Below are 71,567 nucleotides of genomic sequence, written 5' to 3' on the forward strand. Positions count from 1 at the left end.
ATGTGGTCCCTTGCCTTGCCGATAACTGTGGTTAGCACGGCTGCCTCCCAGCGTCAGGGACCCGGGTTCAATTCCAGCCTTGAGTGACTGTCCGTGTGGAGTCTGCACATTCTCCCCGTGTTTGCATGAGTTTCCTCCGGGTGCTCCGGTTTCCTCCCACACTCCAAAGATGTGCAGGTTAGGTGAATTGGCCATGCTAAATTGACCCTAGTGTCAGGGGATTAATAGGGTAAACGCATGGGGTTATGGGAATAGGGCCTAGGTGGGATTGTAGTCAGTGCAGACTCGATGGGCCGAATGGCCTCCTGCACTGTAGGGATTCTATGACTTATCCAGTAGTCTCGATGGAAACATTTGCTGTAATGATTTAAGCTTCCTTCAAATACTTTATCTGAACAATCACTTCCATAGGCAGGATCCTACCCTGTGGACTCACAGAACCTTTGATAAAAGTCATTAGCGCTATTAATAGAGCCAGATTTCTCATTACTCACCAATCTCCCCACCAAAAGCAAACACCAAAAGATCAGAAGACAAGAGAGGAAGGATTGTATCTCAGCATGAGTCAGCATGTTCAGCAGATGGAAAACTGAGGGAGGACAAGAATTGAACTGAAAGTACAATAAAATGGGAGAAGCACGCCTCCAAACGTTAGCTATCGAAACTTACACATCTGTCGAATCCTCAGTTTCCTGACTTGTGTTTTCACACTGATGGGGATCTGGAAACAAACAAAACTGGTCAGTATTCTAATGGCGGACAGCTTGAAGTCACATCCAAGGTGAATCAATCCACAAGTGACTTGTACAACAGGTGATGGTTCAGCTCAGACATTTACTGGGATGCAGTTAACAAGTGAATTAAACACTTGCCTGATCTTGGTCATTTGTAATTTCTAACTGCCTGAAACAAAAATAAATATTTTAAGTTGCCTCTTTGCTGGATTTCAGATGGGCCATGTTTGAGACCAGAATCAGCATTCAGAGTCAGAGCTCAGGGTTCAGTGGGAGCTGCCCTGTTTAAGGAAACACTCATCATCTTGGTGGCATCAGGAGTCAGGTCGTGCCTCAGTCCTGGGGAGCGACCAGTTTCTCCCGAGGTAACTTACCCATTCCCACCCCCCAGGGTCAGTGCCTCCCTCAGTCACTGACCCACCCTCTCATCATTGATCACTATTCACTGTTTGTTCCCCACTCCCACCTCCATCACTGCCCCCTCCCTCACCAGCCCCACATGGTCACTTATCCCCCCTCCCCCAATTCTATCCCAAACCCCTGGTGGGGGGGGGGGGTGTCTCTGCCTTGGGGGGAGGGGACAGTGCCCTCTGGAGGGGGAGAATTTTCCCCTGGGGGGGTCGCACTATCCCCCTCTAAGGGGGGGGATGTCATAATGTCCTGGGGCGGGGTAGGGAAGATGGGGGGGGGGGGGGGGAAGATGGGGGGGGGGGGGGGGAAGATGGGGGGGGGGGGGGGGGGGGATGGGGGGGGGGGGGGGAAGATGGGGGGGGGGGGGGAAGATGGGGGGGGGGGGGGGGGGAAGATGGGGGGGGGGGGAAGATGGGGGGGGGGGGGGGGGAAGATGGGGGGGGGGGGGGGAAGATGGGGGGGGGGGGGGGGGAAGATGGGGGGGGGGGGGGAAGATGGGGGGGGGGGGGGAAGATGGGGGGGGGGGAAGATGGGGGGGGGGGGGAAGATGGGGGGGGGGGAAGATGGGGGGGGGGAAGATGGGGGGGGGGGAAGATGGGGGGGGGGGGGGAAGATGGGGGGGGGGGGGGAAGATGGGGGGGGGGGGAAGATGGGGGGGGGGGGAAGATGGGGGGGGGGGGAAGATGGGGGGGGGGGGGAAGATGGGGGGGGGGGGAAGATGGGGGGGGGGGAAGATGGGGGGGGGGAAGATGGGGGGGGGGGAAGATGGGGGGGGGGGAAGATGGGGGGGGGGGAAGATGGGGGGGGGGTATCTGCTCCCTTCCTCTCTCACTTACTCGGGCCGCTGTGCAGAGTCCGGCCCGAGGTCGGGGTTCGGACCGGGCCCGGGTCCAGGAGCCGCTCTCCCCGGCGTTGCCCCGGACGGGTCCCGGCCCCCGGAGCCCAGTGACTGGCTGTGAGCCTCAGGACCCCGCGGAAGCCGCGCCGAGCACTGGCCGCCGCCATGACAGCCCCGCGGTCACATGACCCCCGCCTGATGTCGGCGCCGCCCCTTAAAGGGGAAGGTCCCCAAGCTTCTTAAAGGGGAAGACACAGTGGCCAAGAGAATAATGGCAAATTCTCCAATGGCTCAATATTGGAAAGTTTATCTGGGAAACAACCCGGCTGCATTTTCACACCATCGATCCTTTACCTTCACATTCTGAGTTTAGAAAGCTGCAATTATTTCATTTTATCTCTTTAATACCTGACTGGCCAAACTCTTAAGTTTTGTTCGTGTAAATTTGTTCAAAAAATAATATTTGCTGTATCGCAGAGAGACTTTCGCACAAGGACCGCACCCGAGAGGGAATATTCATACAGGCACCCCAATGATGGGTGGCATAGTACCCAGGTTCGATTCCCAGCTTGGGTCACTGTCTATGCGGAGTCTGCACATTCTCCCTGTGTCTGTGAGGGTTTCATCCCACAGTGACAGATATGCTGGTTAGGTGCATTGGCTGCGCTAAATTCTCCCTCAGTGTACCCGAACAGGAACCAGAGTGTGGCAACTAGGAGATTACACAGTAACTTCATTGCAGTGTAATTAATGCGACTAAATAAATTTTCAAAACTTTATCTGCACAGGGACCCCAACAGTGAGAGAATATCTGTACAGGGACCCGATACAAACTGTGAACTAACTTCTGTTCATGATCAAATAAATTTCACACCCAAAAGCTTAGGCTTGTGCGAGTTTATTTTTACATAGACCTGCAGTATAGTCTGTCCCCAAGGTAGGAAGATTCCTATCTTTATTTATTTATGATGTTATTTCTGTTATCTGTGAATGTGTTTCTACTTTAGCAATGTTTTAATTTTAGCAGCCAAGTTAACTGCAAGGTGTCAGAGCAGAGCGTGACTCACATGACTGCAAGAGAAGGTCAAAGGCTTGGGATTCTGTGGAGGCTGACTCACCTCCTGACTCCCCAAAGCCTGTCCACCATCTACAAGGCACAAGTCAGGAGTGTGATGCAATGCTCCCCACTTGCCTGGATGGGTCCAGCTCCAACAACACAAGACCATAAGATATCATAGAATCATAGAAACCCTACAGTGCAGAAGGAGGCCATTCGGCCCATCGAGTCTGCACCGACCACAATCCCACCCAGGCCCTACTCCCACATATTTACCCGCTAATCCCACTAACCTACGCATCTCAGGACTCTAAGGGGCAATTTTTAACCTGGCCAATCAACCTAACCCGCACATCTTTGGACTGTGGGAGGAAACCGGAGCACCCGGAGGAAACCCACGCAGACACGAGGAGAATGTGCAAACTCCACACAGACAGTGACCTGAGCTGGGAATCGAACCCGGGACCCTGGAGCTGTGAAGCAGCAGTGCTAACCACTGTGCTACCGTGCCGCCGTGGGAGCAGAATGAGGCCACTCGGCCCATCGCGTCTGCCCCACCATTCAATCATGGCTGATATTTTTCTCATCTCCATTCTCCTGCCTTTTCCCCATAACCCCTGATCCCCTTATTAATCAAGAACCTATCTATCTCTGTCTTAAAGACACTCAATGACCTGGCCTCCACAGCCTTCTGTGGCAAAGAGTTCCACAGATTCACCTCTCTCTGGCTGAAGAAATTCCTCATCATCTCTGTTTTAAAGGATCGTCTCTTTAGCCTGAGGTTGTGCCCTCTGGTTCTAGTTTTCCCTGCTAGTGGAAACATCCTCTCCACATCCACTCTATCCAGGCCTCACAGTATCCTGTAAGTTTCAATAAAATCCCCACTCATCCTTCTAAACTCCGAGTACAGACCCAGAGTCCTGAACTGTTCCCCATATGATGAGCTCTTCATTCCAGGGATCATTCTTGCAAACCTCCTCTGGACCCTTTCCAAAGCCAGCACATCCTTCTTTAGATACGGAGCCCAAAGCTGCTCACAATATTCCAAATGACCAGAGCCTTATACAGCCTCAGAAGTACATCCCTGCTTTTGTATTCTAGCCCTCTCAACATGAATGCTAACATTGTATTTGCCTTCCTAAACTGCCGACTGAACCTGCATGTTAACCTTAAGAGAATCTTGAACAATGACTCCCAAGTCCCTTTGTATTTCTGATTTCCTGAGCACTTCCCCATTTAGAAAATAGTCTATGCCTCCATTCCCCCTTCCAAAGTGCATAACCTCACTTTTCCACATTGTATTCCATCTGCCACTTCTTTGCCCACTCTCCTAACCTGTCCAAGTCCTTCTGCAGCCCCCCGCTTCCTCAATACTACCTGTCCCTCTACATATCTTTGTATCATCTGCAAACTTAGCAACAGTGCCTTCAGTTCCTTCCTCCAAATCGTTAATGTGCATGGTGAAAAGTTGTGGTCCCAGCACTGACCTGAGGCAAACCACGAGTCACCGGCTGCCATGCCTTCTGCCAGTCAGCCAATCCTCTATCCATGTCAGGATCTTACCCGTAACACCATGAGCACTTAACTTATTTAACAGTCTCCTATGCGGCACAAGAAGCTCAGCACTATCCAGGACAAAGCAGCCATATGATTGGCACCCCCTCCATCCACTTACACATTCACTCCCTCCACCACTGACAGTGGCAGCCGTGTGTACCAGCGACAAGATGCACCGCAACAACCCACTAAGGTTCCTCTGAAAGCACCTTCCTTCACTGTCGCTGAGCCAGAAAACCCTGGAACTCCCTCCCTAACAACACGGTGGGTGTACTTACACCACATGGACTGCAGCGGTTCAAGTAGGCAGCTCATCACCACCTTCACAAGGGCAATTAGGGATGGGCAATTAAAAGCTGGCTTGGCCAGCGACACCCACATCCCGTGAAAGAATAAATAAAAACCCTGTAACTGTATTGCAAGTGGCTGGATAGAGATCAGGAATCACACCCAATCTACCCCCACTTCAGCCCCAATATTCCCAGAGTAAACATGTTGCGTTCAGTGAGATCAACCGACCTCGAATCCAGGGCAGACCCAGGTCTGTGGGGAGCACTTCCACATAGCCCAGTTCATAACTGTACTGCCCTATCAGAGGTCAAAGCAGTACTTTGATCCGAGTCAAAACCAGGAGTCGATGTATCAGATTAAGGGAGATCAGTAATCACTAATATTGAGAAATCCAAACACATTAACAGTGCAGTCAAGAGAAGGATATCAGCAATGATTCGGCAGCTTATTTTAAAAATGTTTAAAGGAAAACAAGAAACAGAATTAAGAGCAATTTCCAATTTTATTAGAGATGTATACAGGGCTCTCCAAACATGAAATTGCACTAACTTCCTACTCAATTAAGCAGTTCAACATATGTCCAATGATTAAGACACTCTTAACTTTTCAGATTCTTTATGCCACCTCTCAAGGAACATGGACAGCTCTGATGTAACTGGAGCAGCGACAACACAGTGGATCTCTGGGTGACTGGTCCCCAAAGCACAGGGAAAGGACAGGAAGAAACCCGCAAGTCCACCCCCTCCCCCTGCACACAGTGAAAGGATTGAATGACCCAGGCCTGATCCCACAGTGATGCAGCTAAAGCCAGGAACTCTGTGCGGCAGATATCCCAAGAAAGGTCACACCTATTTCAGACACTGTTCCGACTTCCTACTTGCAAATCACGAGCAGAGGACAGCGAGTGTAGAAATATCCATTTCAATTCAGAAATAGTCTCCAGATTCCACCCCCATCACAGGCTCCACAATCATTTGTTGTACCTGAGCCAAGGTTATTTCCTCACACCGGGAGCTTTGTTTTCTGCGGTGTGTTTTGGCAGCTGGATTAACCAGATTTTGCATTAACCCATTTGTTTAACTCAGCAACATTATACTGCACCCTCTGAGCGCCGCGCTCTCACCCCACAAACTTCACTTGCCTTCCGGTGGATTGTGTGTGGGGGGGGGGGGGGGGGGAAGAGAGAGAAATATGAAATGTGCCCACAGATGTTGTAAACCAGTGTTCCTGGATAAATGGGACAGTGCAGCAGAGGCCAATCCTTACACACACTCCCCAGCAGGGGTCACTGGATAGCAATCCAAAGCCGGAATCTGTCAATTTCAACTGAGTGAGTGAGCCAGCATTGTTAATCTTGGTTCACACCCCCACGCCAGTCACTTTGCTTCCTTTACAGAGGAACTGAGCAGGTTAAACACAGACACGGAGGGCCAATCTCCTGTTTTCTGAGCTAGCGGATTGTGGCGACAATTGGCCATTGTCAAGGGGGAGAGGTTAAGGCTCATTCTTCATCAGTGTTGAGTTTCTCAGCCTGGAAGGTGGACTATACAGGAAGGTAAGCTCCAGTCTATCTTGGGGTCTTCCCCTAACAGAATGTCAGCCGTCACCATTTGCACCCACTCACAAACTGACAGCCTCCGTTTAATTTCAATGAAAGCACAAGTTCTGACAGGGATCCCACACGTCCTGGAGGGGAGACAGTGGCTTGGAATGGACTTGGTGTGGTGGTTGCTATCCACTTGGTCAAACCACTTGCCAGTCATACTCACCCTCGAGTTCAGCCTGTAACAGGATCAGACTCGAGTCAGAACATTGAGTATCGGGGGAAAGGACTGGACACAATAGAAGATCAGTGTGTGGGACCTCTCTCTCCTCACATTGGGAGCTTTGTTTTCTGTGATGTGTTGTGGTTGCGAGGTTAACCGGGGTTTGCATGAGCCAGTTTGTTCAGCTCAGCAATATTACACTCCACCCTCTTCCAGCACTGCTATGCTCTCTCACCCCAGAAACCTCTCGTGGCTGGGGGAGGTGTAATATGAAACGTGCCCAGAGACATTGCAAACCAGCTACTTCTTGCAGTTCCTCTGAATCTCGGGGGCATTTTAAAGGGTTTCACGAGGGTTTCACACCCCAGCCAAGGGAAGAGGCAAACCGGACAAATGCCCCGAGCGAACCCATTTTAACTCAGCTTTTGGACACAGGCACGGAGGAGCAGTGGTAGAAGACATTGCACTGCCAGCTCCAGATCCTGATGCAAAACAAGTCTGTTCAGCAGCCAGTGCAAACAGTGCAGGTGATTAATGTGCTGCGTGGTCACTTCCTGTAGCTTACCCAGCACACAGTATCTAACCAGAAGCCAGTGTCAGAATGTCCGTCACCATTTCTGACATTTACATGTGATTTATTTTAGGGTTAGGCTCCCAAGCTTGCAGGGCTAGGCTCTCTGTCCAAACCTAGTGGCATAAAAGTCCCTCAAGTTAACAAGACATTAGGAATTCAACGTCTAATGTTTTTGCAGAACAATTTGTCGTAAGTAAAAACAAACAGTAAGGTGTTCACACGTGCCAAAAAAAACAGGAAGAACAAAATTAGATATCCCCACCAACTTCTTTTTTAAAAAAAAGGAAAACAAAGAGGACAAGTGTGTAACGCTCTTCCTGCAAATAATTCACTAAAAGTTGCAGATCTAAAAAGAGACATTTCTAGATCAAAGGCAAAAAGTCGGCTCACAGAATGAAATTAAAAATTCAGGAAATACATTAAAAAATAAAGCTATAGATTCTAGGGGTATGCAGAAGGACTGAAAACCAAACCAGCTGGTTGCACGAGGAATCTTAAAAAGGGAGGAGGACACCGTGCAATTGAAAAGGAAAATAACTCACCAAATTACTTCCAATGTCTTGGGAAATGTGTGAGAGAGAAACTGCACAGACTCAGAGTAAAACCATCACCTTATAGGGGGCTGGGTTTAAAACAAAAATACCTGCTTCAAAAGCTGATCTGTTCAGTGCGTATTTTGCTGCAGCAAGTAAAACACGCGACCCTTCCCAGGCTGGTCCTGAGAAAGGTGCACCGAGTTCTCTTTCTAAATGGGGATTGTTACTGGGAGGATTTTTGTAGGCAACTTGACGCATTTTTAAACCCGCCAGTGGAGCAAACGCAAACTAAACCTTGCCCTTGAGGGGCAGATGTACTTCCATCGATCAGCTGCGAGCTCCCACCGGCTGGTCCCAGAGTGCAGCCAATAACAATGAGTGGTGGATAGATTCCCGTCACGCTGCTCACTCGCCTCCCCTGGTCTGCAGCCTCAAGGCTACATCTCGGTATTTCTGTGGGTGCCACAGTGTCACGTGTCTGTCAGTGCGACAGGTTCCAGCCTTCTGCATACCCCAACTTCACAGATATAAGTTTCCCCCTCCTCCAAAAATCAAAGACTGAAGTGTTTTGACACAGAGATTAAAAACGTCTGTACAAGATTTACACCCTTAAGTGAAAAATAACCACATCATTCTAGATGGCAACACCAGGTCCCCAGCTAAAATATCCTCTTCCGCTTCAGGTAAGAGTCAGCGTAGTGGCCACCCAGGCCTTGCGAATGCTGCCCAATGTAGCCTCCCTCTGGGCTGGGCTCAGGTGATGGGATCAGGTGAGAAGCACCCCTCTTGTGACCAATGAGTGGCGCCTGGAACAGAGAGAATCAAGGTCAACTGAAGTCCAATTTCAATCAAACCAAACCCCCCGCCCCGTCCCTTTGTACTCCTCTCCCCCCCCCTAAACTGTTGGGGTTCTGCTCTCTCTGTGAGCCAGAGGCTGTTGGGGTTCCGCTCTCTCTGAGCCGAAGGCTGTTGGGGTTCTGCTCTCTCCGTGAGCCGGAGGCTGTTGGGGTTCCGCTCTCTCTGTGAGCCGGAGGCTGTTGGGGTTCCGCTGTCTCAGCATGTAATCTTCCTGGAGTTGTGTCCGTCTCTGCTGTCTCAGCCGAGAGCAGCTAACCCGGCACGTCCTGTGTGACTAACATCAAGTGGTGCAGTTACCACGGAGAACCATCGCATTCTCAATTCTTTCCTATCTCCACAGGACGGTGGCACAGTGGTTAGCACTGCTACCTCACGGCGCCGGGGACCTGGGTTTGATTCCCGGCTTGGGTCACTGTCTGTGTGGAGTTTGCACGTTCTCCCAGTGTCTGCGTGGGTTTCCTCCGGGTGCTCCGGTTTCCTCCCACAGTCCAAAAGATGTGCTGATTAAGTGCATTGGCCATACTAAATTCTCCCTTAGTGTACCCGAACAGGCGCCAGAGTGTGGCAGCTGGGGGATTTTCACAATAACCTCATTGCAGTGTTAATGTAAACCTACTTGTGACACTAATAAACAAACTTTAAAGAAATAAAAATGGCTCTGCCTTTCAATGAAGTTCCCATGCCCCCGGACCAAATGCAGGATGAGTCTCGGAGAGTTATTCCCAGGACACAGTGCAGCCCTGCTGACTTTCCCACCTATAATAAGCAGCTGGTTCTACTCTGTCATCTCACGAGGAGATGGTGGAGTTCAAACCAACATGTGATTATTCTTCACAGAACGGTCTGCACTGAAATATTTCAGCGGTAGAATTTAAATCCTATCTCAAAATGTCTGAAGGTTAAGGAAACCACAATTGAGGCTTTAAGACAATTGCTTGAGTGTATAGAGAGGTTTTTACCCATTCACTCAGGATCCTGAGAAACCCAGCTCACTGCCCATCGTACATTCCTGTACCAGACAATCCTCGTTCAACTGGGACAGCAGGAGACTGGGGGGGGGGGGGGGGGGAGGCACGTAATGCCGCGGGCCTGGGGGAGGGGGCAACACCAGGGGCACAGGCACAATGCAGGCAGACGAGACAGACATCAGATGGTTACCTTCAGCATGGGGCCTGGTGGGGAGTTGGCAGGTCGAGCACCCAGGAGTCCTGCCCCAGAACCCAGCAATGGATTTAACTGCAACACAGCACATAAAGCGTCAGTTCCGACTTAATCAGCATCACACTCGCTTCACACACTGACAACACTGATTCTGTATTTAACACAGAAACATTCACCCACTTTGCTTTCTCAAACCAGTATTAAGATAAAGGAGGCAGCACAGTGGTTAGCGCTGCTGCCTCTCAGCGCCAGGGACCCGGGTTCAATTCCCGGCTTGGGCCACTGTCTGTGTGGAGTCTGCACGTTCTCCCCGTGTCTGCGTGGGTTTCCTCCGGGTGCTCCGGTTTCCTCTCTCAGTCTGAAAGACGTGCTGGTTAGGGTGCATTGGTCGTGCTAAATTCTCCCTCAGTGTACCCGAACAGGCGCCGGAGTGTGGCGACTAGGGGATTTTCACAGTAACTTCATTGCAGTGTTAATGTAAGCCTACTTGTGACACTAATAAATAAACTTTCAAGTGTAGTTTTAAAGATGTTTGTGAGCTTTGGTCAAAAGCAACTGCCCAGCAGCAGAGTGTGGAAAAGCAGAAGCAGACCAGCCATATTAAAATGGAACGATGAAGTATTGAATTTAATTAGTAAGCGGCTTTGGAAGACCTTGCAGCTGTGAGGTATTAGATAATGGATTAAACAGAAGGATTCAACTGCTAATTAAAATGAATAGAAGCATTTTGCTCTTGATTTGGCCTGATAAGGTATAGCCAGTTAGACAGGATGATTCCTGTCTGGGGGTAGGGCCTGGGTTTGGGGGTAGGGCCTGGGTGGGATTGTGGTCGGTGCAGACTCGATGGGCCGAATGGCCTCTTTCTGCACTGTAGGGTTTCTATGATTCCCTGAGCTCCCACAGTATGCAGGTGGCGGGAGCGAACCTTGCACCTGTCAGATGTGCATCAACAGGTTACTAAGCGACGGAGGAAAGACTTTTGGGTTCAATTAGCCAATGAATTCCCAATTTTGCCAGGAGGTAGAATGTTGTTGGCCAAAGTCGATCCTGTGTATTAATGTAATTGGACGATGCAGTTTGTGTGTATAGGTTGGGCGGGGAACATGAATCTAGTCTATCAGCTGTGTTCACGCCATGTAATTTTAGAGAGAAGCTGGAATCCACCCGGCATCTCTCTCCCAACGCGTAACAGTCAAATAAAGAACGTCTTTTACTGCATACTCTCTCTCTCGCAAGTTCTGAATTAGACTCGCGCAGGTGCCCCAGGGGGAAGCCCTCAGAGAATTCCCCCAACGTTCCCTTAATAATAAACAGCAAATGTGGATCAGCCAGTCATTCATCTCGCTGCCAATGAGATTTCACAAACTGCCTGCTGTATAGGTCATAGTGAGGCAACACTCTGCAAACTGACTCATTCTCCATAAAGCACTCAGGCATGTTTGAGGATCTTGGTCTGGTGTTAAAATTCATTTTGGAACCAGGTGCCAGGGACACGAGGAGGAGGATTGTGTCAGCAATTCACCACCCTGAGCTTTCCAAAGGGACAGGCGTCCACCTCACTCTCCCCCCTCACTGATGTATGATTTCATATAAACCGGCAGCGCAAACAAGCACTACTCATCGCGCAGCAGCCGAGTTTTATTTTAAACCGTGGTGGGTTCCAGCCTATCCTCTGTCAACATTCACACACAGCCCCGTTCCAGATGGTGTCCCCCTGGACAATCAGGAACAGGATTCCCCCTGGTCCATCCTCAAGTCAAACTGTCCAACAGTGCCTGGAATCGGCTAATCAATCATACGCTGGCGGAGTCAAAGATATGAAAACTGGAAGACGGGACGTTAAAATGATCCGAGCATCTTAGTGAAAACACGCTGCCCGCACAGTTAGAGAATGGTGTGTAGCCTCGGGTGGTTAGGAGCTAATGAGCTTCACAAAGCAGTGCTGAAATCAGTGCCATACCTTGGTGGAGTAACCCTGTCGGAGTCCAGCTCTTACACCGCTAGTGAAATAGGATGTGGGAGAGCTGGAGTACATGGAAGATGCAGCAGGTTCCAAGTCACTGTATCCACACTGTGCTGACTGCTTAAACAAGGGACAGAGAGAATGTTAGCAAACCTACACTTTAATTAAAGTTCAACAATTTTCAACCACTTCCAGATGAGTGAAATGGAAAGGGAATTTCAGGCCAGCCCAGGAGAAGCAGCCAGTTAACTCAGCTGGGTTCACTTCACTATGCATTGCTCCCGTTCTCCCGGTGTTTGTTCCAGGGTGAATCTTACCATGTCACCTATTGATGCCTCATCTGAGTGGCCATTCATATGTAAACCTAGCTCACAGACTGGACTCCAGCAAAACAAGCTCAGCGCATACTGACACAAACATACTGTGGATGGGGATCAGAATTAAAATGTACTCGCTGGAGGTTAGAAGGATGAGGGGGGGGGGGGGTGGATCTGATCGAGATATATAAAATTCTAAAATGGATTGATAAAAGTTAACGTAGACCAAATGTTTCCCCTTATGGGGCAATCTCGAACAAGAGGTCACAGGTATAGGTTGAGAGGCAGTAGATTTAAAACTGAGATGAGGATGAACTATTTCTTGCAGAGGGTGGTGAATTTGTGGAACTCATTACAGTAGAGCCTGAATCGTTGAGTGGTTTCAAGGAGATAGATATATTTCTAATAAAAAAGGAAAGAGGGATATGGGGAGCAGGTGGGGGAAGGTGGATTTGAGACCAGGGAGAGATCAGCCATGATCTGATTGAATGGCGGAGCAGGCTCGAAGGGCAGAATTTGCCCACTTCTGCTCCAAATTCCTCTGTTCTGAAAATGGGTTGATTAGTCTAAACCCAATCCGAGGTCAAGAGTAAAGAAGCTTTGGAAAATTCTAAATATTGGTCTCTCTGAACTAAGCAAACCCAGAGGCCAAGGATCAACCTCGAAAAGGTCTTTATGCCGCTATCCGTTGTACTTGTTTCTCTGATCTCTGTTACTGAACTGGGCAACTCAATGTTCAGTACAGAGAAGCTTGAGATTTTATCAAGTGGCAATCCCGGGTCTGGTGGATAACTGGAAAGGTTCTTTATTCTAATCTTTACCTCATTTCGGGCAGATCCATATCCTCCAAGTCCAGGGTCGGGTAGTAGTGGATATCGTTCCAGCTCCCTATCCTGACAAAAACAAAACCTCCGTCAACTTGGATTTTCCCTCCTCAAGACATCAGCTCCTTACGGACACACGACAGGTTTCACCGTCAGCCCATAGCTTGTTCAACTGGTTATTATAGAAAGCAAGACTATTCGACTACACAGTGCATCGTCGCCAGTCACTCTGCAGCAGCTGTCAGCGAGGTCAGTGTGTGTCTGATAATGCTTCCTGGCTCAGTGTACAGAGGCTAACTCGAGCTTCACAACTCCAGGCAGACAGAAATGAACAGACTAAGCCGAGGCTGGAGACTGAGCTGGGAAGGACAGAGGTTTGCTGAGCTCCAGACAACAATGGCTGAAATCATTCACTGAGCTGTATCACTCTGCCGGACTAGTGAAGGGAGCTGCAGCATCTTGCGGCTGAATCCAATAAGGCAGAGACTCCAGCAGAGAGAGATAGGAATCAGTCAGCACGGTACTCCAATCATCAACTTCCTTTGTAAAACCTACCTCATTCCGGTCACGTCCATAGCCCGCCATTCCTCCTAGGCCAGGGTCACGGTTCATCGAGTATCTCTCCAGCTCTCTTTCCTATTCAGAAACAAACCTCACTCAGACCATTCATTTCACCAGAGTTCCCCTTGTTCTTTGTCAAGGCCCATTTCACTGTCCCCTCCCGCAGATTCCTGCTGCTACCTCAGTGAGTCAGACAAGTCAGTCTCAACAAGACATGTCACAGCTGTTCAACCTTCACAGCATCACGACTAAACCCGCTTCCTTACCAGACGGGGCACCGACAGTCAGCATGACCCCCCCCGCCGTCCCCACAGCCCAGTGTACCCAGACTACAGTCCAGGTGAAGGAGAGTTAACTCAGTCTGGAGAGGGGATCCAAGTCCAGCTCATCTGTCCCAAGATCCTACAGTCCCCAAGCATCCAGCTGCCTCCACCAGAGTTCTCATCTTCAGTTTCCTTGATAAGATTTACCTCATTTCTGTCACGACTGTACCCTCTAAGCCCAGGATTACGTGAGAGTGCGTAGCGTTCCATTTCTCTCTCCTAAAATAAAATAAAATTAGAATGTTAACTTAAAAGAATAAAGTCCGTTTTCTCTTATCCTTTCCGAGGTGGTGGAATTTTTTTGTTGGGCCGTGGGCAGTTCTGCTTCTTTCAGCGTCTCCACTATAAAGACTGACAATCCGTGCGATATACATTTATATCCATGGACCAACCCCAAGCCTAACCCTCACTTAAAACGTACACGAGAACAAGAGTGGACTGTCGTGAGGAAAAAGCCCAGAGTATGGATCAACTCTGAAGTGTTCCAGCACTGCAATAAAGCAGCAGATGATATGCACAGTAAGATCTCACAAATAGTAAAGAGGAAAATAAGCTGCCTACCTCGTCAAGAGAGTGAGCGATAAATCTCAGTCAGGGAATTTCCCAACTCAAATACTGCCATGGGATCTTTAGATAACGGCTTAACCTGAAAGACAGCACCTTCAACCCTGCAGCATTCCCTCAGAACTACACCAAGTACCCCAGTGCATCAGAAAAGTCACTGCATATATATTTTGCCAATATATTACCAAATTTGTGTTTTACTTTCATATAACTTTGCCACTGTAAAGATGAGTGAATTATCTCCCAGTGCATCTAACTGCTCCGTGGACCAGTTCCCCAAACTGATAGATGACAGAATATAGAACATTACAGCGCAGTACAGGCCCTTCGGCCCTCGATGTTGTGCCGACCTGTGAAACCAATCTAAAGCCCATCTAACCTACACTATTCCAATATCATCCATGTGTTTATCCAATGACCATTTAAATGCCCTTAATGTTGGCGAGTCCGCTACTGCTGCAGGCAGGGCATTCCACGCCCTTACTACTCTCTGAGTAAAGAACCTACCTCTAACATCTGTCCTATATCTATCATCCCTCAGTTTAAAGCTATGTCCCCTCGTGCTAGCCATCACCATCCGAGGAAAAAGGCTCTCACTATCCACCCTATCCAATCCTCTGATCATCTTGTATGCCTCTATTAAGTCACCTCTTAACCTTCTTCTCTCGAACGAAAACAACCTCAAGTCCCTCAGCCTTTCCTCATAAGACCTTCCCACCATACCAGGCAACATCCTGGTAAATCTCCTCTGCACCCTTTCCAATGCTTCCACATCCTTCCTATAATGCGGCGACCAGAACTGTACGCAATACTCCAAGTGCGGCCGCACCAGAGCTTTGTACAGCTGCAGCATGACCTCCTGGCTCCGAAACTCAATCCCTCTACCAATAAAAGCTAACACTCCGTACGCCTTCTTAACAACCCTATCAACCTGGGTGCCAACTTTCAGGGATCTATGCACAAGGAGGTGAGAAATGAGTGTTGACAAAACATTGCATCAAGTGTTTACTCAGTAATACTGCAACCAACTTCACAGCTTTATAACAGGAGGGATTTAATAAGAGCAATGTCTGCAGTAGATTATTCAGAAAGAGGATCTCACTGATAGCAACTAATTGCCAACAGACAATACATCCCCAATGTACCTCTTCATAGTCCCGGTAAGAGTGATTGTAATCATCATAGCTGTCATCATAGCTGTCATCATAGCCATCATCATAGCTGTCAAAATTTCCATAACCCAATTGGCTGCTTCCAGACTCCGGATAGTCACTGATGCTGGATCCCTGTGGAGCTCTGGACATGGAGCTGGGGTAGTTTCCCAGGAGGCCGGTACTATGGCCATAAGACATTGAGTTGCTGCCATCACCTGTGAGACACAAAGAGCATTTTCAGGTCCAATGGCACACAGAACCTGGTAACAGTGCGCCTCTATGCTGCGTCTGACATGGATGTTTAAAGGTTCATAAGGGCATAGAATCAGAGAGTCATAGAATCATACAGTGCAGAAGGAGGCCATTCGGCCCATCAAGTCTGCACCGACCACAACCTCACAAGGCCCTATCCCCATAACCCCATGCATTTACCCTAGCTGGTCCCCCTGACACTAAGGGGCAATTTAGCACAGCCAATCCACCTAACCAGCACGTCTTTCGGACTGTGGGAGGAAACCGGAACACCCGCAGGAAACCCACGCAGACACGGGGAGGACGTGCAGACTCCACACAGATAGTGACCCAAGCTGGGAGTCAAATTCCTGGCACTGTGAAGCAGCAGTGCTAACCACTGTGCCACCATGCTACCCCGTACATGACAAGTTTGCGTGTCCACGCAGGACGAGAGGATAGACGGCACAAGGTGGGTGACTGGTGCGGGCTGTGAGGGGGGGGGGGGGGGATGTTGTGATATACACAAAGAAAAGGGCAGAGGTGACACACGCAGCGATGGGAGACGGTGAGGGTGGCCTGTATGAGTGGCTGAGGGCGGGAGAGTGGCATAAGCAGGGAGGGGGCAACATGCAGCGGGGGACGGGGTCAGTCTGCCACATGATGGAGAAACTGGGGTGTCGGGGTGGAGTGATAGTGGATTCACTTACTCATCGCTTGAACCAAAATGTTTTCATTCCACAGTTTGACATTCATTGCAACACACTGGAAGCATCAATCACTGTGTTGCCCACAGCCTCTAATGCCCATTATCAAGCTAACTATCTGCTCCTTACCAGGCTGGCTACCGGGGAACACACTCCGCAGGTTGAGATATGGATTCTGAGGCATTCTAAAGTCTTTTGGTGGTTCGCCCAACAGTGATGGCTGCAACAGAAACATATTTAAAATCAGAGTGTCCCCTCATTGCTCTCTGGGTTACATTTATATTACAGGCACATCTCAAACACACACTTCCCAGTTAGTCACAATCTAAAACTACACACTTGTACTGGACTCAATCCAAATCACAACTTTTCAATTGGTTAAAAAAAGCACACAAAACCTGACGAAACAATTAGTTACAAGGGATTACCAATGATTCCAACCCAGCACGTAACAGGAGAAGGTAGATGGAAACAAACAGAAAAAAGTCCACTTCGACCCCTCGGAAACATTTGAAAGTCTGGCCTCTCACCCCTGATGTGACTGAGTCGGCCTCCGCATGTGACATGTTCTGCTGCCTCTGTTTCTTCAAGTCACTGAGCACCGAGCCCAGAATGGACGTGGGGATTCCCTGCAGAGGAGCTGGAGTAAGCGGAGGAGAGGTGACTTGCCGAGAATGCAGTGGATTCTCCATCATTCCCTGCACGTCTGGTGGCATTTGACCAAGATACTGCTGGGACTGCACTGTCCCCATTGGCATCATCGGCAGCTTCATCTGTCCCTGTGCTCGCTCAGAGTTCAGCCCTGAAAGGGGAACAAATGATACAGACCATCCAATTCAAATCCAGCTCAAATCGAGATATCGAGGCAAGGTAACCACTGACTCAAACCGCCCGCTCGTATTGTCAGCCAATGCAGATTGGAACGGGGAAGGCAGACACCAGTGAGATGTATTGGTAATTAAAATATCAATTAATGAAATCCTCCTCTGCTAATTCAGCCCAGCGTCACTTAAAACTCAATCTGCACTGACCTACTGTAACTGGCAGCTACACCCAACCCAGGAGGCAAAGTCCTTTTGGGTTTAAAAGCATAAAGTGAAAACTGTCTGTAATGGACAGGACGAAGGTGTTTCATTGCTCTCAATGGATGTTGGAAGATGTCAGTCCTTAGCCAACAAGAAACTGAACCATAGAAAATTACAGCTCAGAAACAGGCCTTTTGGCCCTTCTTGTCTGTGCCGAACCATTTTTTGCCTCGTCCCACTGACCTGCACTTGGACCATATCCCTCCACACCCCTCTCATCCATGAACCCGTCCAAGTTTTTCTTAAATGTTAAAAGTGACCCCGCATTTACCACTTTATCCGGCAGCTCATTCCACACTCCCACCACTCTCTGCGTGAAGAAGCCCCCCCCTAATATTCCCTTTAAACTTTTCTCCTTCCACCCTTAACCCATGCCCTCTGGTTTTTTTCTCCCCTAGCCTCAGCGGAAAAAGCCTGCTTGCATTCACTGAAGAGGAATGTGTAAAGATAAACCAACAGGACATTGGTGATGACAGACAGAGGACTGACATTATGGATCCAAAACAATTCATGGCTAAAAATGATGTTTGCTAAGGAGAGAAAAATAAAATAAGATAGAAAATGAACCCCACAGTGACAAGTTATGACAAGAGTCACAATTCAACTCTTGGGTTCAATCATCACTGATCTACTTTCCTCAGGATTGTCATCCAAAACCCTGAGCAGATTAAGCAGCTCTCGATATCTAGCGTTTACTGATATTCACGAGTGTGTGTGGCCTGAGCATTCACCTCCCTCATCCCTGTGACACTGGGAGAGGTCCTTAGGTCCTCCATGCACAGCTGGGACACAGCACTGACTCCTCCCTCACCCTACTCTCTGACAGGAGATGGTAAGGGAATGTTACTGCAAAGTAATTCACACACACACACAGAGCCCCAGTGAAAGATACCTATTCGCAAAGCTACAGCTCGGACAGACTTTCCCTCAGTCAGACACTTGGCGAATTATTTATTTGGAGGCTGCCAATTAAAACAAAGGTCCTCAACTTCAGATCAGTGTCTCACGTGCAGCAGCCAACGAGAAAGTAATTGTTCGGATTTTGACGCCCAAAGGCGGGGTGAGGAGCAGCGCACTATTTAAACACCAGTTACAGCGTTCCCCGAGGACATGGATTAGATTACAATGTGCGACGAGGCAATGTACTGGGGGATACGTGCGAGAAGTAGGGATAGCTTCAGCAGCTTCTGTAGATAAATTTTACATACCTGTGGGTGATTCCCCAAGAAGTCCCTTTCCCCGCTGTGGAGGGGCTCCGAGTCCAATTGGGTTTGGCTGCATAGCTGCAAGAGGAGATTCACCAAGAATCCCAGGCTTCTGAAAACACACACATACACACACATACAGACAATGCCATTTCGTAACCTGGACATCAATCGCTCAGCTTAAACCGGTTACCAAGAAAATGAAAACTGAAGGATCCGCTCCGATCTGCTCGAATACACGGCCGTGCCAATCCCTGGAACAGAGTGTAAAACAGAATCCAACAACTCCCCATTTGGTTTCTCGAACACATCAGCCCTCTGACTGAAAGCCTTTCCCCTCCCGTCCACAGCAATAAGGCCATGATGCTATTCAAGCTTCGACTTTTGTTAAGCGCCAAAATATTTGTTTTTCCTCCCAGCGTCTCCACATCAACATTAAACTAATGGCGGAGTCTCCTGATCAATCTTTTCAGATGACCATTAGAGTGAGAATCCTTCACTCTGCTCTGCTTCATGCTATACTCATTTTTCCTTTAAAAACCCAAGCTTGCATTCCATTGGAAAATTACAGCACAGAAGGAGGCCATTAGGCCCATCCTGCCCATGCCAGCCCAAAGACACCCAGGTACCCTTTCTAATCCCACCTTCCTGCACTCGGTCCATAACCCTGTGTCTTACAGCACTCAAGGTGCTGTATATCCAGGTACTTCTTAAAACAGTTTCGGGTCTCAGCCTCCACCAGTTATTCAGTCCTGATTTAACTCATCATTGCTTTTATCCCTGACTATAGGCAGGGATGAGCCTGGACTCACATTTGAAAAAACTAATCAGTCACAGCACTGAATGGGAAGAGGTTTGTATTTGGGCCGGGGCTGTGGGGGATTGATGTCACTAAAGCACCTACAACCATGAGGGACTGGAAATAATCAGCACTCCTGATCATTCAGCATTCCCTGCTGTAAAGTGCAGATGTATTTGGATTTAGCCAAGCTGCCTCCATATTTTAATTGCCAATCAATATTCATTAAGACTCCGTGTATGGAGTTTGGAAAGGGACTAATTAAATAGCAGTCCAGCTAAAACTCAATAATAGTCGGAATGTTATCACACTCAGCTGCTTCTGTACTATCAGCCTTTAAATCTGGATTCCAGCAGACAGATTTCCATATTTATACCACTGAATCCAAGCAGCCTGCATCTTTCTCACTGTGAGAAGGAATTAGCCCTGCAAATCGAGGGCCAGTGCACGGATGGCCATGTCCTGATAATCTGAATCCAAACAGTAGCAATGGATAAGCAGTTACTGACTTGCAGTTCATAACACCACACCTCATCCTTTTCATTTCAACTGCTGAACTGCCATCTGTGAAACCAGCTCCTTACTGAGCAAAGGCCATGGATGGGATGGGGAAGCAAAGGCCAAGGGTACAAGGTATGAAATGTATGGATAAGCAAAGCGGAAATTAATGGGGATTAAGTGGCACAAAATGACACCATTTGGATTCTGAACACTGGAAGTGGGGCGATAGAGTTATGAAACAGGAGGGACCCCGACTAGAGTCGATAGAAAATATGACCGATCACAATGCCAGCATTAACACATCTCGGGCCAGAGGATTTTCTGTTTCACGTGGTTGACGGAGGGTTTGGTCAATAAACCATTCTGATCAGAGTCATGGACATTGTTGTTGGGTGCCTGCAATGTGAAATGGATTCTCAATCTATCCAAGTGGAGAGAGCAACAGATGAAGGAAACAGAAGAGGATTCGAGACTTGGGGCGGAATGTGACAGAAACCAAATTATTTCACACGACAGGCTCTTGTTATGTTCCAAAGGAAACCTGCTCAACACGGCGAAAGGCATTCCAGCAATCGCGTCTGTGTTTTTTGGTATGAAAGACAAAGTGTAAACCACACACAACTGCACTGGCTCAAGATCAGAACGATTTGATTTTAATTTCTTTTCCCTGTTAAGGAAAACACTGAAGGTTTTGAACAGCCTAATGGAGTACAGTGATTAACCATCATTGTAAACCAACAGCTTCGGTGAGCCCATTCTCAGTAACGCTGATGCTTAGAATCTAGAACTCTCTTCCAATTATTGCAACAAGCAAACCAATTGCTCTGCCACCACTTAATCCAACTAAAACTGTACAGCAAGGCTAAAATGAATGTGATCAGTATGTGTTGTAAACACTATGAAGGCAAACCCTAGCACACAAGCTACTTGTTGTGGACTTACATTGAGGAATGCCTGGTTCTCTTTATTGTGCATCAGCTGGGTCCAAACCAGATTCTGCAGAAAAACTGGATTCCCAAGCAAAGCATTCTAGGACACAACAGGTATAGAGGGGAAAGGGGGGGGGGGGGGGGGGTGGTGCAGCAGAGAATGAAAGGTCAGTCATTACATGAATAGATAAAAAGTAAAGTGTAAGAATAGTAAAAGCTATTAAATGCCATAATGCCAGGAAAAAAGCCACCTTATTTAACAGGTCTCCGTGAACTAGTCCACTTTGGAATCCTAAAAGCAAGAGTCAGATTCATTCCTTTGTATCTGATTGAATTTAAAGACTTCCAGCCAGAATTCCCCAGCTGAAACTGTCTGTGTGCCCTTGAGTAATACACTGGTCTAGAGTTTCATACTCCCTCTTCACTCTAGCATGTCACTGGACTCCTGTCATGCTGCCTGCCTTCAAGGCAAACATGCAACTGATGTCCACCTTCTGGCTGGTGCACAGTATAAAAAGTCCATTGCACCAGCTCTAGACTAGCCAATGTGTGCTGTTTTATTCAGTACCTGCTTATGATCGAGTTATAAAGTCAGGAAGAATACACGTTCCATCTCTTATTGGTGCAGGAGGAATAAAAATCATAGAATCCTACAGTGCAGAAGGAGGCCATTCGGCCCATTGAGTCTGCACCGACCACAATCCCACCCAGGCCCTATCCCCAAAACCCCATACATTTACCCTAGCTAGCCCCCCAGGCACTAAGGGGCAATTTAGCATGGCCAATCCACCTAACCCGCACATCTTTAGACTGTGGGAGGAAACCAGAGCACCCGGAGGAAACCCACGCAGACACGGGCAGAATGTGCAAACTCCACACAGATGGTGACCCAAGCGGGAATTGAATCCGGGTCCCTGGTGCTGTGAGGCAGCAGTGCTAACCACTGCGCCACCCAAAATGTTGCATCTTGTACCTCACATGCTGCTGTGACAGCTCCAGCTGTTAAGTAACCTGCTACCATTCATCACCTAGACTCTTGCACAATGAACAGCCACTTGGGCAGTTGCCAGTGTAACTAACACCCGAGACAGGGAGTAACTCAGGAGAGGAGAGAGAAAAATACAATTAGGAGGAGGAGCAGGGCAGGGGTAGAAACTACAAATTTAAAAACTGTGGACTTCAATTAATTATACTCATACTTGTATAATGGTCAAATCAACTCTCAGGGTACATACAGCACTGCTAGCTTTAGCGAGAATGGACTACAGAGCAAATAATTCTGGGCCAAAAGCAAAAATATGGAAGGAGCCTGGATCTGTTTTCTGTGATGACTGGAATTCAGAAACATGAAAACGTGGTTTCTTTTCCCCAGTATAAAGGCAGCATCTCACAGTGACTGGGTTCAAAACACACAGCAGTCCCAGGAGTGTTTCTGTTAGCCTACAACATTCAGCTGCAGATTGTTCGGAGCAGTGCGGGTGCTGACATTTCCTCAGGGTTTTAGGGTTCAGCTTCCTGGGCAGCACTGCAAACAACTTTCCTCCGACGCCAACTAAAGGGGTGCAGAGGGAATGAAGTCTGTGCGTTCTGGACGAGAGTCCTTGAGGAAATTAAATCCTCATCACAGCAACAGTGGGCTGAATAGGGTGACCCCTAATTCACTCAGTAATCTAGACAGTGTCTCACGATTCTCCCAATAACTCTAACTGTAACCAATGTCTGCGATCATTCCAATGCTTCACTGAGCAACAGCACTTGTAAAACAAATGGGCTAGTGTCTTCAGAGAAATGAGAATAAGTTGAACTCGAAGTCTATGGAGCAATTTGCAGCACAGTTAACTTCAGTAAAACAAATCAATCATCCATCACTTGAAAAAAAATCTTGTAAACACTTAATGCACAAGAAAGCCGGTCTCAAGGTGGCTCTGACTTGACTGAAGAACTTGCAGAATCTCATCGAATCCTACAGTGCAGCAGGAAGCCATTCGGCCCATCAAGTCTGCACCGACCACAATCCCACCCAGGCCCCATAGAATCTTAGAAACCCTACAGTGCAGAAGGAGGCCATTCGGCCCATCGAGTCTGCACCGACCACAATCCCACCCAGGCCCTACCCCCACATATTTACCCACTAATCCCTCTAACCTACGCATCTCAGGACTCTAAGCAGCAATTTTTAACCTGGCCAATCAACCTAACCCGCACATCTTTGGACTGTGGGAGGAAACCGGAGCACCCGGAGGAAACCCACACAGACACAGGGAGGACATGCAGACTCCGCACAGACAGTGACCCAAGCTGGGAATCGAATCTGGGTCCCTGGTGCCGTGAGGCAGCAGTGCTAACCACTGTGCCACCCATCTCACTGAATTCATGACAAGGTCAAGCAACAAACCAATCACACTGGTGCACATGGTGAGCTGCTTCAAGGTCAATGGACTTGGCGGTGAGTGCTCATCACTGCATCTGACCTGACTGCAAACAGGGGGAGAAATGTCTCCTGATGGTGAATGGATAAGGGGAGAAAGTGCAAGGAAAAAGAAAAATAAGCTAGCTTACTGCCTTTTCCAGTTCCACTCCAACAACTGGCTTTTGATTTTGATGACATATTTGCATCACCTGAAGTAAAAACATCTCCATGAAGTGTTGTGTTATCGACACATTACAATTACCACTGCAGTTATCATCATCGCTCACTTTTTAAAAGTTTTAAAATTCTACACTAACATCTCCAATCTGCCATTCTACACACACACACTCCAACAGGCACCAGGACATGTTCACTGTAACCAGCCAGGGAAACATGGGGTGATCGATGACATGCTTCAATACTGATGTTATCTACAGTGGCTCAAGCAGGACTCCGAAATACATCCGTTAATGTTCAATTTCATCGTTAGATGGAAATGTTAGTTTTACTGAACCAATACTTTCCATTCCATCGTGGAGCAAGTGACAGACCTACTGAAAAACACAGGAGCTGGAAGGAATCATCGCCGTGACAAAGTTCTCCCGCACTGATTTGATACATTAGCTCAGACTGGGAAGAGCAAGGAAGAGAAAGAACAGGGTTTGATGTTACCACTGAAAACAGTAAGCCTTCAAAGACAAGGGTACGTCCTTTGGTCACTAATGAACTCTCTGAAGCTTCAGCACAAAGCCTCCCTTCCAGCCCCTTTACAATCACTTGCTTTGGTAGTTGGAGACTTACCTGGGTTTGTGTCGGATTTTGGCCCTGGAAAACCATTTGCAAGAGGGCAGCGCCTAGCCCGGGATTCCCCAGCAAAGGCACTGGAGGAGCAGCTCCCAGAATCCCTAAAGAGAAGTACTTTGGTTAGCTTCTTTTGTGCAGGAATTCCACGACTAAAGTTAACATTTATTCATGCTTATGGAAACATTGTCATATATTTGGAATGAGGTGAAGATGCCGGCATTGGAATGACGTGGGACACAGCAAGAAGTCTCACAACACCAGGTTAAAGTCCAACTGGTTTATTTGGAATCACAAGCTTTCGGAATGCTGCTCCTTCATCAGATGAGTGGAAAGGTAGGCAAACATAGACAATGATACAATAGCAAGATAATTACAGGCTGGAATGTGAAGAATGGTTGGAATGAGAGTCTTTACAGGTAATCAAGTTATTACAGGTACAGACAGTGTGCGTGGAGAGAGGGGTAATCACAGGTTAAAGGGGTGTGAATTGTCTCAAGCCAGGGCTGTTCGCAGAATTTTGCAAACCCAGGCAGCATGGTGGGGGTTACAAGAAATGTGACATGAACCCAAGATCCCAGTTGAGGCCGTCCTCATGCGTGCGGAACTTGGCTATCAGTTTCTGCTTTTGGAAAGTAGGTGACAGAATCAGAAATTATTAAAACCTATTGATGGGTTGGTGGGTGTGTGTGTGTGTGTGTGTGTGTGTGTGTGTGTGTGTGTGTGGGGGGGTAGTACAGAATTGTTAGTATGAGGCCCTTCATTTTAGTTTTACTATAATAAGTAAATTAGGTTAAGGTAATCATAAAGTGCCTTATATATTTTATATATATATATATATGTATACATATATAAATGTGAGAATTCACAATGTGTCTGGAACAAAATATGCAACGGTATTATAAACTGCAAAGGTATTATAAACTGTACAACCACAAATTAACCCAAGTATTATAAGCTTAAACTGTATTTTCAATACATGTGTATTGTGTGCCTTGGCCAACTTTGTTCTGAATGTAGCATGATGGGAAACACAGTGATAGACAGACCGAATTCTTTTAACACAATGGAGCATAGAAAAGCTGCTTCTCTTATCTGTTTTTGGATGCGCGAAAACAAGTTGAATCATAGGCCAGCTATTTAAGGGAGTAAATTTGTTCATGGAGAGCGAGGCTGGAGCAGTCTCTCAAGCTGATAAAGGAGGCCCCAGTTCCAGTGAAAGAGTGACTCCTTTCACCAGTTAAAAATCACAATGTTAACTCTGGCCTTGGACGTTGGTAATGATGTGGGTTAGGTTTCCTAGGAAAAGGGGAAGGAACCGACATGGGCAATAATAATCTCCTCATCCTGCTGACAGTTGGAACGTTAGTGGCTAAGGTAATAATGTGTAATGCTGTGATTGGACCCTCCAGTCTGATTGACGAGACTGGGTGGGATATTGAAATGTTCAGAATAATATAATAATTTTCTCTTGCAATATTAGCTCAGAGAACAGTCAACCCTCACTGACTGTGTCTCTCTCCTGATGCATGCATTAGCAAATAAATTCCTTTTCATTCTTTAACTATATACTGTCTTTCGCAGTCTATGTATTGGTTGAGTGAGGGCACCCCAGGGAAACACCTCAGAAAATTCCTCTTACACCTATGTACACTCATTTATCAAGAAGGGTGAAGACACAAGACAGATCCCCTAGATGTCAAAGGAACGGAAAGACTTGATGTTCTGACATGGAGCACTTCCCACACAAGGCAGAAATCATGGACACGGAACCAGCAGCAACGCCAAACTCCCTCCCAAGTCACACAGCATCCTGACTTGGAAATATAGTCATTCCATGGTTAGAAACTCCCTCCTCCTTCTCAGCACTGGGCAGTATCTCACCATGGACTTCAATTCAAGGAGACCCACTGGCACCTCCTCAGTGGTAATTAGGGAGAGGCAGTGATGCAGACTGCTATTTCCTACATTAAATAAACTACCTCAGGCCCTACTTTCAACCACTTCCTGAGGCAGTGGTGAAGTGGTATTGTCACTGGGCTAGTGATCCAGAGACCATGGTAATGCTCCAGAGACCTTCATGATAGATGGCAAAACTTGAATTTAATTTAAAAATAAATCTGGAATGAAAAGTCCATTGTCGATTGTTGGAAAAACCCATCTGGTTCACTAGTGTCCTTCAGGGAAGGAAATCTGCCGTCCTTACCCGGTCTGGCCTACATGTGACTCCAGAGCCACAGCAATATGGTTGACTCTCAACTGCCCTCCAAGGGCAAATAGGGATGGGCAATAAATGCTGGCCAGCCAGTGACGCCCACATCCCATGAAGAATTTTTAAAAAGCATTGGTCAAAAGGGAAAGGCCAGGACCACAGCTAGACACTGTAACTGTGCACTAAATCAGCCATGACTATCGTGCTGGAAGATTAAGGATGAACTACTCCACTGCCCATGAAATACACAGGTGGAAAACATTAAAAAAGAGAAAGGCAAGGAATTGGGATGAACATTCTTCGATTACCAAATCTAAAAAGGTGAAGTCAGCTGGATCCTCCTCTCGACTGGATATTCCTACGGCACGGCAAGAGAGATGATTTTTATCATTGTAATTATAAATTTGATACATACTAAAACTTTGTTTACGCACGCACATCCGACTGTGCTCGTGATTCCCTGCTGTACTTTTGCCGAGGTGATCAGTTATCGTCGGAGTCAGCTACAGGCCGTTCAGCTCCAGTTTAACCTGGACCACTGCATCCTGCCATACTGAGTACCCGGAGGACACAGAGCGGCTCTGAATAAAGACATATCCATCGCAGACAGTGACTCACCCTGCTGTGCGCCCGTGCCTCCGTGAATAAACGGGTTTAGGAGAAGCTGCAACGTCGCTGGGTTATTGAGGCTGTTCAGAATCTGCATAGGATTGGGTTCGGGGAGAAGACCCTTCCCACGGTTCATTGCCTAGGACAAGAAACAAAACAGAGGAGAGTTTTACAACAGCCCATGGAATGGAGATCATACAGGAGTCATGGTAACTGCAGGACAGATGCTGACATAAAGTCCAATTCCACAGGCACTTGCTGCTCTCTGCTGTCATCTGAATGACTACGCCAGTGCAGTGATCAACAAGCTACTCAAACATGGGAGCATTGTGCTCAGTTCGTGTCTCCCTGCCCCACGATATTGTACTTTGCATTCCAGTCTACCATTGCTCAAAGCCAGTTAGATATTTCAGAGTCTTCCGAGGTTTAATACAAGAGGCCATCCAGTGCTGGAATTCTATATACTGACGCAGATTCAATTATAGACTCACCATTGCTTGAGCTGCTATGAGGGCTGGAAGCATGCTCCGCCCTGGGGGTCCCGGTGCACAGAACGAGACCCGAATGTGGTTCCCACCGACCCAGAGCCCGTCCATCTCCCTCTGCACTTGCTCAGCTTGTTCCGGAGCTTCATATTCCACAACGGCAAAGCCTCGAAACTGCCCATCGGGTCCCTGAGCCAGCTGCACCGGAGGGGGGCGGGAATACAGATGATGCAGGAAGCAACGGATGGGGAATGGGTGAAGAGAAAAAGAAAAGCAAATAAGTAACAGGCAACCAAGTGGGCTGTGAAAAATATTCTTTCCCGAAAGCAGCAGGTCTTGCATGCTTCATTTCACAGTCCTGTCTACCACATTGCGTAGAGCAGTGTACGGAGTCTGACCCTGGGACCACGAGGAAAGGGGTGTATGAAGTTCATAATGTTTTACAATGAATATTATTCTTGACCGGGGGAAACAAACATCTGGTTTTAAATACTGCACAACTGCCAACTCAGGAACGAGGCAATTTGCCACTTCATCTCTGATACTGTAAAATGTTACAGCGCCGACCAGCAGCTCTCAGTGACTTCATTAACAACAAGCCCGAGAATGGACATCCTGTGGAGAGATTCAACCCCACTGGAGTCTCTCCTTAAACCTCTCCCAAACAGCCGCTCTCTGTCCCAGCTTTCCAGACTATCTGCTGTCGGAATGGGAGGTGTTTCCTCCATGACAAAGATGCTGCGTGAATTCCAGCCTGACTGTGGAGATCTCAGATGTTTGGGATCATTGAGAATAATGTGAACAGTTAACCGAGTCCCATCTGTCCCACCATGTCACACATTCCCGGTTGAGGAAAGAGGTTAAAATGAAGCATTCATTGGGCAGTCTGTAAACAATAAAGAACAAAAAGCACCAACGTACAGCTAGAATTAATCCAATTCTTCTGGCGGGAAGCGGGATGTCTGGCAATGCAGTGAAGATTATTTTTTAAAATTTATCCTATCCCGCCACACAAAACAGCAGAGATCAACAGAAAAATGCTGGAAAATCTCAGCAGGTCTGACAGCATCTGTGGAGAGAGAATGGAGCCAATGTTGAGTCTGGATGACCCTTCTAGACTCGATACGTTAGCTCTATTCTCTCTCCACAGATGCTGTCAAACCTGCTGAGATTTTCCAGCATTTCCAGTCTTTGTTTCAGATTCCAGCATCCGCAGTGATGTGTGTTTATTACAGCAGAGATCAAATCAGTCTTAATAATCAAACTGTCCAGCAACTCAACATTTCGCAAGAGTTAAAACTCGAAATAAGTGCTGCAAAACCCTCAGCTGACAAGGCGCTGGGCAACAATAAACAAAATCAGTTCTGGAGAAGTCACCCAGACTCAAAATGTTTACACTGTTTCTGGCTTACTTCAACTGCCTTTTGGTGTGTTTGTACGTGCTCCCTCCACAATTTCTGCCAGACTTAGAATTAGAAACCCTACAGCGCAGAAAGAGGCCCTTCGGCCCATTGAGTCAGCACCAACTCTCCGACAGAGCATCCCACCCAAGCCCTATCCCCATAACCCCATGTATTTACCTCGCTAATCTCCCCAACCTGCACATGTTGGGATACAAACTAATCCACCGAGCCTGCTCCGTCTTTCCAGAATTTTCTATTTGTGCGTCAGATTTCCAGCATATAAATAAAGTATTATTCCACAAGCACAGGCGAATCAGTATTTGATGTAACATGCAGGAAGAAGTTAGCAGAAGCCTACACAATCTCATTGTGTTATACTGTATCCAGATGGTGTGGGGCCAGTGGCGTGGATAAAGGTACTGGCTGATATTGGATGAGTTGAACAGGCTCCCTTTACAATTGTTCACTATTATTTATCCTATTTCCTTTGCTGCATCTACAGAGGAACCCCTCTGAGATAGAATAAATCTCCAGTGATTTACAATTCTCAACTTATTATCGGGTCAGCTTCCACACCCACCTTCATCTTCCCAAGGCACCATTTGTAAACTAAGCTACGGTGTATGTTGGAAAGGAAAGCTACAATAGAAACACAATGGCAAGGCTGGAGAATCCGAATGCCACATCTTCCAATACATGTTCAAAAATGTTAACATGTGCAGACAATTAATAGCAGTGAGTAAAGTCATTGGCAGCACACCTGGTTTGGCACGAACACTAAAAGGAATTACAAAGGGCCCAAAGTGTACAAAGCAGCAGCTCAAATGTCCCAGATGGAGCGTGAGTGCGAGATGATTGGCAAGGGCAGATGTACACACAGCAAAAGTTTCTGGTCCAGACTAAGACAGGAACAACACTAAAGTGTAAGCCTATCACCAACTCCCACAGCAGTGAAGATGCCACATTTATTACTGTAGCTGTGTGTTCTAGTTCAAGAAAAACTGAAACTTGCAATTAACAAACAAGCAACGAACGTAAAGGGGAAGCTGATCTTTCTCTTCACCCTATGGCCGATACACGATATTCCGCACCCTCTCCTTTCCTTCACCCCTATGAAGTCTATGAATGGTATGCTATGTCTGTATCATGAGCAAGAAACAATACTTTTCACTGTATCCCACCCCTAGTAACCTGCAGCATTTCCTCACAGTGCTCAACAAGTTGTTCAGGTCACATTCTCAGGTAACACGAGGTGGCTACAACTGACCTCTCGCAGTGTAAAGAGAACATAAGAGTAAACCTCTGTAAGACCCTTAACTCTTCACCCAGCGCTGACAATAAGGGACCCAGTGACTCAGATTTTAAATAAGTCTCTAGACCATTCTGGCCTCCATATTGCCCGCTTATCACCATTGTTCATACCTGGCAATAGGTTGGCTCATAGATGTTGCTGAAGGCCTGGCGGAAAGCCTGCAGGTCTTTGTAATCATGTGGAAGTTTGTCCACACACAGGCACTTGGAATGGATAAGATCAAGAGTCAGTTGGTTGACGTCAGTCCAGTGAACATACAGGGTTCGCGTCCCCAGCTGTTTCCCGAGCAGTTCCGATTTGGCACGGGCAGCAGAGTCCTTTTTCATGTATTCCACAAAACCGTACCCCTTTGAGTGTCCCGAAAGCTCACTGTACACAAGGAAACATCGTTCCAGGTTCCCAAAAGGTCGCACCAGCTCTTCAAACTGCTGCTGAGTAAAGGCAAGAGGCAGATTGGCAATGCAGAGCAGAGCATCAGTCGGCTGCAACTGGACTGAAATCTCTCGATCCCGGAGTGTCGACTGGTGAAACTTCTCGATGGCATCGTTCGCTTGATCCCTGTTCAATAAAGTGACAAAAGCTGGAAATAAACACAAAAAAGGAAAGTTAATGCAACTGATTCCTGAGTCCGCCCCTCCCTCAGTAATGCTGGAATACAGGTTGGTGGACAGTGAGAACAGGGGTTGTGGAAATGGGTGGACATTGAAAAACAACAGTCAAACCCACACCTGTCCAGCACTGTGGCTCTGAGAGTTAGTGGACAGGGATCGGTAACTGTCTTAGCTCTCCAGTGGCGCAGAGCTCGATCCCAGCACTCCAACTGCAGCAACAAAGCGGCACAAACAGTAACTTGCGTTTCATAAAGTAAAAAGTCCCCAAGCCACTTCCCAGGAATGCAAACAAATGAGCCAAAAAAAAAACATTGTTGTTAAAAAGAGGGAGGTTTTAAAGGAGTACCTTAAAGGAGGAGAGGTTTAGGGAGGAAACTCCAGAGTTAGGGCTCAGGCAGTGTGAAGGAAGATCATAAGAAAGAGTAGGCCATTTGGCCCATCGAGCCTGCCTTGCGCCCCCCCCCCCCTCTCATAACCCTCCACTCCCCATTCTATCAAAAATCTGTCCAAGGAAGAGGGGAGTGCATAACGGGCCAGAACTGAGGAATGCAGAAACCTCAGAGCTATAGGAGGTCACAGAGCGAGGGAAAGGGTTGCAGATTTATCTGTAATGAGCAAAGTTAGTTTAATGTTACCATTGTGCTTTGAACGGTTCAGCAAACATTCCCCACTCGGTTATCAAGCTTCTCATTTCACTAAATTTATCCTCATTCGAGGTGTGTAACAGGTATAATCGAATGACAGAGCCACTGCAAATGCTACCTATCCTGTTGTCTGATACGGTCCTTAAAGAAGTTGGTGGATCAGTCAGTTCTTTTGTTTGGAACAAGAAGCCGCCTCATTTAAAACTAGCCAAGCTGCAGCTGCCTGGTTCTAGAGAAGGGTTCGGGATGTCAAACATTAAGATGCACCAGTTAGCTTCACACCTTAGATTTATACGTGAATGGGTTAAGGGAGACCCTTCCTGCACATGGCTTGATGTTGAAGCTGACCAGTCCTTGTAGTCACTTTTATTTCTTAGGGATGCCCAGGTGCTGTTAGATAAATGAGACAATCCGATTGTTATAAACACTCGACAGGCCTGGATGATGGTCTGAGAGTTGGAGGGAATCTAATTCAACTTCCGTTCTCTCTCCCGTTCAGGGTGATCCAGATTTCCTGCCAGGTCTTAGAGAGCACGGTTTCGATATCCAGAGGGATAGAGGTCTCTGTCGACTAGGCGGTGTTTAACGGCGCTACCCAGTTATGTTTTGACCAGCTATGTAACAGTTTGATACTCTGAATAATTCCTTTTTTAGATACTTGCAGCTTATGGACTTTATCCATCTTAACATCAAAAAGAGTTGTCTCAAGATTTCCCCAGTGAAACAAATCCTGCTATCTGGCGATCCCAGACATTTAATCACATTTTACAACTCTCTATGTTCCAGATCTTGTGAAAATACATTCGACACACGGCGGTCTTGGGAGAGAGACCTCACGGTAAGTATTGACGAGGAGACAAGGGGTGATATCTGGGAACGTGCTAATAAAGTTTCAGCTTGTAAAAGAGCAAAAGAAACTCAGTTTAAAATATTGCACCGTCTGCATATTACTCCAAGCTTGTGGCACAGGTTTGACCCCACCATATCCTCAGCGTCAGATGCGCAAGATAGACACGGGATTACCCTGCATTGTTTTTGGTCCTGTGTCAAGATTAGAGTCTACGGTTTAATGTTCTACAAGAGCGAGGGGATCTTTGATACGGCCTTAGAGTTTCATTCCCTGCCTCTGATACTGGGTCTCCCAGATTAGTGATGCCAACGGGAAAAGGCTGTACAACATCCTGACATTTGCAGCACAGAAACTATCCTACACTCATGGATTAGTGATCAGCCGCCTTCAATTTCGAATTGGCATTAAATCATTCTGGGATGTATAGCAATGGAACTCTTGTTTGCCGCGAACGTAAGGTGTGGGACCCTGATCTTAAAGTTCTGGTCTCCGCTTTGTCGAACGTATCCCTACAAGGCCTTCCATTAGTTCTGTAGCTCTCTCACCACTATCCTGAGAGCTGGGTTATGCAGCGCCGAGCCAATTGTGGCTGCATCTTGTTATCCCGATATTCCCCATCCTTCAATAATCCCTTTCTTTATTCGCAGAACGGAGGTGCTGGATACAATGCACAATCTGAACCGGCTGTATTGGTATTTTCTTTCTGTCTCTCCCTACATGTTCCAGTTTGGAAATGATCTTGCGGCACTGTATGAATCTTTGAGTTTGCTATATTATTAGCAAAAAAAGCTAATAAAAGATATTAAAATTAAAAAGAATCACTGCATGACAGGCAGAGCATTACAAACAATTCAATACTGAGCAAAGTCCAATTCTGTACCACCAAAGCTTACTGACATATTGACAAATGCAGAATTTCTCCACAAGTAGAAAGTATTGATACCTTAAATTCCACTCTACTTCCTGCATTTAATTGCAACAATTACAATTTTAACAAAAGATAAATGGACTAAACCAAATCCAAAGTCATTTCACTATTCATTAAAAGATTAGAAATCTCAGACTACAGTTCAGGCAAGACAGGCAACTGAAATGAGGATCTCAGCATGTACAGGAATCAAGAACAGCTTCTTCACTGCTGCCATCAGACGTTTGAATGGACCTACCTCGCATTGAGTTAATCTTTCTCTACACCCTAGCTATGACTGTAACATTATATTCTCCACTCTCTCCTTTCCTTCTCTATGTACAGTATGCTGTCTGTATAGCGTGCAAGAAACAATACTTTGCACCATATACTAATACATGTGACAATAATAAATCAAATTAAAAGCACATACTTGAAGCCTACCACTGTGGAGAGAACACGTTAGCTCCCTAATCCGGTGTGTTCCCAAACTGGTTCACTACCCCTTTAACTCTAACACAGCGTGTTCCCAAACTTGTTCAATATCCCTTTGGCCATTTCCTTCTTAGCTACAGACTGCAGCACCCTGGGACATGTGCAAACAATCTGGGCAAATGCAAGGTAAATTCCCCCCTACTTACAGGAAGTACATAGTTGTAGCTTACTACTTAGCTTGGAAAGGGTGCAAAATTGCAAAGAAGAGTGAATAATGGGGGTAGATTGCAGAGGTTTAACCACAACAGTCTGGAAGAGGAGGGTTTAGCTGAAACCTCTGAAAATTGACAAAATGTGGGAACAGAAGAAAAGATAATTCCACACAATGAAGCTAGAACCAAACAGGCGGAAATTACTGAAGAGGAAATGTAAAACAAAATATCAGGAGAAACCAAGAATGCGAATATTTCAAAATAATTGTCCTAGAAAACTAGAGGCGCAAAACTAGACCCCTTTTATTGAAGAATGAGGGGTTTACTATACCAGAGTGTTCAGCCTTTTCCCATCACATGTTGAAACAACATCCTGAAATAATCAACCAGGGATAATTCACACTGGAAACTGCACCTCATTATAATGCTGGAGATCAAAGCATGTATTCATTACTTATACACAAGTCAAGCAGTTTTAGCTGAGTCTTGCCTGAAAAGTAGGCAGCGTGGGACAGAACTGAGAGTAAGGGACACTCACCTGTTCCTTTGTACTTGTCCACAAAGCAGTATTTTAGATCATACTCGCTCAGCAGTTCATAAACTTCCTGCAAGACAAGGCAAATTGATTTTGATGAGGGATTTTAGTGGGATTAAAAGTTAAGATTGAACTTTCTAGGTTGAATAATTGCTGGTATATGATCTGTCCAGATTTAATGAGAATTCCATCTACTCCTTAAACCAAAAAGTAGCAAATGTACAAAAACAACTCGCATCAATCCACGTGCAAAAATGTGGAGGGCTCCTTCAGACAAAGAAACTACAACGTAGGTCGGCAGCCATTTGGCACCTTGGCCCTGTGCTAACTCTGACTGAAGCATTCCATCATCTTTCAATTGAATTCCCACTTAAAATGATACAATAGCCTGGAGCTCAATAGCTGATTATGGCAAAGCATCGCATGTTCCTGTAACCTTGAGATAACATTTATTATTAGTTCTTCCTCTGCTCATTTTGTGATCAGTTGAAGTCATTATTAATGATTCACCCATCAGTAGGAAGACAATCTTCCATTGCTCACCTACTCTCAAAACATGACTGGGTTAACCTAGTCTCGAGTGTTAAAATTGGTGACATAAAGCTCAGCCATGATAACGGTGGTTTTGTTACTGGATTAGTAATCCAGAGGTCTGGATTAACAAACTTCTACATTTTTTATCAGTTTTCTTGTCCGTTTTGTTCCTTCCCACAAACCCGGGCATTCAGATTGAGAGACATTTGTACAGGAGGCAAATGATCACCAGAACAAGCTCGCCATTCTGATGACAGGAATTGAATTCAGCGAACATTAACCAGGGATAATGGTGAACAATGAGTCTACCGGCTCGATGAAGAAATCCACCTGAATACTCATATTGTCGAGGGAAGCAAATCTGCTGTCCTTACCCATTCCGGCCGAGACGTGACTCCAGACCAACAGGGTTGTGGTGAACTCGAACTAGCCTCAAATGTTGAGCAAGTCCCTACACAGCTCACCGCCTTCTCAGGGGCAACTAGGGATGGGTAATAAATGTCAGCGATTCCACATGCCCGAAAGAACAGACCGCAAACAACAGAAGCAATCCAACAGCTCTTACCCACTTCTGCATCGTACCCGTAAATAAAACAGAGTCCCTGCCCTGATCAAAGGTTTCTGCATCCATATTTTAATAGTTCAGTGAATTAAACCAGTGAGTAAGAGAGCCACATAAAATAAGAATATCCTAGATTCATGGAAGCGTATATTGTAGCAGGAGGGAATCGGGTTTGTTGATGATGCCCTCGTGGTCAAATAGCCAATCACTGTACCTATAAAGAATGGCTAGCCCGATTTGATTCTGGTGATCATTCAGTTGCTGTACAAATGTGTCTCAATCTGAATCCCAGGGTTTACGCAAAGGAGGGAAACAGACAAGGAAACTGATAAAAATTTAGAAGTTTGTTAATCAAATGAGGTCGGTGCTGATGTGATTCCTTCTGGCACACACTCAGATTTCCCTCACTGTGATCAAATAGACACGGAGATGATTCCTTCTGGCACACACTCCGATTTCCCTCACTGTGATCAGATAGACACGGAGATGATTCCTTCTGGCACACACTCAGATTTCCCTCACTGTGATCAGATAGACACGGAGATGATTCCTTCTGGCACACACTCAGATTTCCCTCACTGTGATCAGATAGACACGGAGATGATTCCTTCTGGCACACACTCAGATTTCCCTCACTGTGATCAGATAGACACGGAGATGATTCCTTCTGGCACACACTCAGATTTCCCTCATCGTGGGAGTGTATCGGATCACTTCCAACAATCGCCCACTGAGGAAGAACATAATATTACACAGCTGCTCTGTCACCCAGAAAGAGCAAAGACATCGCTGCAGTAATTTGACCGCCTCTCACCTGGATAACAAGTTTGAGCAGAGATGTCACTGAAACATGTAAATGCAAGTTGTTCTACTTCATTTAAAACAAACAGAGAATCAGCCCCAAGTTCTTTACAAGCTCACAGGGACATACGAATGAGGAGCAGGCCATTCGACCCCGAGTCTGCGCTATCATTCCACAAGATCTTGATTTATTAGTCTGTGTTTGGAGTCCCACATTCCCATGGTAACCTTTGATTCCATTGCCTAACAAAAATATATCTGCTTCCATTTTAAAACCATCAGTGACCCCGCTTCCACTTCCCTCTGAGGCAGAAAGTTCCAAAGTCACACAGCTCAAAAAAAAAATCCTCATCTCTGTCCCACAAGAATGATTCCAAACTATAAAAATAGGGACCCCTAGTTCTGGACTCACCCACAAGAAGAAACATTCTTTCAACATCCACCTTGTAAATACTGTTCAGAATCTTATATACTGCAGTCAAGTCATCCCTCACTCTTCTAAACTTCAGTGGAAACAAGTCTAGCCTTCTCAACCTTTGCTAAGGCAACCTACACATTCCAGCTATCAATCTAATAAACACCCTCTGAACTGCCTCCAATTTATTTACATCTTTCCTTAAATAAGGAGGCCAGAACTGCACACGGTATTTGAGATGTGGTCGCACCAACGCCCTGTGAAACTAAGTAAGAAGGTCTCACAACACCAGGTTAAAGTCCAACAAGCTTATTTGGAATCACAAGCTTTCGGAGCACCGCTCCTTCATCAGGTTGCTCCATCACCTGATGAAGGAGCAGCGCTCCTAAAGCTCATGATTCCAAATAAACCTGTTGGGACTTGAACCCAGTGAAATGAGACTGTTTACTGTGCCCATCCCAGTCCAACGCCGGCATCTCCACATCCTGTATAACTAAAACATCACATCTTTACTTTTATGTTCAATTCCTCTCATTATAAAGGATAGCATTCCATTCCATGAGCCTTCTTGATTACTTGCTGCAGCGACACACTAAACATTATGCAGGAAAACACCTCACCCCCTCAGCATTCTGCAGCCCTTCTCCATTTCAATTACTCTGCTTATTCATCTTTCCTACCCACATGAATAACCTCACACTTTCCCATATGATTTCCCTGTCATAAAACCGTGTAGATTCTTCCCAATCGCATTGACCTTGTCTAAGTGACCAGCTAAGACCTCCTTAATGATCAATTCTTCCCCACAACAGACATCAAGCTAATTGGCCTATAGTTTCCTGTTTTCTGCCTCCCTCTCTTCTTGAATGGAGGGGTCATATTTGCTACTTTGCAGTCTGATAGAACCTTTCCAGAATCCCTCTCAAGACTCAAGAGTGAAGTCCATCAGGACCCAGAGACTTGAGGGCCCACAGCTCCATCAGTTTGCTCAATACCACTTCCCTAGTGTTAGTAATTTCACCAAGTTCCTCTCTACCTCCTGATTTACAGCTATTACTGGGATGTTTCTGCTATCCTCTACAGTGAAGACAGAAGCAGGATACCTGTCCATTTCATCCACCATTTCCTTGTTATCCACCATCAACTCCCGACTTTCGGAAGAACCAACACTCACTTTATTTACTCTTTTCCTGTTTAAATACCTGTAGAAACTTTTGCTATCAGTTTTTACATTCCGAGCTCTCTTCCTCTCGTGCTCTAATTTATTTCTCTTTTTTATCCATTTCTGTTCTTTATATGTTGACCAATCTGATCTGCCACTCGTCTTTGAAGACGAGAGTTGTGTGTTTTCCTCAAGTTTGATATTTTCCTGAACTTCCCTGCTTAACTGTAGGTGGTGGCTCCTCCTTTTCGGATTATTCTTCATAGTAGAAATATACTTATTCTGAAATATCCCTTTAAATGTCTGCCACTGCTTCCCTAGTGATCTATTCCCTAACCTAGAGTCTAGTACACTTCACCTAGCTCAGCTTTCACACTCACATCGTGGCCCTTATTAAAGTTTAAAAACTCATCTTAGGCCCACTCCTCCCCCTTTCAACCTGAATCACACTGTGGTTGCTGCTACCAAGGGGTTTCTTCACTGTCGGGTCATTAATTAATCTTCTAGAACACTAATTCTAAAAGAACCTGCATTCTGATTGGTTCCAGAACAGGCTTTTCTAAGAAAGAATCTTGAAAGCATTTGATGAATCCCTCATTGGACTATCAATGCTCATCTGATTTTTCCACTTTATAAGCAGGTTAAAGTCACCCATGATTATTGCTGTTCCTTTATCGCAAGCAACCAATATCTCTTGCAAATTTTGTCCTACATTGTGCTTCTTGTTCACTTCAATCCTGAGCAAATCCTGAGAATTTTCTTCAATTATTTTTTCAATTTTGTGGCAAGATGCGACTGTTTCAAGAATCACAGAACCCCTAACAGGTCAGAAAGAGGCCATTTGGCCCATCCTGTCTGTACCGATTCACTAGCAAAGGATCTTACCGAGGCCCTATCCCTGGAACACCACATACTTACCCCACTAATTCCTCTAACCTATACGTCTTGGGACACAAAGGGGAAATTCACCACGGCCAATCAACCTAACTTGCACACCTCTGGAATGTGGGAGGAAACCGGAGCACCCGGAGGAAACCCACACAGACACGGGAAAAACGTGCAAATGAATGATTGCATCAATCTAAATCTAGTTTACTCAGTCTATCTGGTTCAGTAGAAGTATTCAAATGGTATACAATTTCCAGCTTGTGGTGCATGCAAGGCAAAATGCTTTCAGTCATTAGTAACCAGATATTTATTTCCAACCCCCTTCATGTACCTCCCTTGGTGCTAACTCAGCTTCTACAGGCAGTGGCAGCTCTCTTGTAGCAGCACACAGCAAATGCATGAGTGAAGGGGAATATTACATCAAACAGGATCTTGCCTTACTTAGCCAACCTCCAGTACAGAGTTACTTGACAGTGAGCTTTCTGCTCCCTTGCACAGAGCCATTATCTCACTCCCTGCTTTGCTTGGGGTCAGGTGGAATCCCTACAGTACAGGAGGCGGCCGTTCAGCCTATTGAGCCTGCACCGACAACAATCCCACCCAGGTCCTATCCCCATAACACCACGTATTGACCCTGCTAATCCCCCTGGCACTGAGGGGCAATTTAGAATGGCCAATCAACTTAACCCACACATCTTTGGACTGGAGCTTCTATTCAATCAAAAAACATATTATGCTGAGGGGCAGCACGGTGGTTAGCACTACTGCCTCAGCACCTGAGATCCAGGTTCAATTTCAGCCTCGGGTGACTGAGGCGTCTGCACGTTCTCCCTGTGTCTGCAGGAGTTTCCTCCGGGTGCTCCAGTTTCCTCCCACAGTCCAAAGATGTGCCTGCTATATTATCCCTTCATGTCAGGGAGATTAGCAAGGTAAATACATGGGGTTACAGGGATGAGGCCTGGGTGGGATTGTTGTCCGTGTAGGCTTGGTGGGCCAAATTGTGAATTTTTCCTCTACACCCCCCTCATTGTTTTCTCCCCTTTAAGATATTGTGTTGTGTTTCACTGCAATACACTGCACGTCATGTTGAAATGTGTCAGTTGTACATCTTAAGTAAGCATCTTTTTCTGTCTAAACATTAACCAATATGCATCTCATTGTCCTTGCCCTGTTTATCAAGTACAGATGATATCAGCATGAGCTGGGGGTGGGGTTCTGCACTGGAGGGATTCTATGAAACCAAAGCATCCGGAAGAAACCCATGCCACCTTCTTCCGTCAGGAAAAAGATACAAAAGACATAAAAGTCTGAGGACACGTACCAACCGACTCAAGAATAGCTTCTTTCCTGCTGCCATCAGACTTTTGAATGGACCTACCTCACATTAAGTTGACCTTTCTCTACACCTTAGCTATGATTGTAACACTAGATTCTGCACTTTCTCCTTTCCTTCTCTCTGAACGGTATGCTTTGTATAGGGTGCAAGAAACAATACTTTTCACTGTATATGTGACAATAATAAATCAAATCAGGAACCTGAGCCCCTGGCGCAATGAGGCAGCAGTGCTAATCCCTGTGCTGCTTTTAATAACTTAATACAGTCCCATCTTAGGAGCCTTCTTTCTTTGTCTAACTGAAAACTACTCCAGAAAGTTTGTTCACCCTCCTCCTTTCCGTCTTCCTGGGGGACGGGTGCTGACGCGAGAAAGGAAGCTCATGCTGATATAATCTGTACTCGATAAACAGGGCAGGGCAAATGAGATACATATTGGTTAATGTTTAGCCAGAACAAGATACTTACTTAAGATGTACAACTGACACATTTCACCATGACGTGCAGTGTATTGCAGTGAAACACAACACGATATCTTAAAGAGGAGAAAACAATGAGGGGGGTGGAGAGGAAAAATTCACAACTGTAACTAAGGAAACAAGCAGTGATTGTTAAAGGAGAAAGGGTTCAGGGAAAAACTGCTAAATCTCCTGCCGCGACACTCAGGTGTTTCCTGCTTGCATGGTGATGGCTGCTCTTCTTTTTTGAATCAGACCAGGAAATGGTAAGAGCGTCCTGATATAACCCACAATAAACAGACCCTGTTCCGACAGAACATCCAGGTAGAATTATCACCTTTTAAACTTGCCCGAGGACCTTTCAAAGCAAAGCTCCTAAAATCGACGTAATTAGTTCTTTGTGCTTTCAATTCCAAAAGTCTAAAGTTCCAACATAGGTTTACTACATCGATACCTGGAATGAGCGGCTGTCGATGAGGAAAGCTTGGACAGACTGGGCTTGTTTCCACTGAAGTTTAGAAGTGAGGGGTGACTTGATTGAAGTAAGATCCTGTTCAATATCGACAGGTGGACGTGGGAAGGATGTTGCTTCTTAGAAGTCAGTCCAGAACAAGGACATACTGTTTTAAAATCAGGGGCCACTCTTTTAGGACAGAAATGAGGAGACTTTTTTCTCTCAGAGAGTTGTGCGAGTTTGGGACTCTGCCTCAGGTGGTGGTGGAAGCAGGGTCACTGAATATTTTTAAGGCAGAGGTAGACAGATTCTTGTTAGGCGAGAGAATCAAAGGTTATCGGGCAGGTGGGAATTAGAAACACAAACAGACCGGCCATGATCTTACTGAATGGTGGGGCAGGCTCGAGGGGGTGAATAGCCTACTTCTGCTCCTATTTGGTATGTTTGCATAACTGTCAAATCTATCATTTATGCTGATTCTCAGTCAAGTACTTGACATTAACACAATCATCCATTACAGTGAGGAGCAGCGAACAAATTTAAAAAGTTTATTTATTAGTCACAAGTAAGGCTTACATTAACATTGCAATGAAGTTACTGTGAAATTCCCCTAGTCGTCACACTTTGATGCCTATTCGGGTCAATGCACCCTAACCAGCACGTCTTTTAGAGCACCCGGAGGAAACCCACGCAGACACAGGGAGAATGTGCAAACTCCACACAGACAGTGACCCAATCCGGGAATCAAACCCGGGTCCATGGCGCTGTGAGGCAGCAGTGCTAACCACTGTCCCACCGTACAGAAGTTCAAAGGAAATGTTGGCGTTTTAATGGTGTTGGGGAAACAGATTCCACTGCAGTAAGAATTAATAAAAATCAGTGCATTCACATGAAACAAGTTTAGTTTATTAATTTCAATCAGAAAATCATCAGTCTTAACTCAGGAGCTCTGTAAAATCAGAAATATTTCTACAAGTTTTCTCATGCCTCATCATAGAAATCATAGAAACCCTACAGTGCAGAAGGAGGCCATTCGGCCCATCGAGTCTGCACCGACCACAATCCCACCCAGGCCCCACCCCCACATATTTACCCACTAATCTACACATCTCAGGACTCTAAGGGGCAATTTTTTTTTAACCTGGCCAATCAACCTAACCCGCACATCTTTGGACTGTGGGAGGAAACCGGAGCACCCGGAGGAAACCCATGCAGACACGAGGAGAATGTGCAAACTCCACACAGACAGTGACCCGAGCCGGGAATCGAACCCAGGACCCTGGAGCTGTGAAGCAGCAGTGCTAACCACTGTGCTACCGTGCCGCCCTAAACACACACACCTCATGAACACACACAATTACTATCAAATTTGAACTTTGCTTTTACACAGATGACATCCCATCCTGCCAGACTCTACACTATATCCAGTTAACTGTGTAGAAGCTTCCAACTCGTGTTTGTCTTTGCTCCAAACTTACTGAGTCCGCCAGTCACTTCTTCCAACTGTCATCACCCACTTGACAATATCCAGTGATGTCCAGACTGTCTGATAATTGATGTGACATTTACACAGTGGTTAGCACTGCTGCCTCACAGCATCACAGACCTGGGTTCGATTCCCGACTTGGGTCACTGTGAGGAGTTTGCACATTCTCCCCGTGCCTGTGTGGGTTTCCTCCGAGTGCTCCAGTTTCCTCCCACTCTCCAAAGACATGCGGATTAGGTGGATCGGCCACTGTAAATGCGCGGGATTACAGGGACGGGAACTGGGGGGGGGGGGGGGGGGGAGAGAGGTTTGGGGGGAGAAGGTTTGGGTGAAATGCTATTTCGGAGTCATTGCAGACTCAATGGGCTGAATGGCCTCCTGCACTGTAGAGATTCTACAGTTTAAGTGGAAAACCTGGATCATAGCATTAAAAACACCACACAAACGGTTTGCTGAGGTAATGCTGCCTGTACCCTTCTGGGATCTTAGTTTAAATCTACTCTGATCTGCTAACACCAAATTCATGAATAGCTGTAAATGGAAAGTAGTTTTAATGCTGGGGCACAGTTCACTGCACTCAGGAATTCTATACATTCTGTCTCAGTCAGTGGCAGTAAAGATTTCTAGTACTGTAGTAGCGGAGACTGGAACCTAAACTCATGCGAATGGGATGGGGAAGAGGGGTAATCCCAATGTTGAAAAATCTCACCTGGCCACACTGGACAATAAAACTGGGAACTAGAGACACTGACTTTCAAAGCACAAACAAAATGAACAGATAGCAACTGCGAAGGAAGATTAGTATCTGTTGTGAAGATAACAAATGGGCTAGAATTGCAAACTCAGCTAAAGTGTATTTGTGTTACACAAGATCCTAAAATAGACTTTGAAACAACACAAACGGCATTGCCGTTTATTTGCTTCTCCAAAGCACTTATACACACTGAAAAACATAGAACTTCCCGACAGAATAAAATACATCATTGTGCAGAGGGATGACAAGAGTGGAAGCTCCGAATTTAATGGTAAATATACACTGGCATCAAAAAAAACAGACAGCCAAAACTTCAATTGTGATTTCCATCTTGAAAGCATCGAGTCAAATTAGTCAAATGTGATTTGCCCTTAGTAAATCTGTGCTTGGCTTTCCCTAATTCATCCATATTAGTCCAAGTAACTGCTAATTTTGTTCGAGATTACTGTTGCTGGAAGCTTTGTCATCAGAGGTTAGGTTAATCAAGATCTTAGAAACATAGAAAATAAGGGCAGGAGGCGGCTATTCAGCTCGTCGAGCCTGCTCTGCCATTCATTACGATCATGGCTGATCATCCAACTTGATAGCCTGTTCCCCTTTCTCCCCATATCCTTTGATCCCCTCCACCCCAAGAACTACATCTAACTGCTTCTTGAAAACATGCAATGTTTTGACCTCAACTACTTTCTGTGGTTGCGAATTCCACTGGCTGTCCACTCTCGGGATGAAGAAATTTCTCCTCATCTCTGTCCGAAACAGTCTACCCTGTACCCTCTGATAAAATTCCGGATTTTAATTCTTACAATTTTCTTTTTTTTTAAAAAGAAAAACAGGGAATATGGGGTTTCCTCCCACAGTCCGAAAGGCTAGATGCACTGGCCATGCTAAATTCTCCCTCAATGTACTCGATCAAGCACTGGACTGTGGCGACTCAGGGATTTTCACAGTAACTTTATAGTTAATGCAAGCCTACTTGTGACACTAATAATTAAACTTTAAACTTAAACCCAGAACATAGGGACAGAAAGTAATTCAGTCTGTTCCACCAGTGAGATGGTAGTCATGATGTGGAGATGCCACCAGTGAGACACAGGGAATCAAGAAAACAATCGAGCAATCCCAAGCCAACAATTGATCGACCATCAATTGCTCTTTGAGGAAGAGAGTTCTAAATTTCTGCCATGCAAAATGCAGACAGTAAAATGCCCCCCAGACGGCGGGGTGGGGCGGAATACGCACTGAAATGCCCCCAGAAGTGGGGGGGGGGGGAGGGAGAAGAAACACGCACTGAAATGCCCCCAGAGGGGGGGGGGGCACACATTGCCAATCCGGGCAACAGCGACACTCCTGACTTTGATTGACAGCTGAGGCCGGGCAGTGTGCGCAGGCGCAGTGCCGGCCGCCGGCAGCAGGGCCTCGGGCCGCTTCACCCCCCCCTCCCACAGGCCGGGCTCCCCGTCCCCGGCTCGCTCCCCACCTCCACCCCCACTCCGCCCGCTACCTGGGTGATGATGTCTGACGGCAGGTTCCTGACGATGATTTTGCGCCGGTTGCGGAACTCGCGGCGGCTCCGCTCCAGCCGCTGCTCCTTCTCGGCGGCCTCCAGCTTGACCAGCGGCTCCTCGGGAGTCCGCCGGCGCGGCACTTCCTCCTCCTCGGCCTCCAGCCCGCCAGCATTCCCCCCGTCCGCCTCCAGCCCCCCGGCCAACCACTCCTCATCCTGCAGGAACTGCCCGCCGCTTCCCTCCTCTTCCTCCTCCCGCTGACCCTCCTCACTCTCGCCGTTCGCCCTCAGCTCACTCGCCGGCGGAGGGACGGAGACGGTGGCCGCCATCTTGAATTAGCAACAGGATCGCCCGCGCTGATTGGCCGCGCCACTTAAAGCGCCACGTGATCGGGCGCCGTGCCCACCCCGCAGCAAGGCGGAGCCCGATTGGTGCAGTCGCCCAAGCATCACTTCCGGTCGGGGCCAGTCTCGCGAGAGCTGCTGCTGGGGCTGCCCCACTGTTCATTCATTCATTCAGAGACTGGGGCTGGGGCAGGGAGGGTGATGTGGAGATGCCAGTGTTGGACTGGGATAAACACAGAAGTCCCACAACACCAGGTTAAAGTCTAACAGGTTTATTTGGCAGCAAATGCCACGAGCTTTCAGAGCGCTGCTCCTTCGTCAGGTGGAGTGGGAGATGTGCTCACAAACAGGGCATACAGAGACACAATATTTACAGAACAATGATTGGAATGCTAATCAATGCTAATACAGCTAATCAAGTCTTAAAGGTACAGACAATGTGAGTGGAAAGAGCGTTAAGCACAGGTTAAAGAGATGTGTATTGTCTCCAGGCAGGACAGTTAGTGAGATTTTGCAAGCCCAGGCAAGTCGTGGGGGTTACAGATAGTGTGACATGAACCCAAGATCCCAGTTGAGGCCGTCCTCGTGTGTGCAGAACTTGGCTATCAGCGACTGCGTTGTCGTGAAGGCCGCCTTGGAGAACGCTTACCCGAAGATCAGAGGCCGAATGCCCGTGACCGCTGCAGTGTTCCCCGACTGGAAGGGAACACGCCTGCCTAGTGATTGTCGAGTGGTGTTCATTCATCCGTTATCGTAGCGTCTGCATGGTCTCCCCAATGGACCATGCCTCGGGACATCCTTTCCTGCAGCGGTCACCCCCAGCGTGTTAGGATTAAGTCTTCTCAGAGTGAAGGGCAGAAAAGCCAGATCAGCCCCAAAATTGAACAATACTGGACACTGGTTACAGTACTTGGCTGCAATGTTGGAGTGGTTACATTATTTAGTTAAAATACTGGAGTGGTTATGGTATGTGGTTACATTACTTGGTCGTAAAGCACTTTGGGAAAATGTGAAGACATAAGAAGTGCTACAAACTACTGAACCTTTCTTGGCAGTTTCACATGTGGATAGTGAGCATACACCACCAACTACTCTTTGCGTAGCACGGTTGAGGTATTACAGAAAGGTTAGAATTGTGTCAACATTATGCAGTTTAGAGTTGCGAAGTGTGTTTAGTTAAATACATAGTAAAATGAGATGAAAATGTCATCATTAAGCAAATCAGACCACAAGCCTGTGCTCCTGCTCCCGGCTTACAAGCAAAAATCCATCGAAGAAAGTTGTGCAAAGTTAATCTGAGGAATCGGATGATCTCCTACGGGACTGCTTGGCCTCTGTTAGTGAGCAAAATGTCTGGCACAGACCTTGCTGTGAGAGCTGAAAGTGTTCAAGGAGAAGGCCCACTCTGCCCCCTTCTCAAGGGCAACTCGGGATGGGTAATAAAAGGCTGTCCGTGCCAGCAAAGCCTCCATCCCCAGAATGTTTCTCATGAAATGCATTTTCCACCAGGGCTCATTCACGAGTGACGGAGAGAAGATCCAGAGTGATTAACCTCCTTACTCGATATGTGTTGAGACCAATTATGCTCCTCAACTTTTCTGAGGTTAGTTAACCTCATGCAGATTGGAGATTAAACTCAAGACCTAGTGCTTCACTCAGTTCCACATTCATGACCTCAGCCCTGGGTGGTGTTAAAAAAGTTTTTGTTACACTCGTCACTGTCCTCGGGTCAGGAGACAATAAACAAAGAAAAGCAGACAGAATCTCAGAACTGTTACAGTTCAGGAGAACATCGGCTCTCCAAATGAGCATTTCACCGAGTGCTATTCCCCCGCCATCTCTCTGCAAGTTTGTTTCTTTTCAAATAATCTTGCAATTCCCTCTTAAAAGCCTCAATTCAACTTGTTGCCACTGCACACTCAGTCCAGGCCCTAACCCCTAACTGTTTTACTCATGTCCTTTAAGGAAGGAAATCTGTCGTCCTTACCTGGTCTGGCCTACATGTGATTCCAGAGCCCACAGCAATGTGGTTGACTCTGAACTATCCTCCAAGGGCAACTAGGGATGGGCAATAAATAAATGCTGGCCCAGCCAGCGACGCCCATGTCCCACAAATGATTAAAAAAGAAAACAATTATAAGACCATAAGACCATAAGACATAGGAGCGGAAGTAAGGCCATTCGGCCCATCGGGTCCACTCCACCATTCAATCATGGTTGATTTCAACTCCATTTACCCGCTCTCTCCCCATAGCCCTTAATTCCTCGAGAAATCAAGAATTTATCAATTTCTGTCTTGAAGACGCTCAACGTCTCGGCCTCCACAGCCCTCTGTGGCAATGAATTCCACAGACCCACCACTCTCTGGCTGAAGAAATTTCTCCTCATCTCTGTTCTAAAGTGACTCCCTTTTATTCTAAGGCTGTGCCCCCGCGTCCTAGTCTCCCCTGTTAATGGAAACAACTTCCCTACGTCCATCCTATCTAAGCCGTTCATTATCTTGTAAGTTTCTATCAGATCTCCCCTCAACCTCCTAAACTCCAATGAATATAATCCCACGATCCTCAGACGTTCATCGTATGTCAGGCCTACCATTCCTGGGATCATCCGTGTGAATCTCCGCTGGACCCGCTCCAGTGCCAGTATGTCCTTCCTGAGGTGTGGGGCCCAAAATTGCTCACAGTACTCCAAATGGGGCCTAACCAGTGCTTTATAAAGCCTCAGAAGTACATCCCTGCTTTTGTATTCCAAGCCTCTTGAGATAAATGACAACATTACATTTGCTTTCTTAATTACGGACTCAACCTGCAAGTTTACCTTTAGAGAATCCTGGACTAGGACTCTCAAGTCCCTTTGCTTTTTAGCATTATGAATTTTGTCACCGTTTAGAAAATAGTCCATGCCTCTATTCTTTTTTCCAAAGTGTACGACCTCGCACTTGCCCACGTTGAATTTCATCAGCCACTTCTTGGACCACTCTCCTAAACTGTCTAAATCTTTCTGCAGCCTCCCCACCTCCTCAATACTACCTGCCCCTCCACCTATCTTTGTATCATCGGCAAACTTGGCCAGAATGCTCCCAGTCCCGTCATCTAGATCGTTAATATATAAAGAGAACAGCTGTGGCCCCAACACTGAACCCTGCGGGACACCACTTGTCACCGGTTGCCATTCTGAGAAAGAACCTTTTATCCCAACTCTCTGCCTTCTGTCTGACAGCCAATCGTCAATCCATGTTAGTACCTTGCCTCGAATACCATGGGCCCTTATTTTACTCAGCAGTCTCCCGTGAGGCACCTTGTCAAAGGCCTTTTGGAAGTCAAGATAGATAACATCCATTGGCTCTCCTTGGTCTAACCTATTTGTTATCTCTTCAAAGAACTCTAACAGGTTTGTCAGGCACGACCTCCCCTTACTAAATCCATGCTGACTTGTCTTAATCCGACCCTGCACTTCCAAGAATTTAGAAATCTCATCCTTAACGATGGATTCTAGAATTTTGCCAACAACTGAGGTTAGGCTAATTGGCCTATAATTTTCCATCTTTTTTCTTGTTCCCTTCTTGAACAGTGGGGTTACAACAGCGATTTTCCAATCCTCTGGGACTTTCCCTGACTCCAGTGACTTTTGAAAGATCATAACTAACGCCTCCACTATTTCTTCAGCTATCTCCTTTAGAACTCTAGGATGTAGCCCATCTGGGCCCGGAGATTTATCAATTTTCAGACCTTTTAGTTTCTCTAGCACTTTCTCCTTTGTGATGGCAACCATATTCAACTCTGCCCCCTGACTTTCCTGAATTGTTGGGATATTACTCATGTCTTCTATTTCTCATTTCGCTTTTGTTATAATCCCAGCGATGTTAATACTGGATTGGAACCTGGCTTGATAAATAGTGATTTTTAAAAAAAAATGTGCATGGCTGTTACTGCACATCTTCACAGAAGCCTGTTGAATTTTAACAAAAGAATAAAACATGTATTGAGCAAGAAAAATAAACTATATTAAACTAGACAAAAAGGTTGGAAATATTTTAACACGAGAAAATTATTCAAACTTGCACTATTTATTTTCTCCCAGCAACCCTTACAGACACAAAACCCAGTGAAGATTTACCACTGTCACAATACCAAGGTTTCTTGCTTGGGTTAACTCTGCTTCAAAGAGTTTTCTTCTGGAAAGACCCTAGCATTCAATAAATGCTTTCTTCAGCTGGGATCTCTCCTGGAAACACCCAAAAAAATCTGAAATCTAAACTCATGATTGCTTTAACTTAAGAGCAAACACACGAGTTCCCTAAACTCAGTTCCTCATTAAGCTGTTTGCAGGATTTCTTAATGAAACGATGACTCCACTTTCTGATTTGCACACACTAACTGAGTGGCTTCCAGGCTTTCCTCGAAGTCTAATCTTTTCCTCAACATGGAACCCCCAAACAGCCGCTGGTGTTTCTCCTGAGTTTCAGTTACACAGCCAGCACACTTGCCGCTTGGAAGCTTTTTTCTGATTTTTTTAAATACTGGGACTTGCTTCTGTCTTTGTCCCCCACCTGGGTTGTCTTTTTGGACCCCCTCCCCCTCCTTTGTCCCCTATTGAGCACACTTCGTATCAAAACCAACTGACTGGAAAATGACCGACGCAAACTGACTGTCCCTTGAACTGCAGGGGAATCTATCGACACACTTGCAGCAGGTGCCACCCCTTGTCCCGCGGCAGAAACTCCAGTAACAGCATTGGAGCATGCTGTACATTTGACTGCAGCAACGTCCACACGGACACACAGGCATGATGAATTGAATGAACAACACATTTATAATTACTTGAAATCTGTGCCCCCTCATTCTTGATCCCTGTCAATGGGAACAGTTTCTCCCTCTCGACTCTTGTCCAGGCCCCTTAGAATTTTGAATATCTTTATCAAATCTCCACTCAGCCTTTTTTTAAACACAGAAAATAGTCCCAACTTCTCCAATCCATCTTCCTCAACCCTGGAACCATTTTTGTGAACCTCTTCTGCAATCTCTCATCAGATTCTTCCAAAACTGCAGCCCAGAATAGTAAGCAACAGTCCAATGAGGTCTAATTAGTGCCTTATACAAGTTCAACATAAACTCCATGCTTGTGTACTCAATGCCCTGATTAATAAAGCCCACTTTATTAATCGCACTCTCAATCTGTCCTGCCACCTTTAATGACTTGTACAAATATACACCCAGTTCCCGTTTCTGCACCCCGTTTACACTAGGACCCTTTATTTTATATTGTCTCCCCGTACTCCTCCTACCAAAATGAATCACTTCACATTTCTCCACACTGAACTTCACCTGTCACTTGTCCGCCCATTCCACCAACCTTTCTATGTCCTTTTGAAGTTTATAATGTCTCCAAGTTTTGTGTATCATCTGCAACTTTTGAAACTGCCCCAGTGCGCCAAGGTCTAGATCATTAAAACACATCAGGAAAAGGGTCCCAATACCAACTCCTGGTGAAGTGACACAACAAACCTTCTTCCAGCACGAAAAACATCCATTAATCATTGCCGTATTCTGTCACACAGTCAATTCTGTATTCATGTTGCTACTGTCCCTTTTATTCCATGAGTCACAACTTTTCTTACAAGTCTGTTGTGCGGCACTGTATCGAATGCCTTTTAGAAGTCTAAATACACCACATCAACTGCAATCCCCTCATCAATCCTGTTAACTCCTCAAGAAACTTCAGCAAGTTAAACACGATTTTCTCTTAAGAAATCCATGCTGACTCTCTTTAATTAACTTGCATTTGCCCATGTGACTGTTTATTCAGTCATGAATTATAGTTTCTAGAAGTTTCCCCACCACGGAAGTGAAACTGACTGGCCTACATTTTCTGGGTTTATCCTTACACCCCTTTTTTGAACATAGCTGTAATGTTTGCAATTTGCCAGTCCTCACCACCCTCAAGTCTAAGGAAGACTGAAAAAAAAAATAGCCAGTGGCTCCACAGTTCCAATTGTCATAAAAATAGTAACACGCCCAAAGAAAAAGCATGTAACTGTGCAAAGACAGGTCAGAGGATTGGACAGAACGCAGGAAACAGCAAAGGATGACTAAAATATTGAGAGAAAAATTAAAGTCCAATAGAAATCTTGCCAGAGTACAGGAATAGTGAGGTCTTGCTTCAATTGTATAGAAGCTCGGTTAGACCGCACCTGGAGTACTTGGTGCAGCTTTGGTCTCCTTGCCTCAGGTTATTGTCATAGAGGGAGTGCAACTAAGGTTCACCAGACTTGTTCCCGAAAGAGAGGCGGTGCAAACTGAGCCTGTATTCTCTAGAGTTCTGTAGAATGGGGGTGATCTCAACGAACCATACAAAATATTTAAAGGAATAGGCAGGGTAGATGCAGGTAAGATGTTTCCCTTGGTTGGAGAGTGTAGGACCAGGGAGCTCAAATTTAGAGTAAGGGGGGATGCCACTTAGGACCAAGGTGAGAAATTTCTTCACACAGAGGGTAGTGAATCTTTGGAATTCTCTACCCCAAAGGGCTTGGAAGTTGAGCTGAGAACATTTAAAGCAGAAATTGATAGATTTCTGATTTAAAACAGAAAGGGTTATGGGGATAGTGTGTGTGTAAAAGCCATTGGAGTGTCCAATCAGCCATGACCATATTGAATAGCAGACCAGGCTTGATAGGCTGAATAGCCTCCTCCTGTTCCTATGTTCTCACATTCCTATCCTGAAATATAAAAGCAGATAGCAAGGATTTTATAAATATTTAAAGAAAGGACTTAACAAAATGAGCATTGGTCCTCTGGAAAGTGAGTCTGGAAAATTGATAATGGAGACAGTAGATGAATTGAACAGGTATTTTGTATCAGTCTTCACTGGAGAGGATACACACAACATCCCAGAAGCAGATATAAACCAGGAAATGGATGGGAGGGAGGAACTTGGGAAAATTAGTCATGAGAAATCATAGAAATCATAGAAACCCTACAGTGCAGAAAGAGGCCATTCGGCCCATCGAGTCTGCGCCGACCACAATCCCAGCCAGGCCCTACCCCCATATCCCTACATATTTTATCCACTAATCCCTCTAACCTATGCATCTCAGGAAACTAAGGGGAAATTTTATCATGGCCAATCAACCTAACCCGCACATCTTTGGAGAGAAATGGCACTGAGCAAATTGTTGGAGCTATAGATTGATAAGTCCCCTGGGCGTGATGGACTTCATCCTAGAGTCTTAAATGATGTGTCGAGCGAGATAGTTAATGCATTGGTTTTAATCTTCCAAAACTCTCTAGATTTGGGGAAGGTCCCATTAGATTGGAAGGTGGGAAACATAGCTCCATTATTCAACAGGGAGGGAGACAGGAAGTGGGTAAGTCTAAGCCAGTTAGCCTAACATCTCTTGCAGGGAAAATGTTAGAAACTATTAACAAATAACATATAGCAGGGCATTTAGATAAGCTCATGGTCATCAGGCAGAGTCAACATGGTTTTGTAAAAGGGAAATCATGTTTAACCAACTTGTTGGAGTTCTTTGAGGCAGTAACAATAAAGGGGAACCTATGGATGTGCTGTACTTTCCAGAGGGCATTTGACAAAGTGCCGCATTAAAGGTTATTGCGAAAAATAAAAGCTCATGTTATAGGGGGTAACATATTGGCATGGAAGATTGGCTTGCAAACAGGAAACAGTTGGCATAAATGGCTCTTTTTCTAGTTAGCAGGATGTAAGGTGTGGTGCTCCACAGCGATCAGTGCTGGGATCTCAACAGTTTACAATTTATATAAATGATTTGGATGAAGGCATAGTTGACAAATTTGTTGATGACAGTTAGGAAGGAAAGTAAGCTGTAAAGATGGCGTAGAAGGGCTACAAAAAGATATGGATAGATTAAGCCAACAAAGATCTGGCAATCGAAGTATAATGTGGGAAAAAGTGAAATTGCCCATTTTGGTAGGAAGAATAAACAAGTACATATATATATATGATGTGAGATTGCTCCATGGTGCAGAGGGATCTGGGTATCCTAGTGCATGAATCACAAAAGGCGAGAAAGCAGCTACAGCAAATAATTAGGAAAACCAATAGAATGTTATCATTTATTGCAAAGGGAATTTAACACAGAAGTAGGGAAGTTATACTTCAGTTGTACAGGATATTAGTGAGAACACATGCAAAATACCATGTACAGTATTGGTCGCCTTATTTAAGATGGGTATAAATACTTCAGAAGCAGTTCTGAGAAGGTTTACCAGACTAGTAGACAACCTATCCATTCCAGGTATGAGGCAAGGTTGGACAGGCTAGGCTTGTATCCACTGGAGTTTAGATGATTAAGAGACAACTCTACTGAAACATAAGATACTGAGGGGTATTGACAGGGTGAATGTGGAGAGGATGTTTCCTGTTGTGGGAGAATCTAGAACGAGGGGCCACTGTTTAAAAGTAAGGGGTCGCCCATTTAAAAACGGAGGCAAGGCAAAACTTGGTGAGACCACATTTGGAATATTGTGTGCAGTTCTGTTCACCTCACTATAAGAAGGATGTGGATGCATTGGAGAGAGTGCAGAGATTTACCAGGATGCTGCCTGGTTTGGAGGGTAGGTTTTATGAGGAAAGGTTGAGGGAGCTAGGGCTGTTCTCTTTGGAGCGGAGGAGGATGAGAGGCGACTTAATAGAGGTTTATAAGATGATGAGGGGGATAGAGTGGACGTTCAGAGACTATTTCCTCGGGTGGATGTAGCTGTTACTAGGGGGCATAACTGTAAGGTTCATGGTGGGAGATATAGGAGGGATGTCCAAGGTAGGTTCTTTACTCAGAGAGTGGTTGGGGTGTGGAATGGACTGCCTGCTGTGATAGTGGAGTCGGACACTTCAGGAACTTTCAAGCGGTTATTGGATAGGCACATGGAGCACACCAGAATGATAGGGAGTGGGATAGCTTGATCTTGGTTTCGGACAAAGCTCGGCACAACATCGAGGGCCGAAGGGCCTGTACTGTTCTATAAAATAATTTCTCTGAGGGACGAGTCTCTGGAACTCTCTTCCTGAAAGGGTGGTAGAAGCAGAGGCTTTGAATATTTTTAAGGTACAGGTGGATAGATCTTGGTAAGGAGGGGGTGACAGGTTATTGGGACTGGGCAGAATACAGATTTGTGGTTACTATCAGATCAGCTATGATCTTATTAAATAGTTCAGCAGGCTCAAGGGGCTGAATGGCCGACTCCTGCTCCTTGTTTGTGTGTTCCCTCAGTATCCCTGGATGCATCTCATCTGGTCCCGGTGGCTTGTCCACTGTCATGTAACAGGCAGCCTATCCAATACCACCTCCTTATCTATTTTAAATCCTTTTATTAATGACCTCTTTTTTCACTGTGGCCTGAAGGGCATCTTATTGCCTGGTGAAGAATTTACAAAGTGTTCATTTAATACCTCAGCCAAGGAACAGAGAGATCTTGGGGTCCATATCCACAGATCTCTAAAGGTTGCCACTCAAATGGATAGAGCTGTGAAGAAGGCCTATAGTGTGTTAGCTTTTATTAAAAGGGGGTTGGAGTTTAAGAGCCGTGGGGTTATGCTGCAACTGTACAGGACCTTGGTGCGACCACATTTGGAATATTGTGTGCAGTTCTGGTCACCTCACTATAAGAAGGATGTGGAAGCGCTGGAAAGAGTGCAGAGAAGATTTGCCAGGATGCTGCCTGGTTTGGAGGGTAGGTCTTAGGAGGAAAGGTTGAGGGAGCTAGGGCTGTTCTCTCTGGAGCAGAGGAGGCTGAGGGGAGACTTAATAGAGGTTTATAAAATGATGAAGGGGATAGATAGAGTGAACGTTCAAAGACTATTTCCTCGGGTGGATGGAGCTATTACAAGGGGGCATAACTATAGGGTTCGTGGTGGGAGATATAGGAAGGATATCAGAGGTAGGTTCTTTACGCAGAGAGTGGTTGGGGTGTGGAATGGACTGCCTGCAGTGATAGTGGAGTCAGACACTTTAGGAACAGTTAAGCGGTTATTGGATAGGCACATGGAGCACACCAGGATGATAGGGAGTGGGATAGCTTGATCTTGGTTTCAGATAAAGCTCGGCACAACATCGTGGGCCGAAAGGCCTGTTCTGTGCTGTACTGTTCTATGTTGTAAGTTCCTTGCCTGTAAATTCTTCTTTTGGTTCCTGATCAACTCTCCTCCGCCACCACTTTTTTTACTGTTTTCATACCTGTCGAAGTCTTTGGAATTTTCCTTTTTTGTTAACTGCCAGTTTCTTCTCAGACTCTTTGTTTCTCTTTTGTTTTTTTTTCACCTCCCCTCTGAACGTTCAATACTCAGCCTGGTTTTCAATTCTATCGCCGACCCGCCAGAAACACACTTTTTATTCACTCATCTTAATTTGCCATCCAGGGAGCTCTGAATTTGTTAGAGGGAATATGCCTTAACTGTGCTTCAATTCTCTCTTCTCTGAAGGAAGTCCATCGTTCAGATACTGTTTTCCCTGCCAACCTTGGGCTCCAAATTATTGGACCCGGATCCGTTATTATCCCCACTGAAGTTTTCTTCCCCCGCCCCCCATGGTGTGGGAATACTGCACCCAAATATCAAAATAAAATATAAAACTGCAGGAAAAACCGTGAACTTATTTCAAAAGCATAGCAAATAAATATTTACATGTAGTCCAGATAAAATGGATTTTTAATTTCACATCCCAATTTCCCTTAATTATTGGGAGCATAATTTAACCTAAACAATGCTGTCATATCTGACAGTACAAGAATAAAAACTCACTCCACTTTAACACTCAATAGATTCAATGTTTGGCAATATATATGGAATTCCTTCCCCACTTGTGCAATTAAAAGATTCCTTTTAAACATTAACAAAAAAAAAACAAACGAAATACAATCTCTTTCAAAAAGTACAAAGCATAGGTCCAAGATAAGGGGGTTCTGGTGATATTAGTTTCACACAGAGTGGATAGGATGCTCACAGTGTGGTGAGGAGATGCATACGTCACTAAAAAAATATTCTTCTCATATCTGAGCTGACAAATTGTGTTTCAGGAATGAAGCACAGCGTCCATGGGCAGATAAAGGAAGGAGGACAAGTGTGAAACCTGCAAAGTCTGAACTAGGTTGTCTCCTGGGAGGGAGGGACTCACTCACACACACACACACACTCACACACACACACACTCACACACACACACTCACTCACACACACACACTCACTCACACACACACACTCACTCACACACACACACTCACTCACACACACACACTCACTCACACACACACACACACACTCACACACACTCACACACACTCACACACTCACACACTCACACACTCACACACTCACACACACACACACACTCACTCACACACACACACTCACTCACACACACACACACACACTCACACACACTCACACACACTCACACACTCACACACTCACACACTCACACACTCACACACACACTACGAGACAGTAAACAATCAGGCTGAAGACAGCAAGTTCTTCCGCTGTTAAGTTATGAATATTCTCATTCAAAAGCATAACTGGCAAAACTCCTTTAATGCAATCCATCAAATGGAATTAAGTTGACTGCAGTTCAATTCTGAATAAATAGGTGATGCAGGGAAAGTCAGATGCAACTCCAGTAAGGGTGCAACAGATAAAGGACTTCAGACAACACTGAATACACAGACCGACAGACACGGACAAATAATATTTTCAATCTCGTTCCTGGACAATTCAATCATTGTCGCTGACCAGAAGGTCAATGCTTGCTCGGAGAAGGAAAAGTGGGACAGACAAAGATTTAATCTTGCCCGATCCTGTTTAGAAAGTGCAAATATGTAAAGATCAATAAGAGTGACAGAGACACACACCCAGGAATCCAAATCAGAGGAAGCTCTCCCCATCACTGTGAACTTATAAGAATGATACGACTTCACCAGTAAGCTGATCAGGTATTATTCTGCAAATAATAACATGGCATACTTTATCCCCATCACAGACAAATCACAATTAATATATATAACCGAGAAGAGTTTTTCAAAAGTCCCAGAAACAGTTTTTTTTTGGTATTTGATATATATCTTTAGTCCAGTTCAAACCATCTATTTACATTGCTGTCCTCTTCAGTTCAGGTCTTCTTGCCTGTTCAGCGATAGGGTGATGCAAATCTGAACCCCTCTCACAGTCTGAATGACGCCTGTCAGTGTGCTTGGGCTGGAGAGAATTAGGTCAGAGTTTCTCACTCCCACCCGTTTCAGCAAACTCACCATCATCCTGCATGGTTTGCTCCTTAAAGATGGAAGGTTAATAATGGCTTCTCAGTCTCTGCTCTGTCAAATCTAATCCAAAGTGCAGTCATACAGCATTCGCGTTTTTTTTTTTTGCATCTCTGAGAAGACACGATGAACAAGGTGAAACATCAGCAGCTCAAAGTCTGGAGCTGGGTTGTCTTGGAAAACGGTTGGCCCCGAGGTCCATGCTGCAGTCATGTACTTGCACCCTCTCCGCATTCTCCAAAGCCCCCAATCAAACTCACCGTGCAGGAAAGTGCATGGCTTTGTGGAATCGCCCCTCGTGGCTCAGGCTGCTTGACAGCGATGTGGCTCACCCCCCCCGAGGTTCACTGAAATCGGTCACTCGCTGCAGAGCTGCCATCACATCCAAAGTCTGAGCAGTCCCAACACCCCGAGGAACCGACAAACAACCAGGTCCTGATGGTCCAGGAGGCAGCCAGATTGAAAACAAAAAAAAATCGAAAACCATTCAATGGGAAATCTGCTTTTCTCAGAGTGAGTGAATTGGATGGAGCAATGACAGTGAAACTTGAGCAGAAATACAACTGTACCCACTGAAGATCATTGTAAATGTTTTAAAATAATATTAATGCAGTTCACTGCCATCCACCAAGCTCGGTAATTCCTTCCAAACTGTTTCCCTCATGAGTGGATCCTGTTTGAAACATTAGTTGCATCAGGCTAACGCCACAATTCATCATCCGTAATCTTCACTTTAGTACTGGCACCAAGATCTGTATCCTCCAAATGTCACCGTCACGGGATATAAAGTGTGTAAATACCAATAGAAGGGATGCGGTGGGACAGTGTGTGCAGGAACACCTCGGTCAATAGTACGAATGGCAATCACAAACATAGAGGAAGGGACTGATCCCATCACTGCCAGGTGAAAGCATCGTGTTTAAGATCAGCCACCTCTCCCCTGCCTCCTCTCATCACCAGCCATCGTAAGGAACGCTGATGGTTCAGTACCTATGGTAACGCAGGCAGCTTGGTTTGGCACAAGGTTCCACCCGCCCACCACCCAGTTCAGGGAGAACATCCATGTCCAGTTTCCTGGCTTCAGTGGACAGAGTAAGAAGTTTAACAACACCAGGTTAAAGTCCAACAGGTTTATTTGGTAGCAAAAGCCACACAAGCTTTCGGAGCTGCAAGCCCCTTCTTCAGGTGAGTGGGAATTCTGTTCACAAACAGGGCATATAAAGACACAAACTCAATTTACATGAATAATGGTTGGAATGCGAATACTTACAACTAATCAAGTCTTTAAGAAACAAAACAATGTGAGTGGAGAGAGCATCAAGACAGGCTAAAAAGATGTGTATTGTCTCCAGACAAGACAGCCAGTGAAACTCTGTGGGGGTTACAAATAGTGTGCCATGAACCCAATATCCCGGTTGAGGCCGTCCTCGTGTGTGCGGAACTTGGCTATCAGTTTCTGCTCAGCGACTCTGCGCCGTCGTGTGTCGCGAAGGCCGCCTTGGAGAACGCTTACCCGAATATCAGAGGCCGAATGCCCGTGACCGCTGAAGTGCTCCCCAACAGGAAGAGAACAGTCTTGCCTGGTGATTGTCGAGCGGTGTTCATTCATCCGTTGTCGCAGCGACAATCACCATGTTCTCTTCCTGTTGGGGAGCACTTCAGCGGTCACGGGCATTCGGCCTCTGATATTCGGGTAAGCGTTCTCCAAGGCGGCCTTCGCGACACACGATGGCGCAGAGTCGCTGAGCAGAAACTGATAGCCAAGTTCCGCACACACGAGGACGGCCTCAACCGGGATATTGGGTTCATGGCACACTATTTGTAACTCCCACAGAGTTTCACTGGCTGTCTTGTCTGGAGACAATACACATCTTTTTAGCCTGTCTTGATGCTCTCTCCACTCACATTGTTTTGTTTCTTAAAGACTTGATTAGTTGTAAGTATTCGCATTCCAACCATTATTCATGTAAATTGAGTTTGTGTCTTTATATGCCCTGTTTGTGAACAGAATTCCCACTCACCTGAAGAAGGGGCTTGCAGCTCCGAAAGCTTGTGTGGCTTTTGCTACCAACTAAACCTGTTGGACTTTAACCTGGTGTTGTTAAACTTCTTACTGTGTTTACCCCAGTCCAACGCCGGCATCTCCACATTCAGTGGACAGGACAGCTCCGAGTACCTCGTCATGGACTGAAGCGCTGAGCTAAGGTGTTTAAGCTGCAGAGGGACAAATTCAATGACTTGCCGCTGAACCCACATCCCGGGAATGAACAAAATAAAAAAAAACCGTTCAGTAAATCAGAAATGTGCAAAATGCACAGATCTATTGGCACTGACTAACAAGACCCAACATCTGTAATGTTAAAACAATATCGAGTAAAGCAGTCAGACTGTCACTGGACTGAGGCATGGCTGGATTTTCAAACTTATTCTGAAAATAATCTTGCTGTAATCACAGCGGCAAGAGATTACACCAAAGAGTACATTTATATCGGATTAAACTTCATCCAGAGGGTCAGAGACTCAAAGGTGCCAAGAGGCATCCTTCACAGTGAGAGAAAAGCCATTGCCATTCTGCACAGGGTAAATATTCTGGTTGATATTAAATGCAAAGCAAAAGGGAAATGTCTATATATATATATATCTGATTTCCCCTATTTCAGAACAGACTCAAACTCCCAACAGAGAAAGGGGGAGAGGGGGGGGGGAAGAGAGAGGGGAAAGAGAGAGGGGAAAGAGAGAGGGGAAAGAGAGAGGGGAAAGAGAGAGGGGAAAGAGAGAGGGGAAAGAGAGAGGGGAAAGAGAGAGGGGAAAGAGAGAGGGGAAAGAGAGAGGGGAAAGAGAGAGGGGAAAGAGAGAGGGGAAAGAGAGAGGGGAAAGAGAGAGGGGAAAGAGAGAGGGGAAAGAGAGAGGGGAAAGAGAGAGGGGAAAGAGAGAGCGAGGGGAAAGAGAGAGCGAGGGGAAAGAGAGAGCGAGGGGAAAGAGAGAGCGAGGGGAAAGAGAGAGCGAGGGGAAAGAGAGAGCGAGGGGAAAGAGAGAGCGAGGGGAAAGAGAGAGCGAGGGGAAAGAGAGAGCGAGGGGAAAGAGAGAACGAGGGGAAAGAGAGAGCGAGGGGAAAGAGAGAGAGAGGGGAAAGAGAGAGAGAGGGGAAAGAGAGAGAGAGGGGAAAGAGAGAGACAGAGAGGGAGGGAGGGAACATAAGAACATAAGAAATAGGAGCAGGAGTAGGCCATCTAGCCCCTCGAGCCTGCCCCGCCATTCAACAAGATCATGGCTGATCTGAAGCGAATCAGTTCCACTGAGGGAAGGGGGAGACAGAGAGGGAGGGAAGGGGGGACACAGAGAGGACATTGAGAGGGATGGGTGTTTATAACTTTTGCAGGATGTTTGAAGTTTCAATCATCTTGTATCTTTCAAAAAGCTTCTGGAAGAATGGAATCAGTTCCTCGAACGTGGGTCGCTGAGCTGGATCCGACTCCCAACATTTGTTCATCAGCTGGTAAACCTGGGGAGAGGGCGAGAGGAAAAGAGAGTCAGCTTCATTCCTCAATAAACAACGGAGAAAAGGCAAGCATTTTCCTCCCCCGACACAAGCTGATGCTTTGGGTGGGACCCCTTTACAGCCAGTCATCTTCTGATCCCCTTCCTGTCATGGAGATACAACCTATTACTGCACAGCGACCCTGGATACCATCTGATAACCTTGGCACTCAGTCAGCAGCAGCTAGTCATTCTCTGACCCATCAGTCACCCTCTGCAGTACGAGAGGGTGAACATCACTCAGGACTGAAAATCCTGGCATTAACAGACTCATCGCTACAGTCAGGCTGGCTGTGCGACTGCGAGTGTTGCTCTGACTGGGATCCGCACCAGCTCAGCACCGGCCTGGGACCCACTCAGGAAACATCCACTGAGCTGCCAGGGAGAAGATGAACACTGCCCACGTGAAACAACCGAGAGTACCTGACCTCCCCACTCCCACATCCACAACAGATACATCTGCATCGGACACTGGGGATAGTGAATCTAACAGAAACAAACTCCAGCAAATATTCATCAGCTTTTGGGTTGTTTCCTGTACAGTTGATGTGGAACAGGATTGGTTGCAATGGTGACTTCACCCGTGTTTGGGAAAACTAAAAGCCTCTTTCTACAGATTCTTCAGGTGGACACGTTGTTCGTCCTCGAGGAGAGGGGGCAATGAAACTGCGGAATTTAAAACAAGCTGCCCATTCCCCTCACCCAGTCGGTCACACTTAAAAGGTACCAGGGTCCCGAAGGCAGGTTCCAGAGAGTTAAAGAAAACAATCTGAAGTAAAGTCAGGATTGCTCCCCGTGCTTGGGATAGAATTGATCTGTTCTCCAGCTATACGTCCAATCGGTGCGGGAGGGGGCGCGTCAGATTTCTGAGGCATTGGGGTTGGTTCTGGGGCAGAAAGTGGACGGATCGTACCTGAGCAGGACTAGAACAAACATTCTCGCAGGGAGGTTTGCTAGCGTTGCTAGCGAGGGATTAAACTAGATTGGGAGGGAGATGGGAACTTGCTCAGATTGGGAAGAGACAAAACTGCTACCAAGAGTAGTAGGGGTTTAAAAAAAAAGGGCGGCATGGACAAGTTGGGCTGAAGGGCCTGTTTCCATGCTGTAAACCTCTAGGACTCTGACTCTAAAAGCAGTAAGCAAAGTTAGAAGGCAGACTAAGTGAAGCATCAAATAGGATGAGAATGCAGAACGGGCATTTACCACAAGGGAGATGATTTCAAGGCCCAAATGGAGGTAAATGGGTCTGGAATAATCACCATGTCAGAGGCAAGGTGGCCAAGACCAGGAACTAAATATTCATCATTTAGGAAGGACAGTCTAAAAGGAAAAGGAGGTGGGGTAGCGCTATTAATAAGGGACAAGATCAGTATATTAGCGAGAGAGGATCTTTGCTCCAAGGTTCAAGATGTAGAGTCAGTTTGGCTGGAGTTGGGAAACAGCAAGGGACAACAAGCAATGATGGGAGTCGTTTGCCGATCATCAAACTGCAGTGGTAATGTTGCACGCAGCATAAATCAGCAAATTCGAGCTGTGTCTAACGCGGGTAATGCAGTAATAATGGCAATCTGCGATCTACACACAGACCCGGGAAACCAAATTTGCGCTAGTGCTGTGGATGGAGAATTCCTGGTGTATGTGGTGGGTTTCTGGAGCAGAATGTTGAAGAATCCACTGGGGATCGCGCTGTTTTAGATTTGTGTGATGAAAAAGGACTAATTAATAATCTTGCTGGAAGGGAAATAGTGAGCATAATGTGACAGAATTTGAGACATGGGGAGAACCGACTAACAGGAATATGGAAACAGTTTTCTGATCTTACCTCTAAGGGACAGGACTTTGGACAAGGCAAACGCTGGCCCCTCTCCAGCAGATCAATCAGTCGTACCACGGTCATCTGTCCATGTGTCACTCCAATCATCTCAATAAATTTCTAAGGAGAATGGTTGAAAACACCCAAATAAGTCACAGAACTAACCTCGTTCCAACAAAGTTAAAGGAACTCTTTCAAACGGAATCGTCAACAGCAAACATGCCAGCTACACAAACTGAAACCGTGTGGCAGAGTGTGCAGACGGAGAGAGGAGCTACAACGTGTGCTGTGCACAGCGACACCTGGATCCCGCTCCCTGCCACAGCGGCAGGGTCACCTTGCTGTAGAAAATGTTCTGGCTGGTGCCGCACCCTTCACAGTTACCACAGGCAGCACATTGGCGATGCAGTGGGACCAATGTGCGTCCGTTAATGGCACAGTGCATCTCACTCAGGTTCTGAAGCCATCTCACTGACCAGATCAAAGTTACATTATTCTCCATCATTCAGATAGCCCACATCTCACAGGACAAACAGCACCAGATCATGGCACTCATACAGAGAACCGGCAATAGCAAAGAGCGGGCGGGCGAGCGTGAGGGGGAGCGGGCGGGCGAGGGGGAGCGGGAGAGCGCGAGGGGGAACGAGCATGAGGGAGTGAGCGTGTGCTTGAACTTGAGGAGGGGAAGGGCAAGAAGACTTACCGCAGGTGGGCTCTGGCGGGCTTCACAGAATGTGAGAAGCTCGTACAACGTAACTCCAAATGACCAAACATCAGAGGCAAAATTGAACTTTCCTTCCTTGAGGCAGTCCACAGCGTACCTGAAGCAAGACACAAGAGCACTAATCGAGCTTTCTGAGTCACAGCGACAGTCAGTCATTAACACAACTGCCAGGGGGGGTGAAGAATCACAGCTCCCTGTAGCTCCTCACGTTGGCTCTGGTGAACACACAACTCAGGAATGAAACCGGCTCCTCTTCCCGCTCCGCTGTCAAATCTCACCATGAACAACAGAGAGCTTGGTATTTGCTCAGAGAACAGACACTCGCCATTCCCCCACCCCCACAAACCGCCCCGCGATTCCCCCGGCTCCACAAACCATCCCGCGATTCCCCCACCCCCACAAACCGCCCCGCGATCCCCCCACCCCCACAAACCGCCCCGCGATTCCCCCGGCTCCACAAACCATCCCGCGATTCCCCCACCCCCACAAACCGCCCCGCGATCCCCCCACCCCCACAAACCGCCCCGCGATTCCCCCGGCTCCACAAACCATCCCGCGATTCCCCCACCCCCACTCAGCGTTTACCCCACCCACTGCTCCATGTTGCTGTGCAGGGACTCACCAGAAAACAGGGCTGTCTCCATCATCCTTCACTCGGTAGTAGTCCTGGTGTTCTGGGATGGCCTTGGCAAGCCCAAAGTCTCCAATCTTCACCACATTCTCATTTTCCACCAGTACGTTTCTTGCAGCCAGGTCACGGTGCACGTAACGCTGGGATTGTAGGTAGGACATGCCCTGAACGAAAGACACAGAGAGCAAGGGTCAAAGACCTGTCCACTCGCGTGAGAAAGTGAGGCCAGGTCGAGGGATCTCTGTTCTGGCACACTTGGTGTCACACTCTGTGTACAGTTCCTGCATTGCTGCAATGTTAGCTAACGGCACTGACAGGCTGGGACTGAACACTGGAGGTGTCGGTTTTCATCAATTGTTGTGGAGTTTTTTGCTCAATCCTCTCTGGCAAGAATTTCCCTGGAGTCCACCGCAGTGATGGTGCCATCTGGACAGGGCAGTATAGCAACACAATGCAACACACCAGCATCACTCAGTATGGAGAGATTTGGGGTATTTACTCAAAGGAAACAAAGATCCAGTGTGTATTTTTACCTGACAAATCTGCCTTGCAAAGAGCAGGAGCTGTCCAAGTCCGACAGTGTGCTTTGGGAGGTAATCCCTCAGGCTGCCCAGAGGCAGGTACTCCATAATCAGCTGTACAATCTGACCTCCTGAAAACACAGCAAAGCAAACACTCAGCCTAAAGGTCCGATTTGTCCGAGTTCACAACAGCAGCTTACATCAAGATAGCAACTTGGATGTAGCAAAGCGCTGCAAGGTTAGAGTGCACTCGATTCAGGAAGGTCACACAGATTGCTTCACTCCGTGTCCGGTGCTCAAACCCTCCTCCAGACCTACGTGCAGCTCTTTTGTTTTAATCTAATCTCTGACGGTCTCCGGTGGAGTTCTGCAATTTGAAGGATGTGTGTGTTTTGAGATCCTGGTTTGCAACCCCCCCCCCTCCCTCCCCCGCCATCATCATTCAACAGCTGGAAGCAAACGCCTGGATCGATTCTACAGCTTCACTGTGCATCGGGGAAACCAGGAGAGGCAGAAACACAGATCAACCAATGTCCTTCTCATTCCCTTTCCAGTCTTTCCTTCAGCTATTTGGTCAATGACAGTTTTTTGGGTTTTCACCCTCTGCCACAGAAGAATAGAATCCATAGAATCCCTACACTGCAGATGGAGGCCATTCAGCCCATTGAGTCTGCACCGACCACAATCCCACCCAGGCCCTATTCCCGTAAACCCCACATATTATCCTGTTAATCCTCCTGACACTAGGGTCAATTTAGCATGGCCAATCTACCTAATCCGCACATCTTTGGAGTGTGGGAGGAAACTGGAGCACCTGGAGGAAACCCACGCAGACACGGGGGAGAACGTGCAGACTCTGCACAGACAGTGACCCGTGGCCGGAATTGAACCCAGGTCCCTGGCGCTGTTAGACAGCAGTGCTAACCACTGTGCCACCCAGTGTTAGTTTTCTGGAATGTAACTATCCATGTACAACAAACATCCCCTCACTGTCTGCAGTTGCTGCTTTCCACTGGCACTGTCTATTAGATGTATTTATCTAGGGAGCTTTCCAATGCCTTCTTTATTTTAGCTGCTGTTTACTTCAGTCACTTTCTGATTTATATTTATCTCAGCCTTGTCTTCCCTTTTTAATTCTTCCCTTTTTAACACTTTCTCTCAGGATTTGGACAGCATTCCTTCTTCAAACAGTATCACCCGTTTATTCATCCAGTGTGTGGGATATCGGTGGCACAGTGAGTTAACACTGCTGCCTCTCAGCACCAGGGACCCGGATTTGATTCCCGGCTTGTGTCATTGTCTGGGTGGAGTTTGCACATTCTCTCCGTGTCTGCGTGGGTTTCCTCCGGGTGCTCCGGTTTCCTCCCACAGTCCAAAAGACATGCTGGTTATAGGTGCATTGGCCATGCTAAATTCTCCCTCAGTGTACCCGAACAGGTGCCAGAGTGTGGTGACTAGGGGATTTTCACAGTAACTTCATTGCGGTGTTAATATAAGCCTACTTGTGACACCAATAAACTTTAAACTCTTAACAAATGACGATAATTTAAGTGACTCTGAGGCGTGTTTGGATGTCGAGGATGTTAATGATACCCAATAAAAGCAAGTTTGTTTTGTTCCTTAGGGAGCAGATCGAGTTACTGTTTTGGGGTTACAGCCAGCGTGGGTTACAGCACCAGAAATGCTGCCCTGTTCTGCACTCCAGGCTTTCCGCTACAACATGGGCAGTGGGATTACTCCTAAACCGGTGCTGAGTTTAATATTGAGGGTCAATAGCGGTTGGCATTACTTTCTCAGGAGACTAAGGAAATTTGGCATGTCAGCTACGACTCTCACCAACTTTTACAGATGCACCATAGAAAGCATTATTTCTGGTTGGATCACAGCTTGGTCTGGGCTCCTGCTCTGCCCAACACCGCAAGAAACTACAAACGGTCATGAATGTAGCCCAATCCATCACGCAAACCAGCCTCCCATCCACTGACTGTCTACACTTCTCACTGCCACAGCAAAGCAGCCAGCATAATTAAGGACCCCACGCACCCCAGACATTCTCTCTTCCACCTTCTTCTGTCGGGAAAAAGATACAAAAGTCTGAGGTCACGTACCAACCGACTCAAGAACAGCTTCTTCCCTGCTGCTGTCAGACTTTTGAATGGACTTACCTCGCATTAAGTTGATCTTTCTCTACACCCCTAGCTATGACTGTAACACTACATTCTGCACTCTCTCCTTTTCTTCTCTATGAATGGTATGCTTTGTCTGTATAGCGTGCAAGAAACAATACTTTTCACTGTGTTGTTAATATGTTAATACATGTGACAAAAATAAATCAAATCGAAATCAAATCCCGGCTGCCTCCCGAGGTTACCTTGCTCACTGCTGCTGCCTTTGTACTTGACGATGTTGTCGTGGTACAGGGTTTTCAGAATCTCAATCTCCCGGGTCCAGCTCGTGTGGAGTTCTTCGCTGCACTCGGACTTCAAGGATTTCACAGCCACAACCTCCCCCGTGCCATCGTTAAACGGGTCATAGATATACAGGCCCACTTTGCCAAAATGGCCCTAAAACAAAGCAAAGTTGTACAGCTTCACATATCGCTGCCTCTGTCCAATCCCTTCCCCATTGCTCCCCACACATAGGCCACGTGATACTGTCTCAGCAACGCCTGCTTCCTCCTGCAGCCCAGACCATTGCCCAGGATGCATGTCACAGCCAGAGTTAATCTCACGTACAACATCCCCACACTCAGACAGACAGGACGGAGTAGCTCTCACTGCACAGGGAGCAGGATTGGAAATCTGTTACAGCCCAGTGGCTCTCAGCCACATGGCAGCTCAAACACACTCACTGATACCCAGCCAGTGTGGCTGGTTACTGATACCCAGCCAGTGTCGCTGGTTACTGAGACACAGCCAGTGTGGCTGGTTCCCGATATCCAGCCTGAAAAGACTCTGTGGTCAATGCAGCTTAAACATCGTTCTACTAAGTACAGGCACCATTATTGTACTCTGATACAAGAACCCTTCTTTACACAGTGACACTGACCATTCACATCTGCATTAGTATCTGGACAGACACAAGGTAAATCCTCTTTGGTTTACTGATTCTATAGATCCTTGGTGAAATCATTTTGCCTCAATCACACTCCAATTGCAGTAGATTCAGGTCCCAAAGAACATAATGCACCCAAACAGTGCTCCAGATTCAATATGTTTAGGGGCGGCACAGTGGTTAGCACTGCTGCCTCACAGCGCTAGGGACCCGGGTTCGATTCCCAGCTTGGGTCACTGTCTGTGTGGAGTTTGCACGTTCTCCCCGTGTCTGCGTGGGTTTCCTCCGGGTGCTCTGGTTTCCTCCCACAGCCGATTAGGTGCATTGGCCGTGCTAAATTGCCCCTTAGTATCAGGGGGACTAGCAGTGGTTACTAGCTAATACTTGGAGTTACAGGGATATACAAGGCCTGGGCTGGATTCTGGTCAGTGCAGGCTCGATGAGCCAAGTGGCCTCCTTCTGCACTGTAGGGATTCTATGATTCTATATCCCTCAAGGCGGCCACAGGATGGCTGCTGTAAGAAATGGAACAAGTGTTGAAGATGCAGTGGAGGTGATGTTACTAAAGATGGTGCACACTGCGATGGGAAAAGTCCAGGGAACTCAACTCCACATCAGAATTCATTCCACCTGACCTTGGAACACTCGAATCAGAGAGCAATCCACTCCCCTCCCCTCGAGTCACTGCCTGTCATTTGGAAAAAGACCCGTTTATTCCTACTCTTTGCTTCCTGTCTGCCAACCAGTTTTCTATCCATCTCAAAGCACTACCCCCAATCCCAGGCGCTTCAATTTCACACGCCAAAGCCTTCCGAAAGTCCAACTAAACCGCATCCACTGGCTCCCCCTCATCAACTCTATGAGCTACATCCTCAAACAACTCCAGGAGATTTGTCAAACATGATTTCCCTTTTGTAAATCCATGTTGATTCTATCCGATTCTGCCACTGTTTTCGAAATGCTCTGCTATAAAATCCTTGATAATGGACAATGAATTTTCCCCACTACCAGTCAGGCTGACTGGTCTATAAAACAGTAAGAAGTCTCACAACACCAGGTTAAAGTCCAACAGGTTTATTTGGTGGCAAAAGCCACTAGCTTTCGGAACAGGCTGTTCCTTCGTCAGGTGGGTGGGAGTTCTGATCACAAACAGGGCACAAAGACACAAACTCAATTTACATGAATAATGATTGGAATGTGAGTCTTTACAGCTAATCAAGTCTTAAAGGTACAGACAATGTGAGTGGAGAGAGCATTAAGCACAGGTTAAAGAGATGTGTATTGTCTCCAGACAGGACAGCTAGTGAGATTTTGCACATCCAGGCAAGCAGAAACTGTGATCAGAACTCCCACCCACCTGACGAAGGGACAGCCTGTTCCGAAAGCTAGTGGCTTTTGATACCAAATAAACCTGTTGGACTTTAACCTGGTGTTGTTAGACTTCTTACTGTGTTTACCCCAGTCCAACGCCGGCATCTCCACATCATGGTCTATAAAAAAGTCCTTCAACAAGGACTTCAAAATTCACATGAGAAAAAAAAGACAAGAACTAGCTTTGTGCCGGTTTCTGTTCCAGGCAGAAGCAGAGGTTGAGGTGAGAGATGGGAGGGACTGAACCTCACTCTGTTCTGTAACTGGACCAAGTGGTGAGTGAATTCAGCATTCAGAAAGTCAGTACACCTCGCTGTCAGAGCACAGTGTACATTATCGTCGTCACCTTGTACAGAAAAACACACCAGGCTCAACTCCTCTCACAACAGCTACACACCGACAGTTCAGTGCAAAGATAGCGATACAATGGCAAGGAATCTCACCTCTCCAAGGTCTCGGACTTTCTTCAAGTAGCGTTTCTGGAAGATCGTGGGGTCTGAGACAGTTGGCACTGAATTTTCACAAGATATGTCTGGATCTAGGTGTCAGAAAGCCATTAAACATTAGAACTGGGAAACTGAATCCGCAGCATGAAGCATGGGGCAGAACGTAATTACCAACAGGGTCAAACATCACTGCAGCAATGTTTTATTGTCCTTTCCATGTACAGAAGAGACAAAACCAAGTGCAGTTCGACCAGAGTTTGCGTGCAAACTTTCCCATTCTGAGCAAATCCCTTCCGATTCATTCCCATTCCGATAGTTTGATTGGAAGTTTGATCTACCAGTCCCACTCTGGGTGTACGGAGCACCATACAGATCCCCACAGCAAAGGCTGCATCACAGTCATACCGTCTAAACAAAATCACGTTTTGCAGTTATTAATCTGCAGGGATCTTCCATTAACAAGACTTCCAATTCACCCATTTACCCACCCAGAAACCCCACAGCAGCTCACTATAGTTTGCACCAGTCCAACGCTGCTGGATTTTCCTGTGTTGAGCTGAAGAAATGGGCAGATGTCAGAAAGCTCTGAGAATCAGGAGCAGCTCAGGTCAGCGCTGGCTGACAGGGAGCGCTGGCTGACAGGGAGCGCCGGCTGACAGGGAGCGCCGGCTGACAGGGAGCGCCGGCTGACAGGGAGCGCCGGCTGACAGGGAGCGCCGGCTGACAGGGAGCGCCGGCTGACAGGGAGCGCCGGCTGACTGAAGGCCTGTTGGAGGCAGGGTGCCACCCCCACCATAGCCTCTGCCCTCCCCGAGCCTCCTCTTCCCCCCATCCGAGCCTCCACTCCCTCCCCTTCCCCCGAACCTCCCCGACCACCATCCGACTGCCCGAGCTTCCCTTCTCCACCACCCGAGCCACCCCTCCCCTCTGCCCGAGCCTCCCCCCTTCCCCGCTGCTCGAGCCTCTCCTCCTCCCCCCCCGCCCGAGCCTCTCGCCCTCTCCCCCGCCAGCCCCCACTCCCCTCCCTCCCCCGGTCGAGCCTCCACTCCTCCCGAGCCTCCACTCCCTACCGCCCCACCCGAGCCTTCACCCCCTGCCCCGAGCCTCCACCCCCCTCTCCCCGCCCAAGCCTCCACCCCTTCTTCCCCCTGCACGAGCCCCCACCCACCCTCCCCAGCCACCAACCCCCTCCCCCCCACCCGAGCTTCCACCCCCCACTCCCTCCCGCCCGAGCCTCCACCTCCCCTCCCCCCCGCCCGAGCCTCCACCTCCCCTCATCCCCGCCTGAGCCTCCACTCCACCCCCCCGCCCCCCCAAGCCTCCACTCCCCCCCCACCCCCTGCCCAAGCCTCCTCCCCCCCCGCCCCCCCGAGCCTCCACTCCTTCCCCCCCACCCGAGCCTCCACTGCCTCCCCCCTCCAGCTGAATCAGCCATACTAAGGAAGGAGTGGTGGGTCTTGATGCCTTACTTTGCTGTTGCAGCATGGTGAGTTCCCGCAGAATTGTCCGGAAGGATGGTCGTTGGTTTGCCTCATAGCTGTGGCACTGGCTGTTCAGGTCAGCGAGTTCCTTGCAGGAAGGTTCTGGAAGTTTCCCTTTCATCTCGTAAAACCGCTCTTTCTGTGAGAAAACAAAATCAGAAGAAGGTGTTGTGACGAAGGGTCACCCAGACTCGAAACGTTGGCTCTACTCTCTCTCCACAGAGGCTGTCAGACCTGCTGAGACTTTCTGGAAATTTCCGTTGATGGTTATATCAATGTTGATTTCAGTTTGGAAACTAATTGGAAAATTCTATCAACTTGCTTCGAATTTCACTCCTCACCCTGTCTTCACATCGCCTATCGCTGGGACTCTCTGCTTCCTTCCTTTGACTAATCTTCGTTTCAGAGGATATCAATATTCCCTCGGCCCATGGGATCCCATTGCTACTTTGCAGACACTTCCTCACACCCCGTTTCCTGGAACAATTCACTTCCTTTCTCTCTATTTCTCCGTGTCGCCTGTTCTGACAATGCTGTCTTTCATACCAGTGTTTCCAATAAAGCTTCCTTTGTCCTCAGTTGAGGATTCATCTCCATTGCGGTTGGCAGGACTCTGTCTGATCCATTTCCCACACTTCTG

General features: G+C 46.8%; 3 protein-coding genes across 8 annotated transcripts in view; all 3 read right to left on the reverse strand.

Moving 5' to 3' along the window:
- fdx2 (ferredoxin 2) overlaps nucleotides 1-2,161 on the reverse strand; it is an 11,181-nt gene extending 9,020 nt beyond the window's left edge. Inside the window, exons 1-2 of the mRNA XM_078234982.1 lie at nucleotides 1,982-2,161; nucleotides 670-721 (exon numbers count right to left, since the gene is read on the reverse strand). Coding sequence (XP_078091108.1) covers nucleotides 670-721; nucleotides 1,982-2,150 — 221 coding nt within the window. The 5' untranslated portion in view covers nucleotides 2,151-2,161. The remainder of the gene's footprint in view (nucleotides 1-669; nucleotides 722-1,981) is intronic.
- Nucleotides 2,162-5,371: 3,210 nt separating this feature from the next.
- Nucleotides 5,372-45,073, reverse strand: raver1 (ribonucleoprotein, PTB-binding 1). Of its 3 annotated transcripts, none has more exons than XM_078234984.1 (17): nucleotides 44,721-45,073; nucleotides 34,376-34,442; nucleotides 30,289-30,758; nucleotides 27,470-27,661; nucleotides 26,988-27,117; nucleotides 24,158-24,261; nucleotides 20,960-21,046; nucleotides 18,721-18,829; nucleotides 16,958-17,229; nucleotides 16,557-16,647; nucleotides 15,481-15,704; nucleotides 13,919-13,990; nucleotides 13,443-13,523; nucleotides 12,885-12,956; nucleotides 11,744-11,863; nucleotides 9,781-9,858; nucleotides 5,372-8,570 (listed from the first exon to the last, which is right to left on the reverse strand). In XM_078234984.1, exons 1-17 carry the CDS (start codon nucleotides 45,051-45,053, stop codon nucleotides 8,424-8,426), a joined length of 2,649 nt encoding a protein of 882 aa, XP_078091110.1. In that variant the 5' UTR covers nucleotides 45,054-45,073; the 3' UTR covers nucleotides 5,372-8,423. The 3 variants fall into 3 exon arrangements, with proteins under 3 accessions (XP_078091110.1, XP_078091109.1, XP_078091111.1); XM_078234983.1 differs by having other exon boundaries at nucleotides 11,744-11,866; XM_078234985.1 differs by lacking the exon at nucleotides 20,960-21,046 and having other exon boundaries at nucleotides 11,744-11,866.
- A 10,654-nt stretch (nucleotides 45,074-55,727) lies between these two features.
- The window catches only part of LOC144507738 (non-receptor tyrosine-protein kinase TYK2-like), a 111,895-nt gene continuing 96,055 nt past the window's right edge, over nucleotides 55,728-71,567 (reverse strand). For 2 of the 4 annotated variants that reach the window (XM_078234992.1, XM_078234993.1), the window contains exons 17-25: nucleotides 70,916-71,066; nucleotides 69,444-69,538; nucleotides 66,947-67,139; nucleotides 64,588-64,706; nucleotides 64,046-64,218; nucleotides 63,403-63,520; nucleotides 62,709-62,819; nucleotides 59,498-60,851; nucleotides 55,728-58,427 (exon numbers count right to left, since the gene is read on the reverse strand). In XM_078234992.1, the coding sequence (XP_078091118.1) occupies nucleotides 60,714-60,851; nucleotides 62,709-62,819; nucleotides 63,403-63,520; nucleotides 64,046-64,218; nucleotides 64,588-64,706; nucleotides 66,947-67,139; nucleotides 69,444-69,538; nucleotides 70,916-71,066 (1,098 nt within the window). In that variant the 3' untranslated portion in view covers nucleotides 55,728-58,427; nucleotides 59,498-60,713. Of the gene's footprint in view, nucleotides 58,428-59,497; nucleotides 60,852-62,708; nucleotides 62,820-63,402; nucleotides 63,521-64,041; nucleotides 64,219-64,587; nucleotides 64,707-66,946; nucleotides 67,140-69,443; nucleotides 69,539-70,915; nucleotides 71,067-71,567 lie in introns of those variants that run through there. The other 2 variants (XM_078234994.1, XM_078234995.1) reach the window with 2 other exon arrangements.

Source organism: Mustelus asterias, chromosome 19 (assembly GCF_964213995.1).
Source record: "Mustelus asterias chromosome 19, sMusAst1.hap1.1, whole genome shotgun sequence".
NCBI classification, from domain to species: Eukaryota; Metazoa; Chordata; class Chondrichthyes; order Carcharhiniformes; family Triakidae; genus Mustelus; species Mustelus asterias.

Bases quoted from the DNA above. Each gene is read 5' to 3' on its own strand.
- raver1 (XM_078234983.1), bottom strand. From the start codon at position 45,053: ATGGCGGCCACCGTCTCCGTCCCTCCGCCGGCGAGTGAGCTGAGGGCG. The intron at 9,859-11,743 runs GTATGGCACTGA...GCTGTGTTGCAG, and splicing joins GACAGGGTTACTCCACCAAG to TTAAATCCATTGCTGGGTTC. The intron at 8,571-9,780 runs GTAACCATCTGA...TCTCTGTTCCAG, and splicing joins CACCAGGCCCCATGCTGAAG to GCGCCACTCATTGGTCACAA.